Raw genomic sequence first — 58,479 nt, forward strand, 5'->3', positions numbered from 1 at the left:
TACTGGGATTTTGGCACAAAACTGGACACACACACACAATGACATTGTAATGTCTTGTGCCTATTCTGCCAAATAATCTTAGAGTTTTGAGAATGTAATTTCTGTTTCAAGAAATGAGCCAAACCAATTGAGAACAATTTTAATAAAGCTGGAATTTTACAATGAACACTTCTTCACTGGTCGCTGTCCTCACCCTCCTGGCCGTTCATGGTATTCATGGTATTATATTCTTGACTCATTTCTGGTTCTTGTGGCATTTTTAGGGTAATTCGCCTGCAAAACAAAATGGATTAGAATGAACTTCTCAAGCTAAAGACAATATCCACAGGTAGTGACAGCTTCACAGATTTGACTGATCTGTGAGGAGTGCTGAGCCACTGGGAGTGGGCATAATCACTCCTGTGTGATCAACAACAACTTACAGTATTAATAATAATAATGATCATTATTATTGTTATCATCATCATTAGATAATTATACTGTGTACTACTTGTACTACAGACAAAACAACAACGACAATGGAGAATACTGTATTTGATCTGATTGGTAGCTTACTCACCTAGCACCAAATAGCTGCGCCGGCCAATATTGCAACGGTAACTGAAACAATCAACTCCAACAAACTGAGAACAATCAAGACCCCCGAACACCCTTGCATCCGTATCTAGCAAAAACAAACAAGGAAGTCGTAGTCAGTGCAGACATGTGTTTTCTCAGTATACGAACCATTTTCACACAGCAGCCATTTTTCCCTGATCCCACAGGTCCTATAAGCTACGAGTGGACAAACAATCCTCAGATAAAACTCAGCTGATTCGTCCTTCTGACTCATTATCTGTCTGCATGTTGTTGCTCTGGATATAATAAAGTGAATACCCGATAAGTGGAGCAGATCGAAGAAGGAAAAGAAGGATGGTCAGGATAATCCTGGCAGTGCACTGATGATCCTGCAGCATCCATGGAATGGAGGATGGTGCCAGTTAATGAAGATAGAGCCGCAAGGAGACACACACCGAAAGTGCTGTACGCCTAGCAGAGAGACAAGAAACAACACATGAGGACACCCGGACACCTCTGTCCATCTGCATGCAGGACATTCACTCTGAAAGTGGGGCCTCTGCCAGGGTGCTGCAGGTTCATATGGGATGTTCTCAGTCGGGTGGAGCTTGATGCCATCAGGAGGTGGAGGCAGCTGTTTTTTTTTTTTGTAGTGCTCCTGCTTAGAAGGGATCTGTCCAACAATCCCTTTTGAGCATTGAATAATGGCCAGTTTTTATAGAACATTATGGTGTCACAGTTAAGTAGATATTTGCCCATTTGGATATAAAATGTCATCACTTTGTTTTATCCTTATTAACATTTAAGTTAAATTGTGCATAAAATTCATTTTTTTAAATGCAGCCTCTGAACAATGAGACCCCTGAATTGTGACACTGCTATTTCGTCACAACACCATCATGAATGTGTAATAGGGTTAGGTAGCCCACGAGTATTGAAAGACACTAACCATACGGTGGGTCTCAGATTTCCCAGCAGCCACTGTCAGACCTCCAGCTATAACACACTGCAACAGAGAAGGACATAGTTATTATTTTGATACATATTCAACATCTGGAAATACCGCACAGCAGCTGGACCTGATGTGAATTAAACTGAAGATCATTTTCACCATTCAGGTGATATAGGCCTACTATAGCCTGTACAACAATGACTGCAGTTTCACCTGTTAACCCTGTCATCCTTGTTCATAGTGCTAAGTGCTTGTGCTCCTGCCTGGTGCTCTTAATTACTGGAAGAATCAGTATGTCTGCACTGAAATACTCTGCTCCCAGCTGTGTAACCCAGTCAAGAACGTGGCTCCAGCAGCTGCATGATCCTATGAAGTGTGTGTCAGATGAATAGATAGTTCTATGTGAACAAAAGGAAAATTCCAATCCACCCCCTAAAGACTCAAGCCCTGAACCCTCACTGACTTAAGTGACGTCAGCTGTAAGTGACAGAGTGTGAGAGTCTGTGAGGGTCCAGATGCTGTAAACATGAATGGAACAGCACTTACCCACTCTCACGACACGTTACCTTAACAAAATGTTGTTGACTCCGGTCTTGGACCGATAATTTACGTACTTTCAACATGCACAAGGTGTGTGAGGGGAACGGACTCAAAACAAAATGTTCATGGATCAGATCTGATCAAATCATCATCAGGAGAACCTCAGGGCCACAGAGACTGCTGATGTTTTTAAAAAGAGGCTCAAGACCCATCTTTTTAATCAGGCTTTTAATTGATTTCTTGTATTTCTTTATTCCTTTCAATCAGGCTTTGTATTAGTTTAGTTTTTATTCTATACGATTTTATCTGATTTTATATATTCATTTTATTTTATTTTTATTGCACTTATTTTATTCTATTTTTATTTTCTATGATTTTATCTTATCTTATACTTTCTATCTTATCTTACTGTTTTTGTCTTTGGCTTTTACTGTTTTGTTTTAATAGTCTTATTTTTTTTTTATCTCTAGTGTTTCCTCCTGGGGGCCTGCCACGCTGGGAGTTGCTTTTGGTCTAGCTAGCCTACCGATGGGGGTGCTCTTTTTTTTTTTTTTTTGCTCCTGTCCATTAACAATGAAGAGACCGCAGCTCTCTCTGACTACGTGTGTTAATTAGTGTGACTGCTGAAGCAGTCACACTATTGTTCTTCTGTTTGGCCATTTTCTTCCGCCTTTTTACGGTCTTCTTCTAGTCCTTCATACTTTGTGCTATTTCAACAATTCATATATCAAAACGTGCAGCTTTTTTTGAACTTTATCGGCATTACTTTTCTCTTTTTAACTATTTATACTTTTTCAAATATTTAACTTTTTCACAAAAAATCTCACATTCATCAAAGTCTCAACCTCTCTTCTCCACAACTCCACTGTAGTGTAGGGGTTAGGGTAACTGCTTGCCAACCCTAAGGTCACTGGTTCGTATCCAAGGGAAGAACTCTTGTTATGTTATGTTGAATTCTGCTCTCCTCCCCCGCCTTCAATTGGTTACAGGTGTTTGTTATCTCCTTGATTACTCATACCAGTTTGCAGCACATCATCACATTACAATGAATGACAACAGTCTTGAAAGCAGTGTGCTCTCTGTAGCCGAGTGGCAGAGTAAAGGTTTAGTGATCATATGGTCATGGGTTCGATTCCTGCCTCAGTCTTTTCACTTCATTGCTTGACTTTTGATTCCAATTATTCAGCTGTCATTGGACAGTCTTTGATTCCTCATAGTATAAAGCTCATTGTAACTCAGGTTCTCTGTGGCCATATGGTTAGTGCTCAGCCTGAAATTCACAGACATTTTCATTCTAAGTCTTTCAAGCTTGACTCTCAAGCTTTCTTGATGTTGACAGTGTGCAGATCATTAACAGACAACAGTCTCTGCAACTGTGTGTGCACTGTGGCCTAGAGGCAGAGTGGAAGTCTAATGACCATGAGGATGTGTGTTCGATTCTGACCTTGGTCAAACATTTGTATGGTGATCACTGCTTGCACTATTTGCTAATTCTGCAACAGCGTTCAGTTGCTGTCAGCAGTCACACCATTTCCATTCTTGGAAATGCTTTTTCTAGTTAACTTTATTTTCAACACTCGCGTTCCGACGGCATCCCCTGTATTTGACTTCACAACGCTATGAACTGTGGGGAATTTTCTTACCCAAAGTCAGCATCGGTGCTGACTTACGGTAGGGGGTTAGTAGCTCTGACTCACTGAGTTGATAATCTGACAATGGAACAGCCCTCACACACTCACGGACTTCCCGTGAACGATCCTCGTGAGTCCGTGAGGGGTCGGATTGGAATCGGGCCTAGTCTGTTAGGCTACTACTCCTCCTTCCCGCCTTAAACTGCCCCCCCCCCCCCATGGTTTCAGTTTCACTATGAGTGATAACTCAGGCAGTAGGCTATCAGTGTTTTCAGGATATTATAATTGTGTGAATGGTAGGCCTAAATGTAAATTGAGAATCACAATATCCATCCAGCAATTTACACCATGGGAATTCCCCCGTTTTTCATACATCACAATTGACTCACCGTCAAAGATCCCCAGACAAAAATGCCACTGAATGCTCCCAATGAATCTGCATCAATCGCCATCACAATACCAAGCATCAGATAAAACAATCCATCCATGATCTGGATAGTCTGGAGCGACAAACAAAGACAGAGTGAAATGTAGATTGAACGGTTCCTTACAACGGCTTTTTTCTTTCTTTCAGACAAACAATAAAGAGGGTAAACGTTTTTGTTTGTGAGGATCAACAAACAGACGGATCACATGAAATATCCAGTGCACAGTGGGATGTTTATTCCAAGGATCTCTGCAGCCCTGAAGTTCAGCTCAGATCTAAAACATCTCAGATGTGTAACACCTATGTGTCTGCTATACTCTTGCTCCAAATATTGAAGTGCTTATCTTACCCCAAGCACCAGTGACCCAGTCTTGCTGAAATCGACAGCCATGTTTCCAGAAATGACCCTCTGCTGCTCTGAGCTGAAGCTTCCTGCTACATGTCAAGTTAATGTAAGATGTAAAGGTGTTAATAATTGATCAGAAGAGCATTTCCTTATGACACACGCACAAATGAAATTGTGATGTCTTGTGCCAAGGTGACACAGGAGCAGATTATTTGAAAGTTTTTCAGTTCATCATATTTTATTGTGCAAAGTAGCTGGTGACCACAGCCATCAAATAAACAGAATGGTGAAGTCTTTAATGAGTTACACTGGGTAAACTGTAAGGCTATACAACAATATAGGAATCAACAAGTGCCCTAAAACCTGTTTTCACCTGTCAACAAAAATCTTCTTTCCTCTGCTAGTGCCTATGTATTGTTATATGCATCTACAAAATTTGATTATTCATGCTTGTACCATGTGGGACTGTGAGTCCATGCTGAATTAATACACACATTTCCCAGTTTCTTTCTCTCCAATGGATATCAAATTTTGTCTGAACTTTTCTTTCTTTCTTTCTTTCTTTCTTTCTTTCTTTCTTTCTAGGGGTGCGTATTGTCCCCTCTCCTGTTCATTAAACGTGCCGCAGAAGAAGCAGGGCGGACAGAGCCATCTTGAAGTATGCCGATGAGTCTCATTGTAAGTCTACTTCAAGGTAATGAAGCAAGTCATGGCCCTATTGTTCAGGAGTTCACGGACTGGTGTGACAAATCATTTTTGCAGATGAATGTAACAAAAATGAAAGACATGCTCATTGACTTTAGGAAACACTCTCAGGTTCAGACGCCCACAGAAATAAAGGGTCAGATGGTGGAGTTTGTGGAAAAATACAAATATCTTGGCACAATTATTGACAACAATCTTACATTTGAGGCAAACTGCGAAGGGAAACCAGCATTTGTATTGTCTGAGGAAACTGTCTTCTTTTCATGTTGATCAAACCCATACTGACTCTTTTTTATTGTGCTTTTATTGAAGCCATTTTATCATTTTGTATTGGCATGGCAACATACCGTAGGCTACTTAGTCGAAGATCCACAGTGATCGAAACGTTGATTGATTGATTCATTAGAGGAGCTTGATACAGTGTGCAGACTTCCTTTTTTCTAAGTTCATTTTGTTTGTTGGTCCTGCACCTGTGGTGCGTTGGGATGTGTGTGCTCTAGCTACTCTACTTTTGTGTTCTCAGTGTGGCAATCTGTCTCTTAAAAAATAAGAACTCCCTCAGTGAGGTGGTCCAATAGGCTGATCAAAGCTACAGCTTTACCCTGAATCCCTCTATACCAGGCAGCTTCCATTCTGCTAGATGGCTCCCACCCTCTAATGAATTTCAGCCCCTCCCATCAGGCCGCAGATATAAACTGCCAGCCTGTAAAACAAAGCGATATAGAGAGAGCTTTGTTCCCTCAGCAATCAGACACATAAACAAAACAGATGCCAAACCGGCTTTTTATGGTCTGATAAGGACAAGATACAGTTCAGTTCTTAGAGTCCTTGACCTATGCTCTTGGCTCAGTCTAATCTAGTTGTTCTCACTGTCTGGTGTCCACGGCGTCTTCAAACAATACCAGAAGGTGTGATATTGATTGCAGTTTCATTTTGACAGAGCCATGAGGTGTTTTACAAGTGTTGTGTCTTATCTTGCTTTCTAGTGTTTTGACACAATGAGCCAAACTTTGCAAAACGTGTGTAGTCTAAGCAATCAGCAAAATTGTAAATAATCCACAACACACTCTATCTATCTATCTATCTATCTATCTATCTATCTATCTATCTATCTATCTATCTATCTATCTATCTATCTATCTATCTATCTATCTATCTATCTATCTATCTATCTATCCATCCATCTCACTGGAGGAGGAGGGACGTCATTTACAGATGACCCCTGTCACTGGATGAACAGAGCTGCCACTCTTCTAGTTTGAACCAATCACAACGCGGACAAATTCTCCAGTAACCAATAAGAAGCGGTCCAGAGAGACGCTGCATCCGGAGCTGGTTGAATACACAAAGCATCCTCCTACGCCGAAAGACATCACTTTGGTAAGACAGCAGTCACACCGTTAAACTAATGATTGACCCCGCAGCACAGACAGATGAAACACGGACGCTCGCTTCGCCTTCACCTCTGTAAACCGTCTGTAAACCGTCTGGTGTCCGTGCCCAGTCTGTGTCCACATGCTAGCAGCTGTTAGCGGTTAGCCCGCCAGCGCACAGCGGTGTGTGTTTGGCGCTTTAGTGCATCGTCCATCTGGAGGAAATGACATCTGCAGACAGTAAAGTATAGGTCGCTGTATACTATGGGAAAGACAATTAACATACATTAGTATAAGGTGTAAGTTATGGTTGTAACAGCACACGTTACTATCCGTCCAGTGGTTTTTAGCTGTCAGAGCCAGGGCAGGAATGAATGTAAACAATATATCTATTATTTATCCTATGCTTTAATTATGTCCTTAAAATGTTTTTTAAATATACAGAGGTCATTCAAGGCGGTGGCTTAAAACACTATTGTTCAGGATGTCAAGCAAATGAATGCATGTTTTTATGAAATTTTGCACTGCAGGAGATGCACTTTTAATTTCGTTGTTGTGGAAATGACAATGACAATAAACGTATCTATCTGTCTATCTATCTAAAGCCATTAAAAGTGACCAAGTTTCCCATAATCTATATTTACATGCACAGGGAACATGCACTTGAGCAGTGTCTTTGTGAAAGAGACTCAGTGAGGTATCTACAGTATTGCCTGTGGCTGTTGGGAAAAGAAGAAAAATGTGATACAGAAACTTTTTCCCCTGCAGGGTAAACCGGACTAGAAATGGGGCGCAGGAAGTCAAAGAGAAAGCCACCTCCCAAGAAAAAGATGACGGGCAACCTGGACACCCAGTTTACCTGTCCGTTCTGTAATCACGAGAAGTCCTGCGATGTCAAAATGTAAGTCCAGCTTTATGCAACATCACACTGCTTCAACAGTAACCCAGAAATGCACCATGAACAACAAATACTAACTCTTTTCCAGGGAGCGAACCCGCAACACAGGGATTATATCATGCAGTGTTTGTTTGGAGGAGTTCCAGACTCCAATAACCTGTATCCTTTAACCAACATGGGGCAGAAGGCATCATCATGTTTGGTTGATTGCTTTCACGAAACAGTGAGATTTGTTTTTAGTTTGCTTGTGTGTTGCCATGAGTAAAAGTCATGAATCCGAGAATTTTATAGTGCATTTCATAAATTGCAAAATGGGGAATTTTGGGTACATATTATGTTTATAATTATCTTATGATTACAATTTTCTACTACTGCATTAAAGTTGAATGAAAACAGACTGCTTGCAGATTTCATAATTATCACCAGCTTTAATGCAGTAATGGTTGCATTATATGCAAATGAGGGGGTTCTTAAAGCAGAAGTAAGCGATCCGGACGTTTTTCGGACTTCTTGTCAGCCGATGGAGTTAGCAGCCCCCGCCCTCGTCATGGATCTATTGGTCTTCGTCCCTATGTCACCACATTCACGCGCATCCCGTGGCTGCACACACAGCCCTTCATGCCGTTCTCTCTCCTCATTGGATAAAGGTTGTAGGATACAAGGAAATAAAATAAAAGTTTTCTCCTCGGCTTACAGCAGAGCAGAGTGACTGACAGACCCGTGTTTCGGACCAAACACTCTATGTAAGTGATTGCCGTCGGAAGATATAACTATTTAAGACTTATATTAACACAAATATTCCGCTTACTTCTGCTTTAACACTTTAAATTCTTAAAATAAGCAATTAGAAGATTGTTTCGCCTTGTTAAGGTGTGTGTGTGTGTGTGTTTTATGTGTATCTTGGGTGTAAATCTGGACCATCCCTTAACCTCCTGTCAACAGATCTGTCCGAGCCAGTGGATGTTTACAGCGACTGGATCGATGCTTGTGAAGCAGCCAATCAGTAGTCCTTGTTCAGTTATGACTCACCTTTTCTCTAACCTCAAATCACTTTCTGTTTAGCACCATGTAGCAAACATTATGTTTTTCAGTGTCTGACACATTTAGTTTCATTACGCTGCAGTGTGGCTTGCTGGACATGGCACATTCGTCTGGCTGGGCCAGGTGTCATCATGTTGTTTTGACAGTGACTGTCAACATCACAGCTCTCTTTATATTTCATGTCATTGATCCGCTTATGAAAAATTATGTTTATTTTATATTGGATGAAGATTTTTTCTCTTTCTGGACCAAACTGTCATATAATGAAATTTAAAATCAAATCTGACATATTTGTACACATATAAAACACTCAGTGTTCTTTATTATTATTATTTTTGATTTATAGATGGAAATACTATAATTTTCGTTAGGTAGTTACAAGGTTGTCTATTATTCTTATAAGACATACAAATGTTACTTTTTTTGGAAGTAATATTTTAGTTTTAAACCTGATTTAAACCTGTTTTACTTGCAACATTATGTTGATTGACAACTTTTTACTTTTTTGATTTGCCAAATTCTTCCATTTTTTTAAATTTTCATTTTAAGACCACAATTATGTGATTTCAGTTACACTACTTTTGTGTATTTCACTTTCACTGTGTTATTTGATTTAATTACAGTAATAATAAAATTACAACAGAACTGTATTTTTGAAGTGTTTTTATTGCACAAATGTCATGTTTCGTGAAAGGCATATAGAAAAAAAAAATCAATAGGTTAGCAAAGATGTATAGTTTGAACAATGTTGAAACAAAGCCAACACATTAGGGTGAAATGTTACTATACATTTAACTCCACATTCTGGATATCAGGTTGGGAATGATGATCAATAAATTAACTACATTCCTATATTTGATTGAATAAAAATGTAACATTTGGTCGTTTGATGGATTAAAAATACAGTAAATAGTATACGCATGAGCTTTTCTCCACTAGATGGCGTCCTGCTACATGTCTAAAATCCTGGCTGTGGTGCTTTTGATCAGGAGCTCAAACATGTTGGTCCGTTTACTTCTAAGCCAAAATGTAAGTGTAAATTTCTGCACTCTAATGTGTTGAAAATGAATCCCGTGACAGCTAGAGGCACTTCTAACGTTTACATTCAAGACATTCGGTGGGTTGACAGTATGATGCAGACGTTTCAAATGGAGGATCTCGTCTGTATATTTGGCATGATTCACATTAGCAATTATCAGCAAGCACCTAGGGTCTGCTTTGATATTGCCAATTATTGTCAGTGGTGGACAAAGTACTCAGACACTTTGCATTCATAAAATGAGCAATACCACAATGTAAAAATACTCCTTTTGTGTCATCAGCAGAATGTACTTCAAGTACAAAACGTGAAAGAAGTAGTAAATTGTTACCTATACTTAAAACATTTTATAATATGTGTATGTAAGAGCTAATTTTGTTAAGTCACTACAACTGATGTAATTACATAGGTTAGGGAGTATAAGTAAAAAGTGGCATCAAATGGGAAAACTCAAAGTTCAAGTACCCCAAATTTGTAGCCAAGTACAGTATCTGAGCAGCTGTACTCAGGTACATCCTCCACTGTTAACTGCACACAAGGTGAAGCCAGGTAAAGTGCAACTGGAGCAACAACACTAAAGCCAAAGTTCACTGAGGCAAAAGGCAAGCAGGAAATGTTCCCAAAAGGCTGGAAGCAAAAAGTCAACAGCTTCAGTTGCTGTATAAAAACTACTAGTGACCTAGATAACCCTAACATCAAACTGGATATCACAACACCTACATTTACTCTTTTAGTGTTCATAAATGCATTGTCTGACAGACCCTGCTCCTTTTTTACTAAAAAAAACTTCCTCAAAAAACCAAGGACTCATGCTGCACACAAGCCATGTAAAGTCAGCCCCATAACATTGGCAGGATGGGTAATCTGGCAGGCCTGTGAACATGACTATTTGACAGCGCAGGTGCTCACAAAACAAAGCGATATCCGCACAAAGCTACAAGTCCTCCTGCATCGTCCGCCACCGGGTCAACCTGTGGACCTGGGAGCTCCTGCGTCATCCCGGGCGGTGGGATCCCAGAGCCCGTAGAGCTCTGGCGTGGACTCTGTTCCAACTGGGTCAAAGTTCAATAGCACCAACACAGTCACTTGTTTCCAAGAAACACTCAGATTCTGCTTCGTCAGTGTTCAAACTGGACAGGAAGGGTAAGGGAGGTGAGCTGAGGGGTATCAACAGTAAAAAAAAAAAGGAAAAAAAAATCCCTAATTACAATGCAAATACAAAAAGCAGTAGGAAAAATATAAATAGCAATGGTCATTAATTCTCAACTTATAAGTGTTGTTTGGGTGTTTTGAGCAGTAATAAAAACTCATCAGCGCAATGAGATACAGACGTTGGCCACTAAGTGAAAATTTTTGACGTAAGGTCAGTGTAAACCCTTTTTGTTTTTACTCACGGAAAGAAAAACAACAAAGTCCTAAGAGTAAAAATATGTTAAAGGGGGAAAAAGGGCAATAAAGACGACAGTGACGTCAATCAGTGTTAAATAACAGTCTGGGAGGTTTGCTCATCACAAAGACCGTTGTGGTTGTTTGTCTGAAGTTAAAGCAAAGAGGAAGGAGGAGGAGGAGGAGGGGCGGTGAGGCTAGTTTTTTTTTTTTTTTTTTAATCTGAGTACTGGTTGTAGCCGTCGAACTCCTCGCTGCCGTTGTTGTAGTAGGCCTCGGTGGGGTTGCTGCAGTACTTGTTGTCGTAGACCTGGCGGGGCAGGCCGTAGGTGGTCATGCCCTGCTGGGAGGCCACTTTGTTGGTGCCCATCTGCAGGGAGATGGTGCTGGTGTCACAGTTCTCCAGCTGCAGATTCTTGTCGAAGATGTGCCTCCTGGTTCCTGGAGCCGTCATGCCAGCCTGGGGGGAAGCAGAGAGGTTTTAAAATTAAAAAGAAAAAGAAAACATTCCGCAGTCGGGCCAATATATTTTTTAAAAAGCCTCTTGAACAGGCCATGAATTCAATGAATAAGGCCTGTAATGCTGTATATTATTCTTACTGTCAACATCCCTCTCTGTCGTAAAGCTCCACTGTTGCCCAGAGCCTCTTAAAAACACAACATCGAGCCACACTGCTGCACTGGGTGACATGTTCCTTCATTCTGATGGACGTGGGCACTGTAGTATATTTGTCAAACCCATGCACACTGTAATTCTGCCAGAAATACTTGTTACAATAGTAGTTCCCAGCCTCTTTTTTTTATCTGATTTAATGCCAGAGCCCTGTCGGATGAACTCCATGAACTCTAGCTCGCCTATCACTGGTTCCAACAGTCTTCACTTGATTGATTTTAAACTGGATGTTTTAGCACAATCAAATGCATGAGCAAGTCTGATGGTTTGGCCATTTATATCACGTTTAGCTATTTCAACCATTATTCCAACACGTTTTGCTAACTATTTGAACCATATGACGGTATGATTTCTACTATTTCTATCTATCACTTTCAAGTAACTATTCATAGTTTAGCCAAGTAATAATAAGAAGCCATTAGTCGGTTTTCTTTTCTGCCAAATGTGGTTTGTTGCCTTGTAGGGGCGTGGTAATTTGTTGTGTGACACGAACCATTGTTGTCTTAACATGGCAAAGTTAAAATAGGTCTTCAAGGCAGACAAGGCTTGAAGGCTACAATGTATCTATTGGAAAGTGGCTAAAAGGGCCAAAGCTAGCTGGTTAGCATGCTAACTTCAGTGGAGGATTTGATACAGGCAAGAGCTGCTATTCAACTGTAAGTAAAGGAATGATATTTGATACTGAACTCAATGTTTCCTCTACACTAGTAAGTAAACAGCTGGCCACGCTAAAGTTAGCTATGTAGCAAAAACAAAAAATCTCCTTTAAAGAAATAAATTAATTTGGCTATTTCAACCAATTTTGGACAAGATTGTTTTTGCTATATATGCTTAATTTTTCTGTTAAGACTTGTTCGCTAATTATCTGGTTTTCAAATATCCTAATTTGCATATTTAAATTCAAGCTGTAGTTCTGCCCCGGGAATCATTGTGCTACAGTGTCAACATGTGTATTACTGTAAAATACTGCCGAAAATCATCCCAACAAACTCACTCCCGTCTAAGTAACTCAAAGTGCCAGACTGTTTCATGAAACCGAAAAACATGTAGCTACACCTCCAGTAAGATTCATTAGCCAGCAGACCCCAAAATGAACTAATGACTTGGGTCTTTTCAACAGCACAAAGTAACATCAGCCTTACCCTTTAAATTAATTCATCTTCAGCTCTTATCTGGCTTACATTAATTAATATAAGATAAGTATTGTGGTATTTCTCTCTCCTCACCTGGCTGGCTCCCTTGTTGGTACCCATCTGTAGGCTGATAGTGGACTGGTCCATTGGGTTGTCCATGCCGATCTTTGCATCGTACAGGTGGCGCCGTGTGCCGTAGGAGGTCATGCCCTTCTGGCTGGCAAGCTTGTTGGTGCCCATCTAAGGATACAGCAACATTGAGTGAGATAAATAACTGAAAACACCATTAGTTTATTGTCATAATGTGAGATAAATAACTGTAAACACCTTTAGTCTATTGTCATAATTTTGGGGGGGGAAACTAATTTAAATTTACATTCATGATGAGTGAATGAACCTGTTATTCTATTCAGGATTCATTCTGCATGACTCCAGCAGGGGGCATAAATATAACTCATGTGCATCTATTTTATCTTTGCCAGTTTAACATCTATAGAGACTCTGAAGAAAGGAAGGAAGGTGGAACTCCTTCCTTTCTTCATGGACTCAATTCCTGACACCACCGGCACCAATGTGAGGATCTAATCTGTGCGGTGCGAGGCAATCTCCCCCTTCTCAATCTATAGAGACTCATTTGAATGGGTGTTAAAGCAGTAAATTGGTTTGGTGCAACAGGCCTGCTGCTCTGACCTGCAGGCCTATGATGTTGCGTCCCTCCCTGAGCTTCTCTGGAGCGAAACGGCGCTGCTGCTTCTCAGCGTACTTCACTCCAAAGTCGTACTTTGAGTGGAAACCTTTGGACTTGGCCTGAGAGAGAGAGAGAGGTGGCAGAGACAGAAAGGAAAATAGTGGTAATAGAGTATAATTTTCATTCTCATATTGTTTTTATCAGGCTGTAGCTGTTGCCATATTGTTCTAGTCCATGCAACACAAAGCACTCACATAGGTAATGTTCAGTCACTGTACTGTATATGGTGTCTATAGGATAAAAGTTGCACCTGATTCTCCACCATCACACTTCCCTACAACAGATGTAATTGGAGAAACAGTGTGTATGTGTATGTGTGTGTGTCTGCGTCTGCATGTGTACTTGTGTGTGTGTGTGTGTGTGTGTGACATCTGCCCTCACCATTCCAACCAGAGCGATGAGCGTGCACTGGACCTGAGTGTGGTTGACATTCTCAAACAGATCGTTGGCCTCAAAGATGTCATGTGGCTTCAGGCCGTACTCTGTGATCCCCCGGACAAAGTTCCCTATGTTTTCCAGCTGAGGAGGACGGACAGAGGGACAATGGAAATATCAGAGAGAGGCATATATTTAACTCTTTTTGCTTCATTGTAATACAGTGTATGTATGAGGATCGTTACTACTCATGTATCTTTTATACATTATAATGTTACCACCAGTGGCTGGTTAGGTTAGCTTACCACAGAGACTAACTAAGTGTAAAATTTAGTTAGTTACTTTATGACAGAGCCATACAACGCGTTTCCTTTCATTTTTATTCCTTGTGTTAAGCTATCCAGCTACAGTACTTTCACATTTACAATACAGACAGGAATCTAGAAACTGCACGTCTATTGCCTCAAACATGCATTAATATTGTGATAATGGTTTGGTATAGACACCATAAAGAATGAATAAGATCCCTTAAAATATTTAGCAGTTTTTGTTTTATTCAGTTTCTGTGCATTTTAAAGTTATCTCAAGGCCCTTTCTCCCTCATTGCTTCTACAGTATAATGCCTGAATCTACTGAAAGCCTGACTGCTGCGCATTCATTTGCAGCAGCGTTAATATCACAATGAGAATTTTTTTTGAAAAGAGCTTCAATCAACTCTTAGAAGCGATGTTTGCCTCTTTGAGCCTGTAAAAGGCTAATAAATGCCACGCTGCGATGGGGCTCATTTGATATGGCAGCTACTTTATGGAATGTAAATAGGCTCCGTGTTGTCAAGGCCAATGTGGCAGACAAACCAAGTTCCACATGCTCTGGAAACCGTCCCTGACTTTGAGACCAACGGGACAAATAAGGCTTCTTTTTTTTCCATTGAGCTGGTTCATTACCTGGTGCCAGTTTTGAGTGGAGTTGTTGATCCTTCTCACTGAACCTGGCTGGAGAACGTTAATGAGTCTACAAAGAAAGGGACACAGGATACACGACACATTATTTTTTAAGTGATGTATGATTATATAATCATATTATTGGGGACAATCACTGACATTAATGATTAGTTTCTGCGCGTCAGCGTCTGTCCACTCACTCGCACAGCAGGACTCCATCCTTCAGACTCTCCATGAAGTGGTCCCCCATCCTCTTGCCAGTCACATCCTGGATCCACAGCCTCAGCTCCTCCTCCTTCTGGGGGTCATACTTCCCTGCAAGCTATCGAGGAGGATGGGACAGAGGTCAGAGGTCACATATTACATTTTCAGTTTATCATAAAACAACAGCTGATTTCAGCCCATCGAACTCTCTATGATCAAGCCTACTCCTTACTGGCAAGCCTTTAGTCATTTCAGTGAATACCGTTTAAAAAAGAAGAAAAGAAAGAAAGCACCTAAAAATAAAAACTCAGGGCTCAGCAAAATGAAGAGTGATAAAATATTACTCTGTGGTTTATCCTTGTGCCACATGGGAAGATCAAAATTTGTGGAACATTCCTGATAATTCCGATTTGACATTTTAAATCAAACTATAACACATTATTACCAGCTGTGTGAGTGTATATGTTTTCATCTTTTTTGGTCTGCAACCATGCATGATGTGCTACAACAAAATGTGGCCGCGGAGTAGCTGACTGCGGTGGAAACAACCGCTGAGGCAGGTTTGAATACTTCATCATACGTCTGTGGGCAGATTTTGCCACCGTGATGAGTCACTCAAGTACTGTGAGTAAACTTTACATGTGTGTAGCCAAGATTTAAAAAGAAAAAATGAAGGCTGAGTTCAAAGATGGGTGTGGTTCCAACACAGAGTGCTCACGGGTCAAGACAGGGCGGCTGTCGCTGCCGCTGTGATCCCATCATGAGATACTCTCTAAATTTACCCTATTTCAAAAAAGGTTCCCAGCATGAGCTGTCTAATTTAATAAAATAAAAAACATTAGTATTTACTCCATTAATGAATATTATAAATAATTACCGGACATTCTTTTCTCCACATCTTTGCATGTTCATTTGACCTTCAGTAAAATAATACTTAAATGAATCAGAAGTTTATCAATATCACATTTGTGTCTATTCTCCTTTTTATTTCTTGACAAAATGTCCTTAGAAGTTATTTGAAGGCCCTATTGGTTGTGATGGGGAGGAATACAGTGGAATTCACTGAGGGCTGGAATAAAAGGAGAAGATGATAGATAATGACATACAATACTCAGATCTTAAAACTTTATGTCAGTTTAATACAATGCCACTTTCAGGTTTCTGCTTCCGAAAATAACTCTGGTCTCTGCCTTTCCTTTCTCAGCACATCATAAGTGGACTGTCACTGAAAGTCTTACTGTATAATAAAAAAGTACTTTGAGATGAAGTGTGTAAAAAGACCGGGAATAAAAATGAAAATGAAAAAGGCCTGTGGACATTCCAGCTCAGAGAAACACTCTGGCCTCTTTCTCTTCTCTCTCTGTATTTCCTTATTGGCACAAACACGTTGCCCTAATACTTTGAATTCTGGTGTGGGGTTTAAGGCTGCTCCCCCCTTGGATACACACTCTCTCTCACACACACACACACACACACACACACGTACACACCCTCGTCCTCTTTTCCTGAATGTTCTGCAGATAAGTCTTCGCAGTCTGGGATCGCCAGCCAACACAAACAAGTATTTCAAAGCAGTGGGGATAACGGAGCTTCCAGTCCATCACACCAAACTTGGGAGAAACAGCTTTCCCAAACACTCCTCCCTCTCCCTCCGTCTGTCTCGCTCTCCGTCTCCCATTGGCCCAGCTCATATTTCTCTCTCCCCCCTCTTTTCTCTCTCTCTCTCCCTCTGGGTTTTCCAGAATCTGCCCTTTTACAGTGAGTTGACTATTCAGGCAAACCACGTCTGATAAAGACAGGCCAAGATCGACAGGTCCTGCTTCCAGCCGAGGTACTTGAGCTCAGTGTCTGATTTAGCCGTGTTGTTCTTCTCATAGTGGAGCTCAGGAATGCCGTCAGAGCCGGTTGTTTTCTGAACTCTGAGAGATTTCTTTATCATAGACATTGAATGACAAAAGGGCAAATAGGATGGAGCAGTTCAAAACTAAAATATACAGCGCTAGTGATGCTGGAAACTGAAACATGTCCTTTGCAGGACACAGATCCTTAAAGCAAGACGATGTAACCTTTGCTAGAGAAAGGTCACTGTGGACACAAGTGGCAATTATGGAACAGTGGTAAATGCTAAGACATTTATAGCACAAAAAGAGCAGAGTCATAATGCCAGTAAAGTGTTACAGTAATGTCACATACAGCAACATCTACCTTAGCGCAGTTAGCCTGCATAAGCCTACATTAGCCACCATAAGCCTCCAGTCATACCAGACCAAGTAAGGCCACACTGACAAACCTCCTGAAGCACTGAAATGAGCTACAGGACATTTTATCACTGATCAATTTAAGATTTTATTTGTTTATGAAAGATTCTGTTATTTCCTCCTCTGCATGTTGAATAGTGTAGTAGGATATAAATACTCCCAATGCAATGTGTTAAAAGTAAAGTAAAATAACTCATTCTACAGAGAAATAACTTTATATGACATATTATTGTATTTTATATAAATGACGCATTCATACATACACAGCATTTAGCTGCTGCTAATGGAGGCGGTTGTTAAACAGCTACGCTTTGATATTTCACTCTATTGGTTCCCAAATGAGAAGCTGGGTGCCCTCCGGGTCGTCCGATAAGTCTGAGGGGTTGAGAGATGATGAATGCGAGGGGAAAGAAGAAAAAACAAAGTCCTGCTGCATAAATGTCCATTAATGTCTCACATATTTCCTTAATCGTTGTTTTTTCTGTTGTTTAATCATGGCCAACTTGACCTTGGCGGGCTGCTAACAATTATCTAAATGAAACCATCTGAGAGGTTTAGGTGGGTAAACGTCTCTGTTCCAGCAGCTCATCTGAACTATGATGAGGAACCTCGAACAGGTTCGGCTTTTTTCATTAAAGTGTCACATTAATAAAAAGTTGAGAAACTGGCCTATTCTTTATTAATGTATTTGAAAAGCTGATTATTTGTTTTTATATAAAATCAGACAAATATGCTGAACGATGTGGAGAAGAAAGCACAATGCTTCTCTCTTTAACTGTTGTATGGATGTCTGAAATAGCTTCAAATTAAAATACAAGGGAAGTACTATTGTATAAATATCTCTTAATCCATATCTATATATTGTTTAAGAGGTACTGAGGAAGATCTGGTAGCAAAACTCAACAACAGAATCCAAAAAATGTAAATGATGGGGCGCAGTGGGTTGAGCAGGCGCCCCATATATAGAGGCTACAGTCCTCACTGCAGTCGGCCCCGGCTCGAATCCCGCATTGGACGGCCCTTTACTGCACGTCATTTCCATTTCCTGTCTCTCTCAGTATACTATCCAATAAAAAGGCATAAAAAGCCCTAAAATATACTTTTTTAAATGATTTCATGTTTAAAAGCAGAACTCAGTCATTTTTGTTAAAATGTAGGCACAGGAGAGGTGGCAGGTAGAGGATGATGGTAACGCTGAAACATAATGTAAAAGTAGGAGAGAGCTTCATAATGTCAGATCAGTTACACATTGATCTGAACCAACATCAGCTGACACTCACCACTGGAAGCTCCTCATACCAGCAGACCAAGGCTACCGGAGCAAAGTGCAACTAAAGTGTGTAAAATCTCACAGCATCACATATAACCAACCACATTGGACAGAGTAGACAGTGTACTAACATCAGTGTAAATACACAGTATGTAGCCGTTTGTACTTTGAACTGTACTAGAAAAGAAAAAGTGGCTTCAAGATGTTCCTGTGACCACCCAGCAGCTGATCACTGATCCTGGCTCTGCCTTTGGAAGAGTTCACCTCACTAAACAAACAGCTGTTGTGTTAAATGGATCTGCTGGTGGGAGCTGCTGGTACGACTCTCGTCTCCGCCATCCGTCTCCTGTCCACCTGTGTTCTGTCAGGACGGCGTTACGTCCTCCCTGACTCCAGTGTAAACTGTTTAGACAAAGGACACTTTCTCATGTTCCAAGTCAGAGGCCGGCCGGTCCTTAAAAGGCCATCAGATGATGCCGATGTACCTGTCAGTCTCTCTGCCGCATCCCTGCTCCTCTCTGATGTCATGCTGCAGGAACCTATAATCCCCGCGCGACCCACGGCGCCCTGTCAACTGCACTGTACAGCTGGGTTTCCAGACTATTCACAACGGGAGATAGAGTGCACATAATCGACTTGGAAACAGCACAAAGATGGAAGCAAAAATAACAGCCAGAATATCAAACCTTCATTCCAGACTAAAGAGCCTGCTGAATAGCTGTAACGCTAGGAATGTGGGTTTCATGGAGTGCTGTGTACCCCTGTGTGAGATTAAAGCACTGATGAAAGATGCCACTATTCAGGGAACTATTCAGGACAATAACGGCAATGATGATGATGATGATGATCGGGGTGTTGGAACAGTCGCAGGCTGACCTTTCTCAAGCTGTCAGCAGCTGTGACTCATCCCAACATACAGAGTCACTACTGTCATGATATCAGCAGCAGAGAGGAGGCAAACACGTGAAATCCTCCAAAAAACGGTCACTTCATCAACACGTCTGAGCTCGGTCAGGATGCTGACAGCTTCAACTGGAGGAAAGGGAATATGTATGTTGATGATCATTTACTTTAGTACTGTGCTTTGAAGCAAATATCAAATCTGATATTTAATATTAACTTCAACAACAAACGTATTGCATATAAAGTAAAGCTAAAAAAATCTAATCAAAATGCCACCAACGGGTTCATAAATATAGTCTAATATCCAAATCCAAATATCCAAATTTATTTGAAATATCATGATTTTTGATTTATTCTACCATAAGTAACCTTGTGAATGCAGGATATCATTATCATTATTGTAGCATTGGTACATCCACCACTGTCTTGCTTATAAAGTCTCCAGGTCAAAATAAATCCATTCATAATCATGTACAATGTGTGTCTTTGATTGTGCAGATCAAGCCCTAATCATCACTGAAGCATCTCTACTCTCTTTGCCTCCAGGCCCAGATTCACAACCCTACACACACACACACAGTGTGGTTCCTCAGCCACAGAGATAAATGAACCAGTGACACTAGAAAAACACAGCGTTATTTAGCACAAGTCAAATTTCCTCCCTCCCCTCGTGCTGCACTCTCACAGACTAAATGCCCTGACCCCTCTTAATCGCACAAATAATTTGGCCACTGAGACCTACTTTCAGCTCCAAAACAATCACCTCCCTCACTGTGTGATCTGTTATCAGAGGGCAGGAGTGTGTGTGTGTTTCCCATGCATGAAACTTAGGAGTGAGATCACGTTATAGAGCCTCGTTTTAATCATCAAAACACAACCTGCATGTAAAATACCAGCTTTAAGATCAGAGTTAGAGCGGCTCAGTGCATGTTTGTGTGTTTTATTCTATGTTAGGGGGATGAACCACGTGTTGACAGGTTGTTCAGGATGACTGTAACCATGTGAACATCCCATATAAGGACTCCAACAACTATTTGGGCACAGAGGTTTCTCTATAGAGCTGTGTTTGGAGGATCCCCATCCTCTGTGGTTTGTTATAATTAAGGCAAACAATCCAAACAGGACCACAGAAGAGGAGTGTTTACATTATTCATCCTCATGCTAAAGCCTGCTTCCCTGGCCCCTGGTTGGTGGACCCCTGACCCACTCCAGCTGCTGTAACGCTGCAGTGGATTTGCCACAGCCCTGGGATTACAACAGGAGTAAATAAATAAATAAAAACGTGCACTCACCTTACTCTTGACCTCGGCTGAAAGTCCGAAGGCTGGGCCGCTCCTGAAATGTGTTGACATCCTGGTGCTTTGAGTTATTTACAGTGAGGCTGATGAGGAGGGCTTTAAAAATGGAGGAGCAGGTTACAGCTCTCGGTCCGAGGCAGGAAACACACAGAAAAAAAAAAGTCCCGAACAAATCCGTGGGTCGAGGTTTGCTTTTCTTTCTTTTCTCTCTTTCTTTTGTTTCTTCCTTCAGCTGGTCTCAGTCGTGCTCGGACCTGCTCGTGAGGCTTTTGGACAACTTTCCGACACTGTTCTGAATCTTTTTTAAACTCTTCCCATGTGTGTGCGCTCTGATTGGCCGCGGCAGCCGTCCAATCAGGGCGCAGCCTCCTCATCGAGGGGGAGTGATGTCACCGCTCGGGTATTAGATTTAATGAGTGTCACTTTTTCCACCTTCAGGCCAGTCAGGGATGCTTTTCTCCTCCACTGACATGCACTTTGCTCAAGTTATGTCATTGTCATGTTCATGTGAACTTGAGATACATCAACAACACCCTCCACCTTTCATCCAACAACACATATCGAGTGATGGATATGAAATATGGGGAAAATATTAAGAATATAATCAGTTTACTAATGATGAGGTGATAATGACAATACATTTATTATAATAACAGTCTTTTGATGAATCTCATGGGCAGTATTCACAGTCCTCTGAATACAAAACTCACACATTCCCATGCACATTGTTTGTGTGCTGAGCTGTCGTCAAGTGAATTTGTAGCTACTGAAAACAATGTAACTTTGATGATAGATAGCTGCTTAATTTGACTCTGGCCTACTTCCCCTCATATTAACCTGAGATAAAGTCTGACATCTACTTTCACACAGAATGAGGATTGCTCAAGGACTTTGTCCTCCATCGCTGAATCGATGGGGAACTAAATCATGCTCTAGAAGTTTTTAATTCATGGATTGTACAGAATTGATGATTACATCAAGTGAATCATATTTCAGTAAAGTTGTTCGTTATGTTTCCTTCAACGAAAAGTTGTGATCTACATTCTGATATAAAATCTGAATAAAAGACCAAGTTGTGTCAAATTTTTGTCTAAACAACCTCGCTACAAGGTCAGATGTAACCCACAATCCTCCTCAGTCGTAAAACTGGAGATTTCCAGATTCCCACTTCTGTGAATACTTCAAGGACGTGTCCATGTTGACTGACAAGAGATTAAAAGTTCATTCCTGACCTTGAAAACGGCAGGTCACGAAACGATCCTGTCACACGATTCATTTAGCGGGTGATCTGGATAGCATCAAATGAATATTTCAGGTTTAGTTTTTAAGCCAATGTGGACTAGAGGTCTTTAAAATGCTCCGTCATATCCAAAAATATACGGCATACGTACTTGTAGCCTATATGTGCTGCTGGTGAACTGATAGCAGCGTATTTGACATGTGTTTGACAGCAGTAGCTACCGTAGAGCGCCTGACGTCACCCTGGTAGCAATGAGGTGGTTTTCTTGTTTTACTCCTGTGTGTTACTCCTCTCCCCCAACAGGCAGGCGGATGACAGGGAAAGGAATGCAGCAGATTCAGGGGGTCTGTGGAGCACAAAGCCAGAGACAGAGGGACAGAGGAGGCGGCTCCCTGGACACCATGATTCACCCTGTGCTCGCTCACTTGTGTGTGTGTGTGTGTGTGTGTGTGTGTGTGTGTGTGTGTGTGTGTGTGTGTGTGTCCCTAGCAGACAGGGGTGCTGATGGAGCTGGAGAGGAACGTTCTAGAAAGGCCAGGGATGGGTGGCTGCGGTGCCGGTGATAGACAATGAAAGGGCGTTAATGCAAGATTACTGGACATACAGCTGTTACCCGGCAACAATTCAAAGGGCTCCAGTCAGTCAGTCAGTGGTGGATTTATACACACTCACAGGTGAGAATAATTACCGCAGAGCAATGGTCTGCATGAGTGAATCTCACTGACCACAACACTGCAGTTATACGTTCGCATTTGTAACACACAACAACTGCACTTTACTCTCGGGGTGAAAAGGCCACGTGACTGAAGAATAAAAAAACATAAACCACATGAACTTTTCCGCAGGAAATATGAAAAGGTTGAACTGCAGCCTCAAGAGTCCAGCCCCACCAGATTAATATTGATCCTGCAGAATCAAATACACCCAGGAACAAGTGGTGTGATGGGTAAATGTGATAAAGGGAGAGTGGTGGGTCTGAGGGTAAGAAGGTTTTACCCACTAACAGATCTGAGATATGATACAGAAAGGACCTATAGGATAATTACAGAGAGAGTAAACTTGCAAACAGCCCAAGCTCCAAGGTCATGGTTGCCTGTGACGACACCAAGATCATGTTCCCTGTAATGTTTAATGACCTTGGAGCGGGTAGTTATTCTGTGGATAAACATGGTGGGATTTGAAGACACTATCAAATAGTGTCTTTAACCTTCAGTGTTTCAGTACAAAAATATTATGATGTTTATGTTATGACCAAAAGTTTCATATTTCTCCAGGAACAGGAACAGGGGCCTAAAGCACTGAAGAACAACAACAACAACAATTTTATTTATATAGCACATTTCATGCGACAACGGAAAAAACTCAATGTGCTTCACAAAAACAAAACAAAGCACAACACTACAAAAGGAATACAAGTAAAATACATATAAAAGCACAAAAAGACAAAAAGAAGGAAATGTTGCAAATTAAAAACAATTAAAAACTAAAAGCTTGTGAGAAAATAAATGTTTTTAGTTTTCTTTTAAAAGAAGGTACTGTTGTAGACCTGAGTTTGTGTGGTAGGGGATTCCAAAGAATATAGGACCATGATGACTGAAAGCACCATGAGCTGATTTTGAATGTATTCTTGGGATAGCGAGTAGAACTGATGATGATCTCAGAGATCTGTCATAAATGTAGATGCTAAAATAGGAGTGTTATGTTCACACCTTTTGGCTCTTGTTAAAACTCTGGCTGTAGCATTCTGAATAAGATGCAGTTTATAAAGTGCTTGTTTTGTTACTCCTGGAAAAAGTGCATTGCGGTAGTCTAACCTAGGCTACTTGAAATAAAAGCATGAACCAACTTTTCAGAATCCGGTAAGGATAAAATGGGTCTAACTTTAGATATTTTTCTAAGATGGTAAAAAGCAGTCTTAGAAATGAAAGAAACATGGGTAACACTTTATCTTTATCTACCTAATTAATTACAGTGTAATTACCTATGTAACCGTATGTAATAACATGTACTTACATTGTAAATACATAGTGTATTTTGGTGTACTTACAGGTCCTTGTTACACTTGTAATAAGAAATGCTTGTGCAAAGAGAGAGGCCACTTTGGCATTTCTTATTACAAGTGTAACAAGGACCTGTAAGTACACCAAAATATACTATGTATTTACAATGTAAGTACATGTTATTACATACGGTTACATAGGTAATTACACTGTAATTAATTAGGTAGATACACAGGAACAAGGACCCCTTAAAATAAAGTGTTACCGAAACATGCTTCTGAAAATTAAGATCGGCATCAATAATCACACCTAAGTTTCTTACATGCTCACTGGGTTTCACAGGAAATGGAGTTAATAAGGAACAGATTTGGTGCCTCAGAGTCTTACCTGACCTACAAGAAGAATCTCAGTTTTTTCATCATTCAGTTTTAAGAAGTTTTCAGCCATCCAGTGTATAACATCCCTAGTACACTGAATGAGATCATTTACTGGGCTCAGGGGGTCAGTAGAAACAGATAAGTATAATTGTGTGTCGTTAGTGTAGGAATGATATGAAATGTTGAGTTTACGGATTATGTAACCAAGCGGGAGCATGTACAAATTGAACAGAAGAGGGCCAAGAATAGAGCCTTGGGGAACACCATATGAAATGCTAACTTTGTCTGATTTAAAGTCACCAACAGAAACAAAGTAGGATCTATGAGTTATCAATCAATCAAAGAAGAAAGCCAGCTTAGAGCAGTGCCTTTGAGGCCTACACAGTGCTCAAGGCGCTGAAGCAGGATACCATGGTCAAAAGTGGCACTGAGATCAAGAAGGACTAAGACTGAGACTCTATGGCTGTCAGAGTTTATTTTAAGATCGTTAACTACTCGGATAAGGGTCGTTTCTGTACTATGGTTGACTCTAAAACCAGACTGATACACGTCATATAGATTACTTTGTAACAGATGCACTAGTAAACAGATGTTAGACAGCTACAAAGAGGCTCAAAACAACCACAGTGAGACACACAATAACTACACAGTTACAACAACAAATAGAAGCACAACATCAGTTAGTAAGTAAATAAATGTAAACAGTCTAACCAGAGAGTGAAAAACCAGCTCCAATCTAAGGATCCTTCGCCTACTGAATCCCACTTAAATACCTCATTACTGATCATTTTGCACAACTATCAATTTGGGCCTTGCTCCTGTTTAGGAGAGGTAGGAGGCCTCTTGCATGTCTGTGCCCTGGGGCCCACTGTCTAATAATCCATCCATGAGGAAATTACCGATGCAAACACTGTGAACTCATTAAAATGCCTTGGAATTGGAAGAACTTGATGTGGGCATCCTGCTTCAGAGTCAGCTGGAGGAAGATATAAAAGCAGTGGCATGCAATAAATACCCTGATGCATTTGAAGAATTGGATTCAGGTTTGAGCCCTGTAGACTGAAGAATTGTGCATTTGTATGCTAACGCTGAATAGTTGAACTAACAGTTAAAGAGTAAAAGCTGAAAGCAGTTCAAGTGTCTGCTAAAGAGTAAGAGCTGAAAGCCATTGAAGTGCCAACAGAAATCTGAAAGTTCAAATTATGTTAAACTTCAAACAAGAAATACAAGTGACACTGCTAGCACTGGAAGTGTCAGCTGGTTTATCAGCAGAGTCCAATTGTCAATTATTGACGAGCTGGCACTGAGAGCAGCTGATTGTCATTTAAAGGTTTAGGGATTAATACACAATGAACGTTTAAACGCTGAAAGCAAGTGTATTTTCTGCTGAAGTCAAAGTGTATGCATTGTTAATAGTTGAAGTGTCAGTAGTAGTGTAAGCAGCGACAGCAGTTTAAATGCCAGGTGGCATACAGCATGTGAACTGTCAGTTGACGTATACAAGGTTGAAGCAGCTGGAACCTCAGTTGTCACAGCCAGGGATGAAAGCACTCGAGTCGTCAGATGAAAGCAGTTGAAACTGTCACTGAAGTAGTTGAGGCGTCTGCATTGTTGAGGTTTCTCGTTGGTCTATTAACACTAATAGCAGTCGAAGCATCAGTTAGCACTCTGTGATCTCAAATGATTCAGATATTCTTGGATTTAGACCAAAATGTAATCACAATCGATAAAGAGATCTCCACTTGGAAGTTAAATAAAGTGTACCCCAGCAGTTTCAAAAGGATTTGCCTTCAACATAACTGAACATTTAAATGGACTAAGAAATATGAGGAGAAAAAAAACAGTTTCATAGATTTTTCCTAATGCTCATACTGCTCCACAGGTGGAATTATGACTCTCAGTATTTATAATAAAATCCTGCCCAGATGAACTCAGTCCATCTGTAACTGCTGCTAATCAAGTTAAAGGTCGATAAGGAAGGAGAACAAAAGCATCACTCTGGAAATGATAAGAGTGGCTGGCATCAGTGGATGTAATAGAAACACACTTAACATTTCACTTTTGTATTTTGTCATGTTTCCAAGATGAAACAAAACTGTAGAATCAAGTTATTACAATACGAACACAACAGATCACCTGAAACAGCTTGTTGGGATGCATGCACGGTTGTATTCTCTCTCTCTCTCTCTCTCTCTCTCTCTCTCTCTCTCATAGACACACACACACACACACACACACACATGCACGCACACACACTAAGCGAGGGTCTTATAAACATTTCACAGAGAGAAGAAGAAGCACACACATGGAATTCGGACACTTTATTTGGGCATGATGGGAGAAGGGAAGGGCCTGGGCCGAGAGGGATGGAGATGTAATGTCTTGTGAAAGAGGAATCCCTCACACTAAAAATAACAGACCGTAGTCAGATTATTTACTGCATGCTGGGATTTACTGTTTATGTTGACTCGAGGATTGTCTGACACTCAGGCTAATTGGCTTCTTCTGGGTACCTTTACTGTGTTGGAAAACGTCACGTGGACAGAGTAAGGAGGCCTCATTTAAAGAAAAGTCTTTAAATGTGTCACCGTTTTATCAACTGGAGGGAGAAATTCTCAGATAATGTGCTTTGTATTTACAGAATTCTTTATTCCAAATGGATGTGGGTGAGTTTTCAGGAGCTTAGCAAGATCATAAGCAAACCAGCCATCCAAACAAAGGAGCAGTTTAACTGTCTGATGATTTACCATTTCTAATTTCTACCAGGACTGAGATGTAGTGTACACACATGGCACATTTCAGAGAAAGTATTTCTGAGTAAAAAAGAGATAGATCAACAGCCAACACCACCGCAGAGCCTTCTGGGATGGCAGGAGAGCTCCAGGTTGAATACAGAGCTACGTATGTGGTTATGGAGGCAACGAGGAAAAGACAAACCATGAGTCAGAGCATTTCAGGGACAAAAACAGAAAGATGCAGAAACACGGAAAAGGAGGGAGAGCAGAAGGGGAGAGGGGGGAGATTAGTGCAGTTTCAGAAACCCAGAAGGGCATTTCTACAGTAAGCCGCTTCCCCCTCCACCCACCGACCCCTCTCCTCACTCCACTCCGTCTGGCTATTTATGGTAGAAGGCCTGGAGATCCTGCGCAGCTCGGAGGACGACTGAAGGCTGAGTTCATGGCTTCATAATTCCAACCTGTCGCTACAGTGGGACAGGAAGCTTCAAACAAACCTGGATTTGGTCAGTAAAACCATAAGCGTCAGCTCAGACCTCCTCGATCACAAGTCAGTGTGTTCACCTTTAGTGATAAAATGCTAATGTTCTCAGGTCTTTTACATCTGGATCATAAATTAAATTACACTTTAAAATACACTTTTTGTCCTTCAGCTCTTTAACATGCTCTTAACTTGACTCAGACTGTATAATGTTTCAGTTTACTTTTACTCTCAGATTCAGATTCCTCAGCTGTCTTCACCTTGTCCACTTTCAAATATTCGTAATTGGTGTTAGATATATAAAACTGAATGAACCATGTCAATGAGATATTTGAACAAATATATTTATACTTGAACAGCTGTTTCAGATCATCACTTCAAAGGACATTTCAGCTACTTGTAAGGCACACAGTTGACTTCAACTACCATTGAAATGGCTAATGACATTTCAACTGTATTCATCTTTTATTCCTCAGCTTGATTTAACTTTAACTCTGAAAATGACAGCTCAACTGCTTTCAGTGTATATTTGTGTTCATCACCTTCTAGCTCAGATGTTTCAACTTTCACTCTTTAAAAACACTTCAGATTGTTTCAGGTCTCAGATCTTCAGCTCTCAACAAAATATTCAACTTCTTCAGCTCCTTAACTCTCATAATTTCCTGTGTAAATACACCATCTACTTCATCTGCTTTCATTTCTTAGGACCTGGTGGTTTCACCATCTCAACATCTGCCCACATTAGTGAGAACAAGAACCTGGAGTATTACCTTCAAATGTCAGTTTTACCATTTACACACCAGAGGACAATTCAACATCTTTAGCTACTTGATCAACAACTACATCAAACCTTTCACTTCTCAGGTTTTCCCTTAGCTTTTACTGTAGAAGGATTGATTAAATTAAACACAACTTCCACTGTATATTCTACACCTCAACAGCTTTCACTGATTTTCAGATTATATACTTGAACCAGTGCTTATTTCAATTAGCAACTTCAACTGACACTTCCAGCCAAATGCATTATTACTACTGTAGAGTAAAAGTGAAGTGTAAAACTACACCATTACAAGTGAAAGTCCTGCATTAAAGACCCTACTGAAGTCAAATTATATAAGTATTGGTAATATTAACATAACAAAATGGTTTGGTCCCTCTGACTGATGTATTATTACACATGACATCATCAGATGAATAATACTGAGGTATGAGTGCGTCAGCATCATGTAACTGTTGTAGCTGCTGCTGGAGGCGGAGCTAGACTGATCTCTTCATATACAGTTTTATAAGCAGGGACACTGGTTGATGTGAGGGGTCATCAGATGATTCATGGAGACAAAAGAAGACTAAACAAAGGTCTCATTCACAAATCTCCTTCAGTTTCTCCCCTTTTTCTCTAATCTTAAATTAACTTATCATGAAACGAGATGGAGATTACATGGCCCCTTTTTCTAAAACACCAGAATACATTAAAAAAAGAAATGATGACGATTTAACATCTTAAAGTAAGTTGTAACTAAAGCTGTCAAATGGGGTAGAAAGTACACTATTTCCTTCTGAAAGGTAGTTTAGTGATGATAAAATACCATAAAATGGAAACAGTGGTAAAGTACTAGTATTGATTCATATGAAATATAAATAAATGTGCTTAGTTTCTCTCCACCACTGTGGATTACCTACACTTTAACTGACATCTCAGCTACTTTCAGTGAGTTACCTTCACCTGAAGCTTAAAGTCTTTTCAGTACATCAACTACACACTTCTAATACCTACATTTAAAACGATGCTTTAACTTTATTGACTTCTTTTTGTAGCACTTATGTAACTGTAATTCAACTTTTCTCAGTATTTCAAGTGCCACTTTAACTTCTTTCAGTATTTCAGCCATCATAAACGTTGTGAAAACACACGTCCATGTTAATCATCAGCACTATCAGAGGACTCGTCTCTTTGCCGTGTTCCACCTGAGCTGTGGTAACGCACCATGTAATGGACCGTCCGTGCTGTCAGTTGTTTTCACACTGTTTAATCTTGGCCCTTACTCACAGGCTGGGACAGGCTCATGACATCTTTGGCTGAGGTAGGTGGTGACACTTGAGGTGTTGGCTGTTCACTCACTGTTTAAAGAGTTATTTTGATCACCTCTGGGCGAGGGGTTTAAGCACCTTGTAAAAATCTGCTCCGTTTATAGTGTCTCCAAAGTCTGGTATGTTGATTTTTTTTTTTATATGTTTTTGTTTCCCCAAGTCTGGGAAAGGTCTTCACCATAAATTCCTCCTGAAATAGGCATATCCCTATAATCTATTTATTTTTACATAATTATAACTTGCTCAAAATCGTAGCAGACTGCTGCTGCTCATGAGGAACAAACTCACAACACAGATATTGGTCCTTGTAAAGAGGAAAACAGGGGATTTGACATTTATAGACATGAATTTTTTGATTCAGAATGTCTTCTAAACACGGCTGACAGGAGGTAAACACACTTAAGAGGCTGTGGCTCTGTTGCACATTCAACAATGAAAGCAGCAGCACAAACACTGAGGCGCACTCGGCATGCTTCTTTGTGTCGGTAATGTGACGGGATAGAAGTCGTGTTGAATCAAGTGACGACAGGCGGTGTATTTTTGTAACATGCAGGTGTGTTTGTGTGTGTACACGACGTGCAGGTGATGAGTTTCACCCTGTGGCTGAGTGGAGTCCACGCTGTGGATGTGTGCTGTAGTAGCAGGAGGAAATTTTCATTGAGTCTCTGTTATGTGACCATGTTTGGTAAAGCTCCTCAAGCACAGTCTCTGACCAAGCCCCTTGACCGATTGGTGAACACACACGCACACACACGCATACACACACACACACACACACATGAGGAGATGGTTTCAATCACAGACCTACTGTGGCTCAGACCCCCCACCCCCTTTAAATCTTTCACTTTCCACGCTCCTTCATATCTGCCTTTCATCCCTATTTCAGCCAAACCTCTCGTTTTACCCTTTCATCTCATTTTGAATGTCTCAGTCTGTGCTCCAGCCTTCCTTTTTTGTTGAATATCTCCATCACTTTTCTCTCTCTCTCTCACACACGCACACATTCACAAGTTGAAAAGAACAGTAATGGTGCCAACTCCCAGTAGCTGCTTTTAGCGTGCCTGGGTATACGCAGCTGACAAATGACTGGACCGGTTCAGTATGCTGCTGAAGTGTGTGGATGCATTACACTGAACACAGCAGGTCTTTCTCATGTTGACACTCATCAATAACCAATGAATTAGAATTTAAGTTAAAAAAAAAAAGGATACCTGGTGTAATAGGAATATTAGTAATATGAAAAAAGTCTCAAACATTTCTCTTGTCTTCAGCTTTATTGAAGAACAACACTTTCAAGTAAGTCTCAGCTTTCAGCACTACAATTACATCATCATTAGTAGTGGTCATTGTAGACGACAACAATCCGAGTCACAAGGAAATGCTCAGACGAGGACCCCTAAGGCCAGTGTGTAGTGTAGGCTGCTTCACATTAAAATCTCCAGAGAAAACAGATCATAACAACAAATTGCATTGCATTAAGAGATAAAACAAAAGGAGAAGGGACATAAAGCCACGCTGTTAAGTCATTCAAAAGAAACAAAAAACAAAAAAACAACTGGCATGTCAGTTGATTGAAAGGTTTCCAGTCATTTTTTTTTTTTTTACACTACGATACAAATGCTGTCATCCTCGTAACACTGAGATTCAACCCAACCTATATCATTGTACACCAAGGATCGGACTTGAAATTACAGATTTAATCAACAAAAATGGGACAAGCTGTTGTGTTGTGAGTACCGTGTGTAACAGCACACTGTACTGTTTAAGTACCTAATTTAATGCAGCTATGCTAAGAGATCAACACAATTTCAGATCAGCACATTGAGATGATTCATATGCACCTTTCTAATATATAATATATATATGTATTTATAATATAATCAATGTTGGCCATTGGGTTGTTCTCACCTGATACATTGATTGGTATAGAATACACATCATGGCCTCACAATAGCAGCTTTATCAAATCCATCAACCATTGATTTTTTTCTTTTCCAAACAGCCCCAGGGTGTTGAGATACAGCACAAACATCAGGTCTTGAAATATTCTGTAGAAAATCCTGAAAGTACAAAAAAACTCAGCTCCACAGTTTGTCTGAACTAAAAGTCTAAACTCAATAGACATCCACAAAGCACAGGATGCTGCTACAACAAGTTCATCAGCATCCCTGCTCTGCCAGTCCCAGTAAAACCTCCCTCCCCGCGCTGCAGTCGAGATACCTCAGATCTTTGACTGGACTACATTACAGTTTTTATTCTACAGCTATTCACAGTTTTGAAGGCCGGGGAAATGAGATGTTCGCCTTCCCATCATCTACCTGTATATCTTATGTCAAAAAAATAGACTTTGATTTTCCACTGGGAGCTCATCTTAATGCCACTAAATGACCCATCACAACATTCACCGAGACTTAGCCCTGTGTTCAGGAGAGCACAAAAAAAAAAAAAAAAAAACTTCAACACAAAACACGCTCCCCGAGAGGGATCAGCTTTGGATTATAATACTTGGCCGGATTAATCATTGTGCAGGCAGATTATAAAAATATATACAGAGTATACATATGGAATAGAGGAGATAATCACTGGATATTACATTAGAAAGATCATGCTAATCCAAATCTGACTGCATCACATCCACCGTTTGTGTAAAGGCACAAGTTACTGTGGCCCCTCCTCTGTGGTGACAGACGGAAATACAGGAGATCACTGAGTTATTGCTCCACAGGGAGTGTGCTTTATAGTTCCACAGTGAAAACAGTGAAAACACCAGCAGACATTCTCAGACTATTATAACTAGCTATGTCACTACAGATACCAGGACTTAAATGGGAACTCCACCGATTTCACACATTGAAGTTAGTTTACAGGTGTCGGGGTGGACTAGATATATAGATATTGTATAAAGCCTTTTGTGGCTCCCAGAGGAGCTGTGCAAAGTTTGGTAAATTGCCTCGAGTGACGTCGCTCGAGTCGGTGTCAGTCGGGGCTAAAAAACCAGAGGTTTGAAAATGAAAAACAGCTGGAGGCGTGGACGGGTTCAGCTCCTCATCTCTGCTCGAGGCTACATTAGCCGCTACTGGCGTAACACACACACAAGTCTGCAACAGCGGCTGTCACGCTGCATCGTCGGGTGTTTGTGTTGTACTAACGCAGGCAACTGGTTTTTGACAAAGGAAGAAAAATGTGTGTAACAACAACCGCAGCTTCACCTGTCTGTAATATTTATGTTCATGTTGCTCCATAAGGTGCCAGCTACCAGCAGCTTTTATGTTCGGCTGAGGAGGAGTTGGGGGGCGCGTTGGTGTGTTGACAACAATTAAATGTGACAAAGTGCTGCACACACAGACTTGTTGACTTACAAGAAGCATCGCTCAAGTTCCTGCTTGATTGATGTGAAAAAAAATCATCAGATGTGCACGGAGCAGAGGAGAGGAGACTGTAACCTTTGTCAGATTAAGAGATGGAAGAAATAAAATTCCATTGCTTTAGGTTTGACTGGTGCTTTTTTTGTTGTTGTTGCATACTCTTCTTTTGCAGTGATGTACTGTAATGGCACCTGACTTCAGAACTAAACACATTCACAGTGTTTTGTTATTTGGTTGAAATTTGTTCATCACATATGGATGGAGATCTGGCTGTAATCTCTTGTTCTACTGCATTGATTTCAATTCTTCAAACAAACAAGCAAAAAGAAAAAAAAACCCCGCTGTCAACACTGACATTCTGACATCGACGATGTTATACTGTAGTAGTGCAAGGCTAAATCACGGGGTACTTCTTGTTTAAGCAACAGGAGTAGAAATGTGTGCAAATGTGAGTACAAACCTAAAATTTGTAGCTTTCACTTCATTTCTAATGTGTTTGTGTGGCAAAGGTCAAATCTGAAACATCCTCTTGTGTTCCTGTCTGTCGTGATATCAGCTGTGTGGTCATTAACGTCTGCTCGCAGCAGACTGTACAACAAGGAGACGAAATTCATTTGTTAAAAAATAAAATTAAAAAAATCAAGTACTGTAATGCCGACTGTTACACAGAGATTGTGGTAAAGATTAGTGAGTCAGACACACTCACTGTCTGTGGATACACTGTTCAGACATGCAGGGAGAGGACAAAGGAATCAAAAACACATGCATTCAGTTTGCTCCGAGAGGAAGAGACATTTAGTATTTGGAAGACAAACCCTTTTCAGCATCGGATTAATGCAATTAATATTAGATGTTATTCATCTATCTTAACTATTCACTAAGGCATCACAGAAACATGTCGATCCTACCATGCTTTATAGGGGGATTTATAGTTTACACCAAAAAAACAAAACAAAAAAAAACAAACATGCAGATTGCCACGTTGCTTTCAACAGCAAATTGTTGTCACAGATTAGTACATCCAAATGAATTTCATAATTATTCGATAGAGAATTTGGAAAAAAAATATCATATTGCTAACATTCAGCAAAAAGGAAGAGCACCATGTCGGTGTTTTGGAGAAGGGCACCAAAAACAGTGTATGGTTTGCATGCTATGCTACGCATGTGCAAACGCGCACATCTGCAGGTGGATGTGCGTGAAGCCCTCCTCCGTCGGGTTCTCAGGGTCACTGAGAACAGAGGAAGTCGCCTTTAAAAGCCTCCCGGGGTGTTCCTCTAGAGAGGTGTATATATACATATACACTGACCGGACAGGTGAGGGTGTGGGAAGTGATGCCGCTGCGTTTTCCCCCTGCACTGCCTGGGGGTTATAAGCTCTGGAGACAGTCAGCAGAGAGGGAGAGAAGCCCCTCTGGACCAGTGATATCACAAAAAAAGGTAACATTTTTAAAAAGGCTGTGTACAGTACGGTACAAAGAAAAAAACAAACGCTGATCAACTCATGAGGAAGGGATTGACAAAAGTCTCTGTAAGGCAGGGGGGAGAGGTAGAACAAAACCAAATGTTCGAGCTGGATAGAGGGAGCTCTATCCAGTGAGGCAGAGGGTTGCAACAGATGTAATGTGAGTTAGACATGTTACTGTGACTGCGAAGGACTCGAGGCTGTGGACGATAGGAGAATAGAGACAGCACAGCGCTGTGATGCCGACATGATGAATACTGAAAAGGCAAAAAAATCCTCCCGTGAGAAGCTAAGGGTGTCGGAGAGTTCCTCTTTCTCTCTCCTACATGCATATTCTCTTTTTTTTTTTAAATACACAATCCAAATCATAAGTAGGTTGGAGGGGCATGGCTGGTGATATAGGCAGGCGCCACTTGTTACAAGGAGGCCACAGCAGGTGAAACTGTAGAAGAGGCATTATGGTGTTTTTCTGTCTCTTTTTTTTCGTGAGGTCTGATGAGTAGTAAGACAAGAGCCCTATAGATACACAAACACCTGATGCGTGTGATGGAGAGCTCTTCACCCTGCAGGCCTCATCTCGTCGAGTATGGACGGAGTATGAACGACAGCAGAGGAGTCCCCCCCCCCCTCCCCTCCAGTCGCCAGGACGGCGGGCGAGAGATGGTCGTGGATCTGAAGGGGCGAAGCTTTGTTAGACTTTGTGATCTTATTCCTCTAATATTATTGCTTTCCTGTCTTTCACAGGCACTTCAGAGGATTGGGCTTTGGCTGGAGTCGAGCGTGAGGAGAGGAGAGGAGGGGGAAGGGAGGGGGGTGATAGTAATGATGAAAGAGGCGAGTGACAGGCGGAGTTAAAAGTGTGCTTGTGAGCTCTTTCTTGTCGTGTGTGTGACCAAAAAGCTGTCACCCAGCAGGATACTGATCTGTCAGCGGAAAAACACACTGAGGCTGCGAAGGCTGGTGCTTGAGTGAGACAAGAGCGGTCTCCTCGTCCTGTGTCGGAGGGAGAGGGGGGGGGGGTCACCTGAGGACTCTTAGCCCGGTCCACTGGCCGACTACAACGAGATCAAAGGGCTAACACTGGGGGACTGGAGGGTGGGAAGGATGCTGAGGCTAAAGCCGGAGAGAGAAAGAGAAGAGAGGGAGAGAGGGAGAGGCTGTGAGGTTCCTCCTGTCCAGCCTCCCTGTCCTGCTCATGTCTGTGTCTACGCGTCCTCCGCTCTACATCTCTTTAGTCCGTGTGGTTGTTGACGTTATTCCTGTCTGAGGAAGACGACGACGCCTCGACCCCTTCCTTGGCCTTCCGCCCTCCTCCCCTCCCGGTCATCACTTTGTAGCAGCCGCGGGCGATCTTGTACATCCAGATAGTGTTCAAGATGTCCAGGGCGATGCAGGAGGTGATCCAGGCCACCTGAGCGCCCAGGCCCAGCCGCTCGAAGTCCGACGTGCCGAAGGTGGCGAACACGCTGGCCCAGTAGGACGGCATCACGGCGATGCGCACCAGGAAGAAGACCACCGCCATGGCCACGCCGTTCGACACCACCATCCGGTGAGACCGGGGGTACTTTAAAACCTCGAAGAACCACCTGCAGGTGAAAGGTGATGGGGAGAGACGTGTCAGTCAAATACTAAAGAGAGGGAATGATTTGTGGGACAGGCTGACAGAGAGCAGAGCAATCGCCCGCAGGGCTGACTCACCTTTGGTTCACAAACGGCGTGGATAGCTCTGAAATGAGACGAAAGTTGGCAAAGTAGGGAAGCACGCCACGAGTCTGCAACGAGCAAACACACAAACAAAATGACACGGGCGTGATGCATGAGGAAACCAGCTAGATTAGTGGACTCTCAGGTTCTGCACTGAGGGCCTGCGGGTGACTCACCAGCACATATCCATATGCATAGAGCGCCGCCAAGTGGTGACAGACGAAAAAGCTGTCGCCCATAGTGCTCCAGTTACAAGCTAGCAGCACGAGGTCTGAGGACACAGAGGAGAGGTTTATCAGACGACGGGCAAAGTGATATGTCTGTTTGATCAGGTGGAGTATTATGTACACAGCTGACTTTAAAAAGGCAAAGGTCATCAACTGCGCCAGGGCTGACTCCAAAAAACAAGTCAAGACAAACTTTTACATTGAATCAAAGGAAACACCAAAATATCAAAAGTAAATCTAAATTGTGATTACAACCATACGTTTCTAAAACATGTCTATGTGTGATGAAGTCATATTGCTTTGACATAAAAACAATCTTTTTTGATTATGTTGCTGATTGCTCTTATATATGATAATGGATTCAACCTAAAATGCCAATCAGTATGTTGGTAGTAACAATAAACAAGTCGCTTCATAGAGCAGTAAGCTCCTTTATTTCCTGTCTTACATTATTGGACAAACTGATTCATCCAGGTGTGTCTGACCATTGTTGTGACTACTGAGGTCAGAGTCAGACACACCTGGATTAATCAGTTTGTCCAATAATGTAAGACAGGAAATAAAGGAGCTGGTTTATGTTCAGGAAGTAGTGGAGCTGTACAGAGCCTATTGAAGCATTTAATAAATTTTGTTTACAAGTGCATCTCAATAAATTAGAATATCATGGAAAAGTTCTATGTCAGTAATGCAATTCAAGAACACATTATATAGATCCATTACACACAGACTGTAACATTTAATGTTAATTTCTTTTAATTGTAATGATACTGGCTTACATTTACTGAAGACCTCAAATTCAGTATCTCAAAAAAAAAATCAATATTACCAAAAAAAGCATTTTTAATAAGGAAATGTTGGCCTTCTGAAAAGTATGTCCATCTATATGCACTAGTATTTTGTTGGGGCTATTTGACTTGAACTACTGGAAATTGACTTTTCCATGATATTCTAATTTATTGAGATGCACCTGTATATATTATTGCAACTTTAAACTCGCATATAAAAATACAAATTGTCATTATGTCATAAATTGTAAAATGTGCAGTTTTGATGCGTTTGTGACTGTAATTAGGTTACCTCACATTTATTTCCCTTTGTGTGTTTAAACCATAAACAGTACGCAGACTGACAGCGGCTAAAAAACAAAGGTAGCTCACCATAAAGAAGGTAACCACAGGTTATGGCTACGTTGAGTTTGACCAGACTCGGGTCGCCCCTGTGGAACAACAAAGAGCAGAGAGTAAAGGTAGTGTCCACACAGCTGTAACTCTACCACCCTGAAGGTAAACAAAGCGGCAGCAGGAAGCTGCTAAATATTGTACAAAACTCAAACTGTGCTCCTCTGGTCAATAATCTACCTCTGTAAAGAGAACATGATGTAATTTAGCAACTAATTAATGTAACATTGTTAAACGCACTCATCATGAAAGGTCACTCAAGGTTGATTGTCTGATGCTGATGAGCTTGCTGTGATAGCTTTGAACATGGGTTGGTCTTGATTAAAAAGAGCAGCATGATAACCAGGCTGGTGACTCTGAAACGTGACAATTAGCAGCAGTGAAGGGTTCACGCCGCAGACTCTTTGTTTCCCTCCTTTTGACCAAACGTCTGAATAAGCAGTAGTTAGCGCGCTCCACAGACCCATGACCTGCTCTGGTGACCGTTTGGTGTCTCGGCAAATAGCATCTGTTCCAAATAACAATGACGGCGTCTCTGCTTCAACAGACATCTGATCCTGGTATCAGTCACACAGATCAGATGGCAAACGACTGGCTGACTGCGTCTGTAACACAACCTCGCAACACACTACACATACTGTACAAACAGACGCACACACACACCTACTGTATGATGGCTCGCCTTACGCGCTTGATGACCCTGAGTTCACTGCTGTCACATTTTTGCTCTACCAACTTTGACCTGAGATCGTTCTGCATGATGATTTCTGTGTTTGCATGGTCTCTTACACTGAATACATGATTTGTTTGTTTGCGTGTGACACTTTGTTTATTACGCCGCTGACGACAAGATGCCTCTTGCAAACTTTCTGCAGAGCTCCGCAATCAGGAACTCCTAATCAGATTGGTCACATTGCTAATGAAGCATTGTGTTTCCTCCTCTGATTATGTATCTAATCTAATATCTGCTTGACAAGGGAGTGCTCCCCTGTTAGCTGATCGCTTGTATCAATTTACCGCTGCACTAAGGACAGAAATGCAGCAAGCGGCGCACCGAAGCTCGGATAAGACCCAACCTATGTGACGGTGTGATGGCTGCGAGCTGCCGTCACAAAGTCCAAAAGTCCAAAAGCCTCTTGATAATCACATCAGTGTGATCCAGCTCCACTTAATTAAATGTACAGTCAACCCCAAGCCCTCCTTTGTGAACGTGCCGTGAACAGACTGGAATCTGGCCAAGAAACGATCTGCAGCCTTTTACACAGTAACTTTTTTTAATAGCACTCAAGACGCACCCACAGGAACATTCACTCCTTCTCTTGTCCTTACCTTTTTTTTTTTTTTTTTTTTTTTTTTAGGTGTGAACAAAACTCCTGTGGTCCAGACCTTTTCTGACTTTCTCACAGCACTAAAAAGACTGGTTTAATTAGTATCAAGCCTCAGAGAATTATAATGTATTAATCTGAATGAACTGAGAATTTAAATAAGTTGCCATAATTTAGTAAAATAAACATACAAAAGTAAAACATAATGTAAATTTAACTTTCTGAATCAGTTTCATGTGCGTCACGCCTCCCCAACTTACTGAGCAGGACAACGACCTTCTTATTTACATAGTATTCTGGCATGACCAACTTTCAGTAGTTAGAGAGGAAACTCTCATAGTCCAACGTCTGTGTCTTCCTCTTTACTCAAGTAAAACATCATTATGAAAGTGTAACATCAGCTGCAGTAATAACGTATTAATGGTTTTGCTCTGTGGTTCCTCTGTCCCGTGTCATTTTGGTAGGGCAACAGTCGTGAGAGAAAAGCAGGGCAGTGTTTGGGGCGGTGAGACGTGTCTGTCGACAGCCGATGCGGCGCTTTGAAGCCCAAAGAGTCAGCAGCGAAAACATCACCTTATGGGGGTTACATAAAACATTTCCACCGGGTTGACCTCAACTCAACACCCTGCTGAATTCGGGCCTGCCAATCCCCCTCTAACGGCTCTGCACATGTGAAGTTCAAGTCTTGATAAGCCAATCAAGAAGTGCAGCCGAGGCATGGCACTCAGACACAGCCGCTTGTTAACTGAATGGATTATGATAACAGCCGAGGCCGCGCTGCCAGCCGGAGTGACACGCTGAAAGAGACTGAGCAGCAGCCCAAAACAAAGCAGGTTTTCTAACAGTCTGGCTCAGGCCACTCCAGCCATATTGAGAGCAGCGGGGGAGAACAATGCTGCTGTGTGACAGGTCTTAGTGATGCTGTAATACAATCAGATTGACTGGAGAATTAATGCTTGCACCACTCTAGTGTTGCAACAAGATGAGCTTTAAGGCATTAGGATACTGCTGGGGGATCAGCTAGGCACCGCTTGGTGATGGGAATAAAGTGAGAAATTTAAAAAAGGGAGATGCGAAGAAATTAAGTTTGAACATTAACACGGAGACGATTTCCTCAAGGAGAGGAAGACCACTTATCAGCTTTCCCCATTAAACTCGGTCCAAAAAATATACAGGAAGACAGAGACGCTGCGATACTAAGCACCTGAACAGCCAGCAGATGAAGACTGCTAACAGGAGGAGGGAGGGAGCCCCCTCTTAACCCCCCCTTCTTTTTTTATCCCCCTTTTCGCTCCATCAGTGATGCAGGCCGGGGCCAACACAGAGACAATAAGGGAGAGGGAGGTGTGCTGCATTGATTCGACAGCCTGAGATGTGGGGTGCTGCTACAATGGACAGCGAGAGTCTGGAGGAGGCTCATGGAGGGGCCTATTGGTGGTGGTGTCGGGGGGGTGTGGGGGTCCTGGTGAAGAGAGATGCACAGGGAGGGGTGGGGTGGGGGGAGGCAGAAGACTAGGCTGCTGTTGTTTGCGATGAAAAGGAGCCTTGTCGGTGGGATTGTGTTGTGGTCCGTCTGCTGGAGCCGGAGAGGAAACGAAACAGAGGGAAAGGGAAAAGGGACAGAGAGCAGAAGAGGAGGAAGGAGCGATGAAAGAATGGAAGTGAAAAGTGAGAGACAGTAGAGAGACAGAGAGAGAGAGAGAGAGCAAGAGAGAGAGAGAGTTGGAGCCTCTCCAGCTCACGTGTTAAAGGACTGATTAAAATACTGAAGGGAGAGAGAAAAGAGGAAGGAAAATTACCATTTCTCTCTTTCAGGACTCACTGATGCAAATAACAGAGTCAGCAGTAGCAGGTGAAAGACAGAGACAGAGGAGACAGAAGAGACAATAATCAAAGGCTAAATCCACTCAATCTACAACTCTCTGGAGACTTCACTGACAACTTAGATCCACTCTCTCTTGCTTCCCCCTCGCTCTCATTCAGATGAAGGGAGCGCCATCGTCATCTCTCCAAAGGTATTAAGTGCCATCCCTGATGATCCTTCACCGCTCCTCACCTCCCGTCTTCATCCCTTCATCTGTCTGCTCCCTCGCCTGCGAGCTAGTCGTATGAAAAAGGCAGCCGGGGTGGAAGACAGGTTTCTCCTAAAAGCACCTAAAGCGTTCACACCAAGCCCTGCCAGAACGACGTCACACACCGTCTCAGTGTTTGTATCTTCCCCTTTGGCTAACCAACATCAATTCTGTTTTGCATGCTAGGCGTTATGGGATGGTGTTTATCTTATTTGCATGCCCCCACTTCTCTTATTTCATGATACGACACTGTTTGGTTTCTGTTCCTCTTACCAGACTGGACTGGCGTTGACTGCGTCGTCAAACCACAGGATGTACAGGCAGAAGAAACCCACAATGAGAGCGTGCACAGTCGACACCAACCTGAGGACGGACACAAACACACCAGATCAGATTGACACACATGATGCAGACCAACAGCAGTTTTTCATGTAGGAAGTGTAACAAATGAGTCACAGAGTGGATTCATCCCAGCTGTCTCGCTGCTATATGACCTTTGATGTCTGTTTACAGTATAAAATTACATCTACATTGTCTCCTGTGTCCGCATGAGTGTGACTTCTTTTTCCATTGGGCGTGATACAGCGTGACCCCCGATCTCTTACGTAGGTATCTGGGCCACTGAAGAGATACTTCAGTGGCTCTTATCTCTCTTCTAGCAGAAACACAGTTCCTCCCCTGTCACAGTGCAGCCTCCGGGGCACAGTGGCTCCTGTCCACAGGCCGCGGCCAAGAATGGCTGTACAGACGGTCAGTGTATAAGTGGATGAGTCCGTCGTTTCTGCTGAATCAGAGTCAAGTGTCTGTGTGTCAAGGTTCATCTTGGCAATAACAAATGTGGGGGCAGTTTTATCGGGTTGTCATGACTTTGCGGTGTTACATAAAAACAGTGTCAGTTGACCTATGGTGCAAATTCCTAATGAGAACATTTTGTATATTTTTCATTCACAAAGATCAGAGAAACAGTGATTACAGAGCAGCTGATTGGACAGCAAAACTCTGGTGGGTATCCTGTCATTTAAATCTGTCCCATCATATGTCTGAGGAAGAATTTCATGTAAGTATCTATGTATGTTTTCAGATGTAATAAGTCGGCACCAAAAAGACTGAGATGGCACTTTTTTGTTTCCTTAAATCCCTAAACTCCTCTGAGATTCTTCTGACATATTTTTTTGTTCAAAGGGATAGGTCAACATTTTGGCAAATTCACCCATTTCCATAATCCCTATAGTCATAGGAGTAGGTTCATTACCTTTAATTATCGGTGCATGTTGTTTTGAGATCAGTGGGGCAGAGACGTGAGCTGCTCAGCGAACACCATGGAGGTGAACGGTACAGGTTCCCTGTCCCTCATCAAACTCATCAAATACACAACCCAACAACTCCAATTCGCATGAAGATGTTGTGACCTGCACATTCACCACGCTATGAAATAATAATGTATAATTATGTAACATTACGACACATGAAGCAAATACTCTGAACTACTTGCGCTTTTGAAATCACTCCGCTCAGCAGCCGTGTCTGGAATGTAGTTCCGGCTATGGATTTGCCTTGAAAACAACTCTGTTTCATATTGTTAGATTATTATTTCATAGTGTGGCGAATGTGCAGGTCACAAGGAGTTGTTGGATTGTGTATTTGATGTGTTTGATGAGGGACAGGGGACCTGTACCATTCACATCCACTGTGTTTGCTGAACAGCTCGCATCTCTGCCCCGCGGATCTCAAAACAACATGCACCGACAATTAAAGGTAATGAACCTACTCCTATGACTATTGGGATTAAGACAATAGGCAAAATGTTGAACTATCCCTTTAAGTAATTGATTTTGTTTTGAATGATAAACTGTGCTCACAACCCGCTATAACCTTCTGAATATTGGCAGAGTTTCATACAGTGTTTTATAGCAGAGCCAATCCACCTCACCTAGGACAAACAACACCTCTCTGCCAACACCATAAAAATATTAACACACATTTGAAATATACCACAAAACCTCTAGGAAAGAAGAGCCGAGCCATAATCTCACTCAGCATATGAGGCAAATTTAACAAGGGTGACTGCAGTTTTGTTTTGCCAACATCTACCGACCAAACTGATGCTATAAAATGTGTCAAGGTGACTCACTGTCTCAGCTTGACATCTCAGCATCTGTGAGTGAGGTAGTATCTTTACCTACAGTACTGCAACTATGCTAGTTACAATATTGTCACATCTTTTCTAACAAACACACAAGATCTGATTAACAAACTTGATGACAGACTGACAGGAGTTTATAGTCAGGAAGTGTAGCAGATGGGTAATCATTCAAATTGGGAGGTTTACATGTCCCTGTCTCGCCATATGACCTTTGATGTCTGTTTACAGTATAAAATTACATCTACATTGTCTCCTGTGACCACATGAGTGTGACTTCTTTTTCCATCGGGCCTGATACAGCATGACCTCCGATCTCGTGTCGTTATCTGGGCCACTGAAGAGATACTCCAGAGGTCCAGTGGCTCTTATCTCGCCTCTAGCAGAAACACAGTTCCTCCACTGTCACAGTGCAGCCTCTGGGGCACAGTGGCTCCTGTCCACAGGCAGCAGCAGCTGCTGGCCAGAGACCGGGGCCAAGAATGGCTGTACAGACGGTCAGTGTATAAGTGGACGAGTCCATCGTTTCTGCTGAATCAGAGTCAAGTGTCTGTCAGTGGAACAGACACGGAGGAACTCAGCTAAAGGATGTTCAAACCAAGTTTATGTTGGCCATGTCTTGAATCTATTTATAATCAGGGAAATGAAAGGAACCGGTTTGAAAGAAGAGGGCTGACAAAAAAAATGAAAGACATGAAATGAAGAGGCGACCCCACTCTTTCTTTGGAAGTGCTTTCACTCTTCCATACTTGCACTTAAGTTGTGGTTACATAAACAGCACACTGACACACTGAGAGCAGCCTGTTATGCAACGGTGGACCACTCTAAAGTGAGGCATCAGTGCCTAGCCTTTGACTTGTTTTGAGTTCCTCGGTCAATACTCCCTGTACTTTCAATTACTAACAGACAGGCGAATGTAAACTATAGCTGCATGAACCGAGGATTAGTGGGAACACTCGCAGACAGCAAAGAGGGCAGAGGGGGAAAAAAACAGCTATGAAAAACAGCCAATACCAGTCAGTGAAAAATGTTATGCAACTACACACCATTGCCCTCTGAACTTCACCCCTGAGGTTTTTCTGCTCGAAACTTAAAACCTCTCTGTGCTCCCATTCACATCACAACTGTAGTAGTGTGGAACGAGCCGGCCTGGGGCACATTAGGGTCTGTCTCAATGGAGCTGCATCATCAAATGATGCATCATGACTTTGCAATGTTACACAACTCTACGCAACAGTAATCTAGGGAATTGGGTCCCAGTAGGCTTGTGGTGCAACTTAATGTCAGAACCCATTTTCATGTGAAAAGGTTGTGTCAAAGAAGCAGTAAATAGAAAACAACAGTTATTTAAGTTCCTCTGAGTAGTTCTGGGTGTGTTAAGTGTGATACCTCATTTAGCTTTTCAGCTTCAACACCCAAAAGGCGCAGCATTCACATTTTTTGACCCTGAAATCCAGTGAGACATCCATTAAAAACATAATTGCTTTAGCTCAGACTGGGACACTGGTACAATGTTCTTAAGTTTCCTGAGGTGATTTGTGGTTTTGTCTTGCCAACATCAACTGGCTTCCTCCCTCACATCCCAACATCTGTGAGTGAGCCAGTGTTTTAACAATATCAACAATGCATCAATATACAGTAGAGTTCTCAATTCTGTGTCACACCCGTTCCATAAGGTTCAGTAGATGAGATGGGTGTCGGGTGTCACAATGAACCTTTAATGGGGAAAGCTAACATTTGCTTATTTGCTCTCTTGTCCAGAATTAGATTAGAGGATCAACAGTGTGCTTATGACTATACAGTAAAGATGATAAAGTAGTGTAAAGTGTTAATTAATGCGTTTTAGAAGCACTGACAGCTGAACTTGGCAGTCTCATCTATCTCTCGTTAAGAAAGCAAGCACATGCATTTCCTCGTTTAAACTTAGCCACACATTTTTCTGGTAGGCTAAGGTTCATTTGATAAAGAGGATCTCTATCTTTAGAGTGATACGTGCTTAGATGCTTACATAACAACATGATAACCCTCTGTATAGACCTGTGGTTGGACTCTTATTAGCTGGTAAACTGTTAAACTATTGCAAACTTAAACCAGCTCTGGTTTCCACACAGTATCCAGATCTCACTGCCAGTGTTGGCCTATTTAAAAAACAAAAAGCCTGCATATAGAGATGGAGATGTGGGTTCCTGTGACACACCTGGAGTTCCACTCGGTCCGTTTGGTGGGAGGCACCCGTCCATAGCCCGGTGTGAAGGCGGAGGAGAGCCGCGGGCTGGCCACCGAGAAGAGTAGCTGGAAACCCACGAAGCTGCCAGCCACCACGGTCAACTCTCTCGTCTCCATCACTCACCTAAGCACAGCGGGGGAGGGAGACAGGGAGGGGGGGCAGAGAGATACAGAGAGGGTGATGCACATGGACAGCTTCAATGGATGACTGTCAGTCATCCCGGGCAGAGGAGAGGCTGAGGCGGCGGCGGCGGCGGCGGTGGTGAGAGGGTTGAAGCGGCACCCTGTGTGGTTCATCCAGTCCACAAAGAGAGTGAAAGAGACAGAAGTGTGGGGTGGGGGGGAGAGAAAAAAATAAGCTGAAGACATGGGCTGTCTGATGCAAGTAACATGAGAGCTTTAGACAGGCAGGGCAGTCCACAGAGGGGGAAAGAGAGGATGAAAAGCACAGGAGAGGCGCTGGAGTTAAGGGCAACAGAGGGAGAAATACAGAGTGGCAGAAGCAGAAAAGAGTTAGCAGGTTTTCGTGAATACAGTACGTAACAGGGCATTTAGATTTGGAATAAAAGGTCTCCATTATTATGCATATTTTGCAAGGGGATTACAGTGAGTTGTTTAGGACACACCAAAAATCCCTGAGAAGAAAACAAAGGCTGAGCGAGAGAAGAAAAGAGGATTGTCAAGATGAAGCAACTGGCTCAAATCATAAGACAGAGGCTGTGGGAGACTGTGAAACAAAGTATTAGCCTGTACTTTGTTTTATCAAAGCACTATGTTATTCAAAAATGTATGTTTAAAGCATCTGAGAATAACAATTTTACTTTGACTTATCTGACAGATTCAAGTGTCATCGGTAAGGACCACAGGCATAGGATGAGTACGACTACTTTCTGTAGACACACAGTGTACAAACTAACTGAAGAGATTTGTTTATGCTCTCTGAGGCCAACAAACTCGGAGCCTGTGTTTTCACATCATAAGCAATTAGTGGAGATGACCTGAAATAGCATAGCATGTTTACAAAAGCAGCAAAAATCTAATTGTTCAATGATCTTTTTTTCGAGCACAATTAGGAAAATGGAGATATTACATTTTCAAGTCAATAAAGTTGTTTTTTTATTCACTTTAGATTTATTTTATTTTTTTGGCTGCCTAGAGTTACAGAGAGTGAACAATCTGACTGTTTCGAGCCACCGGATGTCTCAGGGTCGTGCCAAAGCATCAACAACTTGCTGACTCTTTCCTGACCTCCCTCTACAGACAGACAAAATAAATGGTAAGTACTGTAGCGATGGCGATCTGCAGTGGAAAACTTGGAACTATAGCGGGGTCCTGATGTTGCTGGTATAGCTTGTGAGCGTTTCACTGATCGACTGACTTTGTTTGTCAGCTTCAACCTTCTCAAATCACAAAAGCTGTTATAAGTGCAACTCCAGCAAAAATTCTCCACATATCAATATCCAAATAGGAGCCCTTATTAATCTGCAGGGGCCCGCAAGAGACCTGTAGGAGACCACGAAAGGTCACTAAAGTGCATCCTCATCATGTTCTTGAGTAATATCAGGTATTGCGACACAGTGTATCAGTGCTGGCCTGAACTCTGGCCTGAAAAATGTACTCTAATTCTGGATAAACACTGAAATTATGCAAGCTAATTAAAACCACTTATTCCAGGAGATCTGACGATTAGGATTGTGCAAGGTAAAGATTACAACTGACCAGCAGAGACAAAGGTGAGAGAGCCTACTGTAACATAGCCGTATATTTTGTGAAGGCATTGTGATTGCAAAGCAACCTACAGTAAGCAGTTTAGCAACCGAGCAGCACATGACACTTAAAGCACGCAGACCGCGTTAAGGTCTATTTTTACTCTAAAATGTCCAGTGTCATGCAATGCACACTGTACCATAAACATAAGGAAAACTGTGAACAAGAACAAGCTATTGAAGAAGACAAAGCACCTCTTGAGAAAGTATCACAAGCAAATCCCATCGATCCCTGCCACCTGAGGCGATGTTGGAGATTCTGCAGAGCAAACTTAAAGGCAGATTTGAAATAGAAAAGGATCCCTGGCTGGCAGTGTGTGGAAACACACACAGTCCCCTACAAAGCAAAGCTGCTGCGAGAAGTGAAACTCCTACTCGACTCTGCTTCCCAATGCCCCATTCTCTAGAAAATTGGCAACTTGGACAGGGAAGCTGAGGAGGCATTTTGTTGTTGGAGGAGCCACAGCACCCTGAGAGCCTCTTATTGTCCCCAGCAGCAGCAGCAGCTAGGCACATTCCTAGGTCACGTTGATCATATGCAGCATGTGCCTGAATAATTCATTGGCGATCTTCACCTGGCAGGCTGGTTCACACACTGCCCCATGGGAAAGAGCAGCAGCAGCAGCAACACACATACACATACACATACACATACACTCAGCCTCCTCCTCACTGCGGGTTGACAGCCCCGGACAGGAGAGGTGCTCTGCTCTGTCTTCCCCAACGTTTGACCTTGTTCCGCTGCACTATCCTGCTGCTGTCAGCAAACCATGACCCCGTGACATATCGACCAAACATAAATAATAGCGGTTCAATTTCCCCACTGTTCCTTTTGGAAATCTAAACCGGCCCCCTGTCTTACCGCATTGCTACACCACCAGACCAGTGGTTTTGACTCGCTGTGTGTGTGTGTGTGTGTGTGTGTGTATGTGTGTGTGTAGCAGCAGCCCTGAAGGCGCACTCCTTGGGCCAGCCACGGTCTTTACAAATCTCTGCAGGCAGCTTGGATCATGGCATGAATACTGATAATTATTGCCATTTTAAGCTTGAAAGGAAGGCTCGCATTCAGCCCATATATGCTACATACAGTGTAACAATAACCACACCACTCCCCCCTCTAATTCAGAGCACTGTACAGGCTGCACACAGCAAATGGCTTGTGCGATTCCAAGTAAAATATATATATTTAACTATGAGGAACTGACTACGTTTACTTGGAGCTTTTGCAGGGGGGGTTGCAAATGCACAACAAAAGCGTCGCAGGGCAGGCAACAGCCAATGGGACTGGTGGTGAGCAACGTTTTCAGATCGGTAACAGTATCACAACACAATGCCGCCCGCCACCAACACAAGTCAAGCAGGTGTTGAACGAGTTGTAACAAGCAGTTTTTGAGCCAGCGGCGAAGTCTCAACAAACCCCCCCCCCCCCCCTCTCCTTGAATGTCCAGGAGCAAAGTTGTTGACTAAAAACAGTTGAGGAGTGCTACGTATGCTGCTGCTGCTGGCGGTGCTGCTGCAGCCACAGACACGGAGCTGTTGCAGTTCCCAAAGACCCGGTGGACTGGTGGAAATAAACCTCAACTGTGCTCGAGATAAAACCTGAATATGTTGTGTGTGGTGTGGTGCGAGGAGCACAGGGAGGCTCTGTTACCTGCTATCCGTCGCATAGGTCTGTGCAGGCGGGTAAACCTCCGTGTCGCCACCGTCTTGTCCACTTTCTTACAACTTGACGTTAGCTAGCAAGTCGGCTACCCTGATACAGCCCGCTGGCTGGCTGGCTGGCTCTCCGTCCCCGGGGAAGAGAAAAGGGAAAAAGCCTCCTCTGCTAGGCGAACAAAGCCGAGTCCGACAAACCCATTACAGCCCGCAGGAAGATGGCTCTGCTGCTCCCAGTCGCGTTTCCTCGCCACCATGTGTGTGTGGGTTTTTTTTTTGTTTTTTTTTTGTACTTAATAGCTCGAAAGAAAAGTTTTTCCCCCCCGTTTTATTTTAGCGTTGACAGCGAGGACCGAGAGTGGTGACGTCGACACGCACCCACCTCCTCGTGCACACGCCCCCCCCAGACACAGGCTACACCCACGAGGAACAAAGGCCACACTGCTGTATTATTTATGATAACATGCAGCAGCAAAGACAGCGGAGACTTCTACGACAATATTACATTTGTGTGGTTGAGCACATTTGTTACTAATCACTTATTCACATTACAGCTAATCCTTTAGGATTAAGCTCTATTACTTACATCAGCAAGTGTTAGTCTGTGTCCTATGTCTCATAATCAATCTTCATACCACAACAGTTGCCTTGTCAGACAAAAAGAAAAAATCCAAATTATAAAACCATTCAAGGAGACCTTCAGAATTATTCAGGGAAAAAAAGTAAAAATGAAGGATTAGTTCAGTTAATAAATCATTGGATTTGACAGAGTCTTAATGTTGATCTTTATTATCCCTGAGAGCAACTATTACCGTATGATGATGAGTCATTCTCCTAACAAACATTATCAGTAACTTCTCTGATTTGGTGTTTTGTTCTGCTTTATATCACTGTGATCTGAGTAGTTTTGGGGGTTTGGAGTGTTGATTAGGTCAAAAATAAATGATCTCGAGACATCATGTGAGGCTTATAGTTACAGTAGCCTACACTGCTATAGTCCTTACAATAAACAGTGAAATTTGGACACTGTTTGACAGGTGAGGCTGAGAGGGAGAGAGAGACACCTTCCTAAAATGTTAACCATTAAATGAAACAAGGAACATTTGTACTTTAACCAACCCAGTAGGCTACTGTAACTCAAAATTTCTGTGAGCTTAATGACATGAGGGCATGTTGCACTACCACTGCACGTCATGACCGAGGCACACAAATGCAAATACTATACAAAATATATAATTTAAATTTAATCATTTATACACACGTACTGTAGCCTGCCCTACATCTAACTTGGTGGTACACATTGCATTTTGTATTTTGATACTTCTGTGTAAAAGGACAGTTACACAACGAGCAGAGATAATTGATAAAAGGAAGGTATTATCTTTTCTCCAGACTTGAAGAACAGGTAGAGATATGAATTCATGCGTTATCCGGTTCACACCTTTAGCCACCAATAAACAATGGAATGTGGGAGGAAATGAACACAACTTGAGGAATTTATATGAAAAGTCTGACTTTTACATAGAGCAAATTAATGAACTCTAGATGCTTATACTCTACTCATTGTTACATGCTGCATTGTCAGAGTCCTGACAAAACTGAGGTGTGGAGACTGCAGCCTGCTGAAGAGGTTTTATTTTGGAGTGGGTTGTTCTTTGTCATGGCAACTGCCTGACTTCTTTGTTCTGTCAGCTTCTGTGTCATTTTCCAGAGTGACATGATGAGTCAAGGTTGACTATCTGGTTCGCACACACACAAACACAAACACACAAAGACATCTTCTTCTTATGCTCACACACTGGCCTGTAGCCTTGGGCTTCCATTGCATGGCTCTAAAAGCTCTAAAAGCTCTACAGGCAAGAATAAAATAGAGACAGTAGTTTCAAAGGCCTCAGCTCCATTGAAATGCTGTGAAAATGCTTCATTCTGTTTGGGTTAATGAGTTCATACGAGTGGATTGTATCCTCCATTAAAGAAGTGAGTGAGTCAGAAACAAGCGTGGAGTCAGAGACATTTTGATAAATGGATTGAACGCTGCCTGGCTGAGCATTAGGGACATATGAAGGTAATACTCACTCAATGTACAATCTTATGGAACTGCAGAAAGGAACATACTGGAGGAGACAGCTCAGGCACTATATGGTTCGATTACAACCAGGAAGCACAATTAAATTAGATTGTAGCTACAATCCAATACAAATTTAAAGAGAATTAGATTTTACTGTGAAAATTCAAATTTGTTCAACATTTCCTCCCCAGTCTAGCAGTGAGGAAATAAAAGGCAGAGCGACTGACTGACTGAGAGGGTGTGTGAGAGAGCACACAGAGATGGATAAATGATATTTGTGTCGACTGAAAGAGTGTGTCGATTTGGGATGAATCTAATCCCTCCTCTAACAATGAAGAGCCTCACAGATTTACTAAAAGCGGCCTCTAATTAAAGCCGATCAGATGCCAATAATAGGAGTGGAACAGTGAAATAAAGAAGAGGGGAAAATAATGCAGTCACATATTATCACATACTAATATAACATTACCCACAATGTATGCAGAGTTTGATGTGCTGGGATTTGGTTTCCCTGCTGCAGTAGGTTGCAACATTTCTTCAAGTTGTTCTGTTCTTTAAAGGAAAATAGCGCCATGTGTAATTGAGGTGAATTTTAAAAGGGCTGTTAGTTTACTCTGCTGACAAATGTGGACTGTCACCTAAAAGGAGCTTAAGCCATTATTGTTGTCATAAAATGACCTCTGGCAGTGTTAATTCTCCGGGGCAGACTGGAGTCAAGGGACTGGTTGGACTGGGCTAGCTGGTTAGCATGCCAACTTCAATAGAAGAAAAGACAGGATAGCACTGGCTCCCGGCAAGCAAAGGGATGATGCTGAATGTTGTAAGAATCAAGAATTTGTAATATAAAATCTTTTAAAAAAGTGTTAAAATTGCATTGTCCCTCTCAAATAAGTCGCAGTTTTGGTGTGAAATGGGTGAAAGTGATTCATGATTGAGTTGGAAATGAATAGAGATTCAGATAGACTACTTTTTGTGCCAAACTAACACAGGGCTACAAAATGATTATTAACGTACTAAAGCTGAAAGCCTTTACTGAATTCATGAAAATCTCTAAAGAGTTTTTGAAAGCTTTTGTTATCCCATTGATATAATTAAGTTTGTCAGTCTCACTAAACAAATCCTTCATTTACATTTTCAAGCATGGAAATTCCATGTCCCCGATGACTTACTGTAATTAACATGTAATGATGATGATAATGAGAACAACAGCGACACTGTTTATTTTATTAGGAGAACAATTTAATACACCAGGCTACTTCACCTCACCGCAGGCCAAAAGGCTGCTCTCATCAAGGTGTGAGACAGGACGAGGAGCAGGTCGCAGCAGGGCAGCGGAGAAAATCTGCAGGCCGGCTGAGTGTTTGGGTCAGTGCCATCTCTGCTGGTTCTGTTTAGATGAAGCATAAACTCTGTGTGAAGAGGACCTTGAAGACATTTGCTGGAAGGAGAGAGGTGGCTGGCTTGTAGCCCGGGACATAAAGGTGATTGGTTTTATAGCGGTCCCGCAGTGGATGTCCATATGCTCGGCAGACAAGTGTATATATCTAAACTTAAATCAGTTACGGTTTGGATCTTTGCTCATGTGGAGGTGCACTGGTAAAACACTTGGAACAGGAGGAGAAGATGCAGCGCAGTGAAGTGGACAAACACCCTGCTGAGTCTTGTCTATCCTCATCGCGAGGAAAAAAAAGACTATTAGAGGCGTTCACACACTGCAGTGGTTCTGGCTGTTGATAGCTGAAGTCACATGGGTCAGTAGCTGAGGCAAAAGGTACAGTATATACCAGGCCTACAGCCGCCACTGACCATACAGGTCACAGTATTGGTTTTATATGGAATTTGTTAAATGACTCCCTTGAACAGGAGTTATGTTACTGATGTTAACAACAACAGACTGTTGGCCATAAAGTTGGAATAATTTTGTTTTCACACACATTCCTCATTTTATTCTTTTTTATACACAATAATTGCCTTTGACCAGGTGCTATGATTGCACACTGTCACAGTTACCCAGGTCAAACTAATTCATGCTTAACAATTATTTGTTGTCCTTTTGCTGCTTTAAGTCTGCATGCAGTAAGTCTATGTTTTCAGAAATGGCTGTATAATTTTCAACCAAATACCAAGGTTTAAAAATTTTAAACCAAGCCCTTTATCCTATTGTTCAATACCCTCAATTTTGTTTGAGCCTGAATACACAGTTTGCAAAGGTTAATTGTGGTTTAATTTTCACAGTGATACGTTTTGAAGAGATGGATCAATACAGTTTTGAGAAGATGTAGCTACACTTGATCTGTCAAGAATAAATCACATTGTCACAGTCATTTCATGAGAAGAGGTTAAAAGAAATAAAAATAAAAAAATATTTCAACTTTATGGGTAACAGTGTAAATGTGAAGAAAAATAAATAGTGTGTTTATCTCATCTCATGTAAGCTGCAAACATTAAGTCAACATTATGTCTGGTTAAATAGCTTGCTGCCAAAAGTGGTGGTAACATCACCCAACATTACATTACCTCAGAGGCCAATGATAGCCCGTTAGATTTAGATTCTGAACTTAAAAAAAGATGGTTGGTATTTATGTTCTGATTACATTATTTCTAAGACAAGTAAATTTAGATTGTGGCTGTTTTGGCCTGATGACTGGACAATTAAAAACTCTCTATTTGCCTATTACATTACACACTGTTTCTGTATAAAATCTATTTCTGTGCATGTATGGCCCTTGACACTGTGAATTTGATGCAGAAAGATATTTTAGCTCCACAAGATTTTTTCCTCTGATGTACCAGGATTAAACAATCAAAGTCTTTTCTTGTTTGGTTCAGTGGAAATTGACATATGGGAAAAAGCAGAGCAGCAGTCGTTGTCTTTTTTCACCTGAATAGATGCAGTCATGAGACAGAGCTCCAGACGCACAGGAAATGTCAACGGCTCTGCCCCGAGGTCAGGGGCATTTGGAGCCTTGATTGGATCTTTTCTCAGGTAACCTATAAAACACAATCAGACACAGGGAGAAGGCCAGAGAGGATAATGAAATTATCTGGGTAGCAAGCATAAAACACCAGTGGAAAACAGAGAAGTAATGAAGCCATGTCTGAAAACTACATTTGACATGGTTGAATATAGATAATGAGAAAATATTGAACCATCTGTTCCAGTGAGAAAAGAGTAACAAAATGTTCAAGAACAGAAAACATAGTGTAAAATGCCCACAGGGGAAATCTAAACAGAATTAATTGAATTTGCTCTGCATTAACATATATAATACTTATTCCATATTAATATTGGTTTAACTATAGATATACATACTGTACTGTATATGTTAGGTGTTTGCCCTCGGGGTATTCTATGTAACCAGACAGTCAGAAAATGCATTTGTAATGAATTCAAACTCACCTACTCCTCAGTGTACACACCTGCACATGCAGGATATACATATATGAACATTCATGAGTTTTAATGCAAATCGTATTCATTTGTTTTATATTAATATTAATGCTGTGTTTTTCCTCTTCCACTTCATGAGGACAGTTTGGAACCGTACATTTATAAGACAATAACATTGGTAGTAATCCCAAGAAAACACTTGGCAGAATAAACCATTATGCTGCCGTCTTAAGTCAATTACAGTAATTATTAACCTCCCTTAGGCCCTCTGAGCAATGTTTGAACTTACCAAGGCTCAAAATATTTAATTATCTCAGGAGGAGACTAATTAGTGCTGTATTGCAGGTAGTGAGTCAAAAACAGCTATTATTCCAACAAATAAACATGCAATTTAAATTTGTGCCTCAGCAGTGGGAGAAGGTCGAGATGTAGCAACTGTCTAGCAGCCAGAGGGATTGGAAAAGCCTCTTGTGTGCTTTCCAGCACCGCATATATACGATAAGAAATTTAACATGGCCTTTTCTGGATAAATAGTCTGCTATGATATCTTGGTTAGCAGCCTATAATCAACTAGAATAAAGAGCAGTGTGGAGAAAACGTGTGTAATTGCTGGAAGCTACTGCTGCTTGACAGTTGTTGACTTGCATTGCAGGTAATTTGACATCCTTCAAAGGTAAATTAAAACCATTATTTAGGGTTTTCAGGTTTTAAATTGAACCGCAGCACCCTCAATTCCTCATAGATATTACATATTAATTAAAAGCTCATATGTTATGATATTTGACTATTCAACTATTCAAGGATGTGATTTGACATCAAAATTTGATTTGAGATCAAAATGGAAACTAAATGAAAATCCTTTCAGATGTTTCAGCTTCATAAACTCCTGAATTCTGGCAGTAAAAGTGCTTCTATACCTAATGGTGCATGAGTAATATAAAGTACTTTATAATTGCCCAAACAAATGTGTTATTGATAATACTGGCACACTGGGGAACCAAAATGCCAGATGACTATTTCTACATGTAGGGTATTTTAGCCTTAGACACATTTATCATTTCTATGACCTCACCAGAGTTGAAAGCAAAAGGAGCACAGGTTGTGATCATTTTACCGCCTGTCTTATAGCACTGCTCAATGCATGTGGAAGTAATGTGGAGTCTGAAACAACCATGGGATGAATAACATGTCATACATGTCATTGAAAACTCAGATGCTTTTTACAACAAGATTACTTGCTTTCCAAGCCACAGGGGTAAGAAGAACATCAACAATGGTAATTAGATTGTTGCTTATAACAATCTGACAAAGGGTTTTTGCCAATACTGAACCAGTTTTCCTGGCTGAGAGCTCATTCTTTGGCCAAATAATCTTGTCCTGTCTTGTCTAATTACACCGTCTTCATTTGTGGTACTCGTTTATATTGTGTTGTAAAGCACTTTGTAACTGTGTTTTGAAAAATGCTATACAAATAACATTTATTATAATTATCATTATTATTATTATTATTATTATTATTATTATTATTATTATTATTATTATTATTATTAACAACCCGTTCCTCACTGCCTTGGTGTAAAAAGAATAGTGAATACAGTGCAGCCACTCACCAATTTCCTACAAATGGTCACTCATGCAAAGATTAAATTCCATGTGCATTTCTAAAAAGCATTTTCTCTCCAGACACAGTTCCTGTGATATGTCCATGGGGTGAACCTATTGTTTCAAGGTCCTCGACCTATCAATATGTTCTTTTTTTCGCTTTTGGTGCAAAGTGACAAACACTGTATAAAAGATGCTTAAACTGTCTTGCTTGCAGACGGGTTGAGGGTAGAAGATGATGATGTGCAAATTCAAATCACCCATGCATGGAAAACACGTATGCAAGACTGATTATATAAGAAATATTCTGAATTATAAACAGCCCGTAGCACAGCCTTCTATATAATGGGAGTATTGTTACAGCTTTTTAATACAATAAACCTCACGAGGGAAGGATGAATTACAAGATATATAGAGAAGGAATAGTAAAATCCTTTCCCTGCCCTGTCAAACTGCACTATATTCACCATGGTTTTCTGACCACCCCTGTCCCATTAAGGTTTTGTACAGTTTTGTATTGTCTGTGCGGCAATTATGCATTAAAAAGTGAAGAGAACACAATGTGATTACAGAGAGTGACTGCAATATTAGACGATCAACTGATGTGAAGCTGTTGTTATTCTGTAAATGAACACAAGATGGCATACTTGATGCTGTCTTCCAGTGACGACAGCCCAGAGAAGAGGAGCACTCCTTGTCATTCAGTGGCCATTACATCAGTACAACACTACGGCTGCATTTATTAGAAAGTAGGGAAGGAAAAAAAAAGTGAGCAAATCATCTTTAAAAACTTCCAAATCCCACCGGACAAGAACCCATCCCCTGTAAGGCTGAGTTTTAACATTAGCTTTGTGCCAGGTTACGTAATGTTGGTGGTACTAATGTAAAGCAGTTAGACTCGAATGGGTAGCAGAGCAGCCTATGCCAGGTCCCAGTATGTGTGCGTGGGGGTGTGTGTGGAGGCGTCAAAAAAGGGAGAGGGGAGGGGGGGGGAGAAGGGTGCCATAAGTTTGTGCCGTGCCATGCACAATCTATTCCATTCTACACCCACACAACTAAACTAACTACTGTAACAACTAACAAAATGCTGGAGAGAAGCTTCTCAAGAGTAAACAGAACATGTGCACACAGGCAAACACACACCGACTCATATGCACCTGTCATTCTTTACTCAGACTGGCAACTATTGTCAGTATGATTTAACCCCACTTGTCCTCCATCCCAGGAAGTTTGACAAGCGCCATCAGACAAGTAGAGCTGGTCCTCCCTTTTTTTGTTGAGATGTGAACAGCTGGGGCCTTCTGTGTTATGACTCCCGCTGCCACATCTGGTGTGTGTGTGTGTGTGTGTGTGTGTGTGTGTGTGTGTGTGTGTGTGTGTGTGTGTGTGTGTGTGCGCGTATGTGTGTTTATGGGTGTGTGTGTGTTTGATGAATCCTGCCACATCTGGGAGGCAGTCCAGCTGTCCCGCTCCTCACACGTCTGGACAGCGTGCTGCAGACACCTAGCTGTCACTCTGGGTTACCTGGAGCCCACCTCACTGTTAGAGGCGAGACACTGGCTACATGTGCATCCACACTGCCACATCTGCTCCGTGTGTGTGTGTGTGTGTGTGTATGTGTGAGACTGAGTATGCTTATCCGAGCGTGTGTGCATATGTGTCTGTGTGTAAGTGAGAATCTGCGTGTTAGTGCCTGTGTGTGTGTGTTTGAGTGTGTGACACAGGGTACATGTATGTCCTCAGGGCTGAGGCTTCAGTCTTCACACCTCTCAGTTAAAAACGCACCCAGAAAGACACACCAGGCACTGTAGCCAGAGTGTATGTGGGTCAAAGAAGAGACATTTTGAAGCTATACCCGTCCAAATTCAGTAAATAAATTTAAAGACAAAAACACTTGACACTAACCAGTTAAAATACGCTCAACTAAGGCTCTTATTACAACAGACACACAAAAGAACAAATGATGTCCTGCTATCATTTCAGAGAAAGTCTGAGCTCACTAGTAAATTTAAAATACATTTTTCCCCCTCGCACGTCCAAATCTCAGAGACTGTACATCCTGGATCTCCTTGTTCCTGTGCACCACTGGATGTATTTCACACTAAGTAAAATATTTAAAGTTTCAAACCCAAGGCATCACTGTTTCATGGCTGCACCATGACTTCAAACAGAAAACTGCAGACGTCTAGTGCATCATTTTCGACATATTTCAATGGGAGATATATTTAACCTTGAAATTTTAGCAATAATTAAAATATTAAGCTCCAGTTTGGAGTTGAAGAGATACAGTATGCACTTCCTTCCTTGTATGCGTGTACTTGTTAATGCAGCGTAGAAGGGGAAAAAAAGTATTTTCCCAAAAGAGTGAGGACATTTTGGTTGATCCTCACACACCTCCAAAGGGCTGTTTGAGGGTTAAAGCAGCTGTTTGTAAGGTTTGCTATTGCTACAAGGGTTAGGCCATTTATTTAGTTGTAATGGTTAATGTTTGGTAAAGAGGTGATCCAAGTCTGTGGGGCTGCAGGATTTTCCCTTAATGTTCACCAGGAGCTGTGAGAGTCTGAATATAACACCGTTAAAGGTCACCAGGAGCAGGCTTTACTCTGTAAGATCAGATATTTGCATAACAAATGAAACACGCTGTCAATAAAGATTTTATTGATATGTTCAGTATT

At 41.7% G+C, this 58,479-nt stretch overlaps 3 protein-coding genes across 3 annotated transcripts; 1 reads left to right on the forward strand and 2 right to left on the reverse strand.

Annotated features, from left to right (window-relative positions):
• Nucleotides 1-6,427: 6,427 nt before the first annotated feature.
• elof1 (elongation factor 1) lies at nt 6,428-8,689 on the forward strand. Its single transcript, XM_085784894.1, has 4 exons — nt 6,428-6,539; nt 7,301-7,433; nt 7,519-7,589; nt 8,373-8,689. The coding sequence occupies exons 2-4, from the start codon at nt 7,318-7,320 to the stop codon at nt 8,435-8,437; spliced, it is 252 nt and encodes an 83-aa protein (XP_085641020.1). The 5' UTR covers nt 6,428-6,539; nt 7,301-7,317; the 3' UTR covers nt 8,438-8,689.
• Nucleotides 8,690-9,119: 430 nt separating this feature from the next.
• On the reverse strand, nt 9,120-20,974 carry cnn1b (calponin 1, basic, smooth muscle, b). Its single transcript, XM_085784893.1, has 7 exons — nt 20,694-20,974; nt 14,967-15,088; nt 14,770-14,836; nt 13,832-13,969; nt 13,393-13,509; nt 12,796-12,942; nt 9,120-11,356 (listed from the first exon to the last, which is right to left on the reverse strand). The coding sequence occupies exons 1-7, from the start codon at nt 20,751-20,753 to the stop codon at nt 11,114-11,116; spliced, it is 894 nt and encodes a 297-aa protein (XP_085641019.1). The 5' UTR covers nt 20,754-20,974; the 3' UTR covers nt 9,120-11,113.
• A 9,901-nt stretch (nt 20,975-30,875) lies between these two features.
• Nucleotides 30,876-49,107, reverse strand: tlcd4b (TLC domain containing 4b). The gene is made up of 7 exons (XM_085784895.1): nt 48,739-49,107; nt 45,293-45,445; nt 41,229-41,318; nt 37,538-37,596; nt 36,330-36,424; nt 36,148-36,221; nt 30,876-36,035 (listed from the first exon to the last, which is right to left on the reverse strand). Exons 2-7 carry the CDS (start codon nt 45,436-45,438, stop codon nt 35,681-35,683), a joined length of 819 nt encoding a protein of 272 aa, XP_085641021.1. The 5' UTR covers nt 45,439-45,445; nt 48,739-49,107; the 3' UTR covers nt 30,876-35,680.
• Nucleotides 49,108-58,479: the final 9,372 nt, after the last annotated feature.

Source organism: Trachurus japonicus, chromosome 8 (assembly GCF_045865225.1).
Source record: "Trachurus japonicus isolate A0001 chromosome 8, Traja_1.0".
NCBI classification, from domain to species: domain Eukaryota; kingdom Metazoa; phylum Chordata; class Actinopteri; order Carangiformes; family Carangidae; genus Trachurus; species Trachurus japonicus.

Excerpts from the sequence above, each read along its gene's own strand:
- elof1 (XM_085784894.1), top strand. The coding sequence starts at position 7,318 with ATGGGGCGCAGGAAGTCAAAGAGAAAGCCACCTCCCAAGAAAAAGATG. Across the intron at positions 7,434-7,518 it reads AAGTCCTGCGATGTCAAAAT|GGAGCGAACCCGCAACACAG; the intron begins GTAAGTCCAGCT and ends ACTCTTTTCCAG. Across the intron at positions 7,590-8,372 it reads GTTCCAGACTCCAATAACCT|ATCTGTCCGAGCCAGTGGAT; the intron begins GTATCCTTTAAC and ends TCCTGTCAACAG.
- cnn1b (XM_085784893.1), bottom strand. The coding sequence starts at position 20,753 with ATGTCAACACATTTCAGGAGCGGCCCAGCCTTCGGACTTTCAGCCGAG. Across the intron at positions 13,970-14,769 it reads CCACTCAAAACTGGCACCAG|CTGGAAAACATAGGGAACTT; the intron begins GTAATGAACCAG and ends CGTCCTCCTCAG. Across the intron at positions 12,943-13,392 it reads GCAACATCATAGGCCTGCAG|ATGGGCACCAACAAGCTTGC; the intron begins GTCAGAGCAGCA and ends CTGTATCCTTAG.
- tlcd4b (XM_085784895.1), bottom strand. The coding sequence starts at position 45,438 with ATGGAGACGAGAGAGTTGACCGTGGTGGCTGGCAGCTTCGTGGGTTTC. Across the intron at positions 41,319-45,292 it reads CGGACCGAGTGGAACTCCAG|GTTGGTGTCGACTGTGCACG; the intron begins GTGTGTCACAGG and ends GTCCGTCCTCAG. Across the intron at positions 36,222-36,329 it reads ATGCATATGGATATGTGCTG|ACTCGTGGCGTGCTTCCCTA; the intron begins GTGAGTCACCCG and ends TGCTCGTTGCAG.